The following is a 72,089-nucleotide window of genomic DNA, read 5'->3' as shown; positions in this document are numbered from 1 at the left end:
CAAATTCTACAGTTAAAATGCATTTTACTTTAAAAAGCACTATTAAAATATGACCAGTAAACCAAAGCATCAGCAGGAAATCTGAGCAGAGCTAGAAAGGAAAACGTCGGGTTTCTTTCTGTGTTATTTCTAAACAAAAGTAGCTGTAAGAAAAGAAGCCAGGAGGTGCAGTTATTGTGGAAGTCTAGCTGGGCACCTCAACCTATCATCATCTAAAAAAACAGCGACAACAACAAAAAACTGAAAGCAGAAGGATGAGCCGGAATGCAACTATTCTGCTTAAAGTCACAAAGCCCACGTCATCCACTCTGAGCCACAGTCCCTGGACAATACATTTCAGTTGACAGCAGTCGGTATTTTAAAAGGTGAAGTCTCAACCTTAATTAAGAGAATTGAGACAGTAGAACTAAGGAGAAAATATTTCACTATGAAGTGATAGAATATGAGAGCATCACATAAACTCCTGGGTGGAGCCCGCCTTTCCTTCCTCCCTTCCTTCCTTCCTTCCTTCCTTCCTCCCTCCCTTCTCCCTCCCTTCTCTCTCCCTTCCTTCCTTCCTTCCTTCCTTCCTTCCTCCCTCCCTCCCTCCCTCCCTCCCTCCCTTCCTTCCTTCCTTCCTTCCAGGGTGGGGATTAATGATTTACAGTCAACAGTAAAATACATCTGTACAATTTCTCAGTTTGTTTGTGTAACACTCTGCCCACCCCCACACATGCCTAGATCCTCCTCCATCATCATCATGCCCCAGGACCTGAGCAGCCCCCACCCCCACGCCCAGAGTCCTTGACTTTGGTGCAATACACCAACTCCAGTCTAAGTTCTGCTTAGTGTTTCACCTTCTGTCTTATTTCTCAACTTCTGTCGGAGCTGGGGACTGGAACCTAGATCCTTTCGCAGGTCCTTGTGCTTTGTGTTGCCTGTGTTTAATCCGCTACACTACCGCCCAACTCCCGAATTCACCATTTTTAATATCTGAGTAGTATTCCATTGAGTATATAGACCACAACTTGCTCAGCCACTCATCTGCTGTTGGACACCTGGGCTGCTTCCAAGTTTTGGCTATTACACATTGTGCTGCTATGAACACAGGTGTATACAGGTCTTTTTGGACAGGTGTGTTCCTTAGAATCTATCCCCAGGAGAGGAATTGCGGGGCAGTAGGGTAGATCCTGGACAGGCTCTTTCTAAAAGGAAAGTGCTGATAGGTTTCCCTCAGCCCTAGTCTTGTCACTCTCATGCCTTTCTTCACTCCTCAGACTTCCTGAAGGCACAACCTCAAGCATAAACCACACCTTCATTTCCTGGCCAATGTGGAGACACCCGTCCCAGGCTCATGCTCTTCTCTCCTTTGGTGCAGGTCGTTCTTAGAAGGTCAAGGGTCTCCACTACACATCCCCTCACTGCTGGTCAAGCTGTCTGTACAATGTGAGCAAAGGCCAGACGGTTGGAGGATTGTCCTCAGAGTCCCAACATGTCACTGGTCACATTCATTCCTAGTCTTCATCCTGTCTGTGTGACTGTGGATAGGAAATATGAATTCTGTGGAATCTCCCTTGCCATATCCACTAATATCTACACTAGTTTTCTCCATCTTTGCATTTGTGAAGTCGATGCCTGGTGCATTCATGATTTCACTACTCCCAAACCACTTTGTTGTTCAGATAGAGGAATCAGAGAGAGGAGAGGAGAGGGGAGGGGAGGGGAAGAGAGGGGAGATGAAGAGGGGAGGGGAGGAGAGGGGAGAGGAGAGGAGAGGAGAGGAGGGGGGAGGGGAGGAGAGGAGAAGAGAGGGGAAGGGAGGGGAAGAGGGGGAGGAGAGGAAAGAGGAGGGGAGGAGGGGAGGGGAGAGGGGAGGGGAGGGGAGGAGAAGGGGGGGAGGAGAAGGGAGGAGAGGAGGGGAGAGGAGAGGGGAGGGGAGGGGAGGGGAGGGGAGGGGAGGGGAGGGGAAGAGAGGAGAAAAGAATAGCATCACTGTTCCCCAGGATGCGGCCTGCCCAGTGCCTGGGCCTGGCCATTGTGCATTATGAGACACTGGCCCCACCCAGGGAGCAATCTGTCAGGCCAGTTGGTTTGTCCTAGATTATTATTTCATGAGGTGGATTCCTTGGCATTTTCTGTGTCTCTTCTTGTGCCATTATAGTGATGATTTTGCTTCTGTCACGTCACCTCCTACTCCTTCTTTTCATCGCATTGCTCAGCCTGGCACTGCCCTCACTGTGCTGAGTAGTAGTCACAAGGTGAACATCCTCCTTCTGATCCTAGTCTATTTTTTTTAAGAATTTATTTATTTATTAAAGAGAAAGATAGGAGGAGAGAGAAAGAACCAGACATCACTCTGGTACATGTGCTTCCAGAGATTGAACTTGGGACCTCCTGCTTGAGAGTCCAGTGCTTTATCCACTGCGCCACCTCCCGGACCACCTGCTCCCGGTCTTCAGGGAAAGGTTGTGTTTTTCCTCACAGAGTGTGATGCGGGCTGTGGGTTCCTCACGAGAGCCCTTTGTCATGTAAAGGTGTCTTCCTTTTATATTTGCTTTGTTGAGGATTTGTAAAAATATATTGGCTATACAAAGCAGATTCCTGAGAGAGATGAATTAAGGCAAACAAATGCAAATGGGATGACTGTATTTTGCTAACATCCATCCCTCTAACAGAATGTAATGAAATATTCCAACCTAATAAACTCAAAAACTACAACTTGTTTCTTACAGAATATGTAAAAGAGATGCATGCATATTTGTTTACAGCTAGCTAGGTGGTGATCCTTACAGCAGATGATGTCAAGTGGGGCATTCAGGAGCTGAACTGAGGAACCAGCATTTTATTAAGCCTCTTAGTATTCTTAAAGTCTGTTCCAGACTACACTGAAAGGAGAGGAGGTTAATGAGTGAGTAGTGAAGCAGGGCTGCAAATGTTCTCTCTCTCTCCCTCTCTCTCTCTCTCTCTCTCTCTCTCTCTCTCTCTCTCTTTCAGGTCCTAGTGCAGAATGATGGGAAAAGGTCTGCTTGGAGGAGAGAGTGTTTTGCAGACACCTACCACAGCGAGATGAGAAATTGTACCCATGTGCCAACAACTGTGCTATAAGCCATTAACCTCCCAATAGAAAGAAAGAATGAATGAAAGAAAGAAAGAGAGAAAAAAACTCTTTTTAGACTAATGTATATGCTATTCTAGCTTTAGGAACAAGGAAGCACTCTCTCTGCCTGGCATACGCCTGTAATGATGTATCATACACTGGCCAGTCTTCTGCATCAGGCTTGTCATTCACTTGTCACGGACTCTTTCAATGTTTAGATATTGAGAATGGCTGGGAACTAAGCTTGGAAAATTGAAAAGCAACTTACCCAGCAAATTCTGGCCCCCTGAACCAGTAGGGCTGTGTTCCCACTGAGGTTTGCAGGCCAATGACTTGGCACTCAGAGGGCTGTCAGTTGTGGTCAGTGGTATATACGTATATATTTTTTTCCCTTTTGTTGCCCTTGTTTTTTTATTGTTATTGTAGTTGTTGTTGTTATTGATGTCGTCACTGTTAGGACAGAGAGAAATAGAGAGAGGAGGGGAAGACAGAGAAGGGGAGAGAAAGACAGACACCTGCAGACCTGCTTCACCACTCGTGAAGTGACCCCCCTGCAGGTGGGGAGCCGGGAGCTCGAACCTGGATCCTTACACTGGTCCTTGCACTTTCGCCACCTGCACTTAATCCGCTGCGCTACCTTCCGACTCCCAGTTAATGGTTTTTAACAACCATGTTCAGATACTCCTGTAAGGGTGTAGAGTGTGTTTATAATATTTTTATTGTAAGGAAATGGAAGATGAAGTCTGCTGTCTTAGGAAATCTGAACACAGCTTTTTATTGCAAGTCTCTAGAACTTCATCCTGCATGATGGATCAGACTTCTAGTGCCCTGGCGAGTACTGCTGTACTTTCCATTTCTGTACGCTTAACTCTTACAGATATCTCATCAAACCAGAACCATGCAATGCCTGTCCCTCTGTGGCAAGTTTACTCCACACAGCACACTGTCTGCCAGCTTGACTACGGTTGCTCATGCAGCAGAATTTACTTCTGAATACATAGCACTGGAGATTACTTAGTGACACCTTAGTTAAGACATTCTCAGTTTCTCCAGGACGAAGTGATGATTTGCAAAGAACATTTATCTTAAAAGTCAGATTAGATTGCGATTGTGTTTCCTGTTCTTCCATTTAATATTGACATGATCTTTTTCTTATTTAAAATTTTTAGATACTTTATTTATGAGATACAGAGAGAAATTGAAAGGGAAGGGGGAAATAGAGAGAGAGGGAGAGAGTCAGAGAGACAGAGAGAACTGAAGCCCTGCTTTACCACTCGTGAAGCTCCCGCTCAGGTGGGGACCAGGGGCTTGAAACTGGATCCTTGCGCACTGTAATGTGTGTGCCTCACCAGGTGCACCAACAGCTGGCCCCTAGACATAATCTATTAAGAAATGGCTAAATGTAGTTTTTCATGAATAAAATGAGGAGTCTGTACTTGTTAAGCTTAAATGTGTTGTGAAGAATACTTCATTCTAGCTAGTATACAAAATAATGGTCTCCGAATTTCCTAGAAGTTGAAAAAGTTGGCTCAAGTGAGAGTATTAGGAAGAGAGCAGCTAGACTTTCAGCTCACTCAAAGTAAGAACCAGGCTTAGAGTACTGGATTGCCACTTGACTTCTCAAACATATGTTGGTAAGAATTCATTGAGAAAGCACATTGCATTTTCACAATTTCTAATCAGTAAACTACTAAATAACTCTGCTAGTGGGAAGAGTTAAGTAAAATAAAAACAATGAGTAGAACAAACAGTCTTTTCTGAGAGAGAGAGAGAGAGAGAGAGAGAGAGAGATACAGATACATCTTAGTGAAATAAGATCCTCTCCACTACCTTATTTTCCACGTTGACTGGAGAATTCCCCAGACAAGCTGGCTTGAGTCAGAAAGTGACCAGTAGGTGGATGGATCTGCCTGGATGACACAGAGGCTATAGAGGAAGGAGTGTTATTAATCCCTGCAGAGTCAGAAGATGGAGGGAGGAGACCCAGAGCACCGCCTTTCAAAGGTTTGGGCTTAGTAAAGGGTGACCTTTCTCTTGGGCCATAAACGTTTCAAGAATCTTGCAAACTCATAAAATGTTGATGATAGAAGCCATCAGTAAGTAGAAAAAAAGAAAGGGCTAGTGTGAGCAGAAGAGAAGCAGGACCTCTCTGGAGTAGAAAGTCTGCAAGTAGACAGGGCTGGAAGTTTAGCAGGGAGGCTGCAAACTCCTGTAAGTTCCCCAGACCTCCAAGAGCCAGCTGCTCTCTCTGATGAAGGTCACGGGATGCCTGGCGCCCATCTCTGTCTTTAAGCAGAAGGCACTTTGAGAAGCTGGCCGCCTTTTCTTTCACTCTGCTGCCTTTTGGGGAACACTTACACTTGTTAGTCTTTACAACACTATAATTTCCTTTCCCTTTGCTTTTCTTTTCATTTAGATCCTTTTACGTAGAGAAATATTGATTCTCAAAACTTGTTCTCATTGGTATCCAGCTTAATAGTAAACACACCACATTCCTCACTAATTTCTCATTTTCCTCCACCGTAGATCCTTGGGTCCCTGACCCTTTCACTAGTCCAGCCATGTCCTGCCCACCCCACCCCACCTAAGAGTCACCGAATCTGCTGCCATAGACAGCCCCTAGCTAGTAAAAGTCTCATCTTTCATTGTCCCTCGCTTTGCTTCTAAAGTACCTCTTGTAAGTGAGACTATCCAGTGCTTGTCCTTTTCCTTCTGGGTTATTTTACTTAGTGGTCCCATCCATGATGTAGCAAAGAGAAGTCTCATCATTTCTTACAGATACTTAGTATTCCATTGTGTATCTCTACCACAGCCTGCTGAACTAGGTCTCTGGAACCTCTTTGGTCATTTGAGTATTTCCCAAATGTTGGTTATTCCAAATGACTCTGAAATGAACATGCATGTGCATAGATCTCTTTGGATATGTGTTTTGGTGTCCTGGGCATGTTTCTCAATGATATGGGTAATTAAGCCATGCAGCCATCTCTGAGGACTCATTGAGCTTAGAATTTCTAGAAATGGGTTTCTTATCACAGTGTCTTAACAACTCCTTATTCACGTATGCAAATCCCTTGCTTTTGGATGTAACTGCTTATTCAATTTTTTTTTATTCACAGAACTTTCTTTTTATAAAGTATGTAAAAGTCAACTTAAAGTTGTATTCTGGTTAATTTCATTAGCAATAGGGAGCTCATAGGCACAAAAATGACATCATATGTAAAGCTTTACCACCAAACATTGAATTCTGTAACTTAACCTATTTTTCTTTTGCAACACTTCTGTTACCTACATATATATATATATATATATATATATATATATATTCCCTTTTGTTGCCCTTGTTGTTTTTCATTGTTGTTGTAGTTATTATTGTTATTGATATTGTTGTTGTTGGATAGGACAGAGAGAAATGGAGAGAGGAAGGAAAGACAGAGGGGGGGAGAGAAAGACAGACACCTGCAGACCTGCTTCACTTCCTGTGAAGCGCCTCCCCTGCAAGTGGGGAGCCAGGGGGCTCGAACCAGGATCCTTATACCAGTCTTTGTGCTTTGTACCACCTCCTTAACCACTGCACTACTGCCTGACTCCCTAGAGATATAGTTTTATCCTCAATTTACAAGTGAAAATAAAGATTTGAAGTATAAAGGGACAGTCCCAAGATCACAAGTACTTGGGACTGAGAGGTGCACAGTCAAGTGTGGCGTTCTCAGAGCCGATTTCTGTGTGCACTGCAGATTCTCTCTGTATGCAGGAAGCCCACTCCCCAGTGTGAATCCAGCCCCTGTGAGGGTCCGGAGGAGGGGAGGGAAATGAAAACACTCTGGATCAAGGAACCTTGGAACCATTCGGGGAATGGAAGGCTGAACACATTTATTGGGACATATTTATACATTGGATCGACCTTCTCGTGGTGCATCCTGTGAGTACCCATTCATTGGGGAAACTGATGATCCTTCCTAGCCGACTGAATCCACATGGATCCCAGTCACTTTCAAAGCCAGAAACAAGCAGCTCCTGAAAGCTTTCAACCTGACCTGTTGACTGGCTACGGAAGAAGGGCAAACGCTAGAAGAAGAAGAATACATCAGCTTTGGGAAAACTTCCCCATGAATTTGGACCCTTCGCCGAAGTATGTGGTTATTTGTCTGTGGACTGAGACACCCTCTCACTCTCTAATCTCAGCTGGGAGGAGGCCAGAGACAGTGATGTCCTTCACTGCACACAGCAGGCGGCATGGAGGTTTCCCTCTGAGAGTTGTACAGCTTGTTATACTGAGGTTTGTGTCAGAAAAGGTTTCCAACACCTCTATCCTGAACTGGTCCCCTACACTATAAACATGTGAGAGCCAGGACGTAAGGCTCAACAGCCCCTGGCCTTGTTGGGCAAGGCTCATGCTACCTGTTGCTTTGCTCTTCTTGAAAAAAACATCTGATATACATTGTATTGCAATATTTTGCCTATGAGGCTTAAAACTGTGTATGATCTTTTTTTCAGTTTTTTTCAATGAATTTGCATCTTTATTTAGCAACTGAATCAATGAGAAACCTTCATTATTTACAAAATAAAACAGTTGTTTCTCTATTTAAAATAACTTTTCATAGCAAAGCCTTAAATTTAGGAAGTGTTGTTATAGACTTAATACACTACTGAGTATAAAATTTAAAGTTTAGAGGGCACTGATTACCGGAAGTTGAAAAGTTCCTCAATATTTTTCCTATTGAACTAGAGATATATTTATTTATCTCAGAATTGTTTTGCTATCAACAGTTCATAATTTCACAGAGTAGATTCTCAAGATTTTAATAAGTTTTAAATGAAAGGAATTCAAATGATTTCAATTGGTCAAGCATTTATTAAACATAGGAAAACACTGTTAACTACTGTGAAAGTTAAAAATAAATAAACAAATAAATAAATAAATAAATAAAACCTGTTATAATATGCTTTTGCAGAGATGACAAAAATTTTAAAATCTTTTAAAATTTTTAAAAAAACAAGTACAAATTCTTCCTCAAGTTATTACATATAGCTTAGCTGTGTGTTCTTTTTCCTTCTTCATCTACCTCAAGGAAAAATGACAATTGGTAATATTTTTTGGCTATGTAGTTGGGTCATACTCTTCCCTAGAAATGCTATTCTCAGAATATTATAAAGATATTTGAAAAGATAGAGTCATGAGAATGACACTTCCTTGTTCTTGATAGCACCTACTTATCTAGATAAGCAGTTCTAGTATCTAGGTCTCACTGAAGTTGAAGAGAAAGTTGAGAGTCTTCATCTTCCTTCCTCCTCTCTCCAACAATATCCTGCTTCAGAGGAGCTCCTTCATTTTGACTTCTCAGCTTATTTGACACAGTTCATAAATATCATCTGCTTTACTCTTGGCGCTCCTTAGCCCATGGGTTTTGGCAGCAGTAGAGGTGGGTCTCCAACATCAGGGCGCCATGCAGAGTAGCACCACTGGCCTGAAAGCCTGTGTCAGCCACCCTCACGGCCCATCTGACCCCTTCCTTCCTAACAGGCACTGATCTTGTTACAGTCTATAGTGTTGTCTTTTTCCCAAAGGTCTTGTATACTGACTCTTGTATACTGACTATACCATGCGCATTGCTTTGTTGCTTAGTAATATGCACTGGGGTTCCTTCAGGTTTTCTCATGTCTTTTCATGACTTGATAGTGCGTGACTTTTAGCATTTCCTTGTCAGGGTGGAGCAGTTTATTTACTTGCTCATATACCTGCAGAAGCACATCTCTGCTAATCCCAACTTGGTCATTGTGAGGGCAATTGCTATAAGCAACCTCATACACACCTTTGATGTGGACATGTGCCTTCAGTTACTTTAGGTTAATACCTAAGGGGTATTTGATGTGGTAAAAATGTATCTATTCTTAGAAGAAAATGCTAATGACTTCCAGAGTGACCACCGTATTAATATATAGTCCAAGCAATAATGATTCAAATGTATATTCTCTTATATATGTAGATATATAGAGATACATGTAATGCCACAATATATTCTGAAAATCTCTCTGTGTAACAGTGTGTGTGTGTGTGAGTGTGCATGTGTGTGTGTGTGTGTGTGTGATCATTTCACACAGTAGGTGTAACTGATGCCAGGGAGTGGATAATCAAAGATATTTACCTTGAGATAAGGTGGGACGTATCCACACACTCATGTCATGAAGTCATCATTCAAGGGAGAAGTTTCCAATGTCCCTAAGTCTCCGTTGCGCCCTCTGCACTGTCTATAAGATTTGATGAGTATCTTTTATTCTGTGTCAGTTTCTATCAGTCATTTTGACTTAGTTTTCTAAATATGGTTTAGCATTGGCATTTCTGTGGATAATTGTGTTTCACTGGATTTATGTTACAAATTTTTTTTTCCTCTTGCTGCTTGCAGAGATTTTCTGATGCATGTGTTGATTTATAGCTCTTGACTGATGGCAAACAAGTTTCTGGACTCCACTGCGGCTCCTACACACTGTGTATCTGTGCTGTGGGACTCATAATAGTTAAACTGGGTTTCTCTGACATGTTCCCTCATTCTTCTTCTTCCTAAGTAAATACAAGGTCACATATAATCTTGGTCAGAAATTTTTCTTTTTCTTTTCTTTTCTTTTCTTTTCTTTTCTTTTTTCCTTTTTTGATTGTACTTGAATGTTGCCGCTTGCACTGCAAATACATTTATTACTAAGAACTGTTAGAGATAGAAGGAAAGGTAATTGAGGTGACTGCCATCTTTTTTGACTGAGGAAGGCTTTATTTGGCTTGGCTTTGTCCTCAACCTTGTTGTTTTACTATTGTGCTAAAAAGGACCTATGGGCATAGCAGCCACTGCTTCCAAGTTAAAATGTGAAAAGTAATAAGCAAATCACACAATAAGCAAAATCACTCATCGAAATGGTATGGTGAGCAGATGGTTGATGGAAAAGTTCAAAATACTTCAAGTTTGTCATCCTTTCTTCCATTTCTTTTTTTGGGGGGGTCTTTCATTTGTAATTTCTCAAAATATATTCTGTGTGAGGTACCATGTTAGACTTTCCAATTATGCAATTTTTATAAAAAATTATGCTCATGCTAGATTATATTTTCAGCATCAAATGAAAGGAATTTACACGTAGTGTTTTTGTTCCTTAGATTTGAATTAAGAATATAGCAAATCAAAATTTGATATCTATCTCTATGAATTTAGTCTTTGAAAATATAATGAGATAAGTCAGAAAGAGAAAGACAAGTATGGAATGATCCCACTCATAAACAGAAGCTGAGAAAGAAGAACAAAAAGGAAAATGCCAGAATTTGACTGGGTTTGGAGTATTGCCAAAATTATACCAATGGCCAAAATATCATAATGGGCTAAACTATCATGCCAGGTTAAATTATCTGACTTGAAATCCGTACCTTAAAATGACTGTTTGAATTATTCTCCCTATCGTCTATGTGATATAAAGTCATTACACATAAATAATCACCCCTTAATAATTTACTTTTACCCTATTACAATGCCACATTTATTTTGATTAATATTATGTCATATTCCTTATATTTATTTTAAACAGGATGCCAGATGTTGGAGAGAAAATGACTTTTAGATTAGTGACTAAATATAAATTTCAAATACAGGCAGGTTAAAGCATTTTAGCTTGATAAAATCTTCTAATATCGTATGATTAGCATAATTTATTATGGTTCCACTTCAATATTTTCAACACGTAAATCGTTTAGCTATCAGTCTATGCAGATGTTCATGAATTATTGATCTAATCTCTGTTTAACCAAAAATCACTTGGCTCCACTTTTTCCTTAAATGGCATGTATTATGTAAAAATACAAAGGACTTGATTATGCCCGAAATTAGAATGATGCTTTCAAAATATACCAACATTCCTTAAAATAAATGTGAGTAGTGTTCAGCAATGTGAACATTATTTAACTTCTAAAATATATACTCATATTTCATTGATAGATCTTGTGGGTCAAAAACAACACAAATAGGGAACAGCAGGTGGCTTGCCCAAGAAAGCAGGATCACTCTGCACCAGGATGGGGAGGTGAACCAGGAGCACACAGGGAGATTCCTGCGGGGAGGCAGCGACCTCCTGCATGGTGGAGCGGCACTGCAGTGTCTCTCCCTCTCTGTCTCTCCCTCTCTGCCTAGAAAAGAAAATAATACAAAGACTCTCCCTCCAGAAGGAGTGGAGTTATATATAGTCACTGAGCCCTAACAATAATGCAGGTGGTCAAGAAAAGAAAGAAAAAAGCAGAAGAAATACAGAATAAAACATTTGATTTGGGGGGACCGGCAGTAGCACAGTGGCTTAAGCACACATGGTGCAAAGCACAAGGACTGGCCTAAGGATCCCAGTTGGAGCCCCAGGCTCCCCACCTGCAGGGGAGTCGCTTCACAGGCGGTGACACAGGTCTGCAGGAGTCTATCTTTCTCTCCCCTTCTCTGTCTTCCCCTCCTCTCTCCATTACTCTCTGTCCTATCCAACAACAATAATAATAGTTACAACAATAAAACAACAAAGGCAACAAAAGGGAATAAATAAATAAATATTAAAAAAAACATTTGATTTCTGAGTTAAATAAATTATACTCAGGTTGGAAGATGTAAGTTTCTCAGACTATTTTTCTAATTAGTCTATGTAAATGTCTAAGGAAGAAGGCAATGAATTCATGCCGTGAAGGCTGTCATTCTTTAAAAGGAAACATGGAAATGTTGCAATTGGACTTGTAGAAAACCTTAACTTTGAGACTGTGCCATCCATCTATTTTGAGAAGGCAAAAATTGGTTTTCTTGTAAACTTTTGTTCCACTTGAAGTCCTCAAGAATATTCAAGGACAAAAAAATGTGTGTCTTTAATTGAAAAGGGTAAATCTATTTTTATATGCATGTGAAATGTTTCATGCAGCTTTTCTGTCTAATTCAGTTCCTCAGTAAAGTAAGTTGAAAAACCTTTCTTTCTTCATATCATGTTGAAGGTTGTTTTCAAACAAGATCTCCTGGAAAGAGAATTTAACTATCTGCCAGAAGAGTAAAACATTGATTATTTTTTTTCTTTTTTAGATAAAAACTAAGTGTGACACACTGTTCTGTCTTTTTATTCTGATGGAAAAGGATGAATATGTGATGCTTCTTTTCCTTTCAAAGCAACACCAGGTCCTACCAGCAAACCCTTACCAGCATATACACTGCTGCTCAAAACACATTTGATGAGGGATCAGAAGTTCCCTCCTATTCTTTGTGGTGATAAAAATAACTTCTAAATAAGAACTCACTTGTGAGAGCCAGTAAGGACTAAGTTTGAGCCTTTGCTTTGAAAACCATAAAATGCTAACAGCAGAGGACTGAAAAGAGGAGGAGAAAAGAGTGTTAGTGTTGGAGAACCAGAGATATATTGCGGCTGCTTCTCTCTCTAGCAAGAGAAAAGCCATTAGCATCCTTGCTCAACAGTTTTTAAGAAGCTCTTTTGAAGCCACATGTTATACATTGTGTCATTTGTATCACTCATCATCATCAGTTTTCATAACAATAAAGTGTTCTTTTTTATTTCTTTATTGGGGAATTAATGTTATACATTTGACAGTAAATACAATAGTTTGTAAATGCATAACATTTTTCAGTTTTCCACATAACAGTACAACCCCCACTAGGTCCTCTGTCATCCTTCTTGGACCTGTATCTCCCCCCCCCCCCCAGAGTCTTTTACTTTGGTGCAATACGCCAATTCCAGTTCGGGTTCTACTTGTGTTTTCTCTTCTGATCTTGTTTTTCAACTTCTGCCTGAGAGTGAGATCATCCCATATCCATCCTTCTGTTTCTGACTTATTTCACCGAACATGAATTTTTCAAGGATGGGACCAAGAATGGAGCTGGGACCTCTACATGAAAATCTGTTGCAACACTAGAGATACTATCTTCCATACATTTTTTGTTTGTTTTAAAAGTCTCCTTTTGGAAGTCGGGCGGTAGCGCAGCGGGTTAAGTGTGTGTGGCGCAAAGCACAAGGACTGGCATAAGGATCCCGGTTCGAGCTCCTGGCTCCCCACCTGCAGGGGAGTCGCTTCACAGGTGGTGAAGCAGGTCTGCAGGTGTCTGTCTTTCTCTCCCCCTCTCTGTCTTCCCCTCCTCTCTCCATTTCTCTCTGTCCTATCCATCAACAGTGACAGACAACAATAATAACTACAACAATAAAACAACAAGAGCAACAAAAAGGGAATAAATAAGTAAATAAATATATTTTTTAAAGTCTCTTTAAAGTTCTTTGATAAGGGGTCAGGTGGTGGCACACATAGTACTAAGTGCAAGGATACAAGTTTGAGCCCCGCTCCCCACCAGCAGAGGAAGCACTTCAGGTGTCTTTGTCTCTCCCTCTCCTCTCTCAATTTCTCTGTCTTGTCCAATTAAAAAAAAAAAAGGAAAAAATGGCCACCAGGAACATGTATTTGTAGCACCGGCAGTAACCCCTAGAAGACAAAAATAAACAAATAATATTTTTTGAAAAATAGCGTGTTCTATTTTTCACAGTGTTCTATTTTAACACAGAAGAGGTGATTACCCAAATTCAAGTAATCTACTGCAGATCAAGAGATTGGATACAAACATGCTTCCTAAAGGCACCCCCCCCACCACCATTTGTATCAAGTGCTTTAGTTGTGGGTGCTACTGCTTTTGAGTTGTAGGCTGAAATCATCTGTTCTTCTTCAAGCCTCTGCCTTCAAATTCAAATATGTGCCTTTCTTACTTCCCCACAAGGCTCAGCACAGTGACGTGTGCCCTTGTCTGCTAAGGTGCACAAGTCCTGGCCTTCAGAACCCACTGCTCTGTTTTGGCACTTGAGCTACAGTGAATTTTGCAGATGCTTCTACTGAGTCATAGCCTCCTTCAGAGCTGGTCTTTCTCTACATTCTGTGGTGACTAAACAAATTATTGGATGACCCTTCAAGCATTTGTACTGGTGATAAATCTCTATTTCCTGGCATGGTGGCTTACAAAACTTTATATTGTTATTGTTGTCAGTGCTTCAAAACTACACGTTGACTTGCTCAGATTAAAAAAGAAAAGAAAAAGGGAGATAGGACGACAGAGAGAAATAGAGCATGGCTCCCAGACCTGGATCTTGTGTGTGACAAAGCAGACGCACTTGCACTGCAAGGCTACATGCATTTCAGGGCAGGACTTAACTCCACTATCAATGATGTGGTCGTGCCCTTTTAAGTTTCAAAATTAAAGCAGAATTCTATTCTGCACTGAATTCAGACTTATTTCCAAGATACAATAACAGATAACATAGCAGCTTTAATATTTGCACAAAGTCCACGTATCTGCATAAAATGTGTATCTTTCTGAATCATCAAACAGTTTTCACTATTCTAAACTCCCAGGATACGGCTGTTAGCCTTACGTGGGAACTGGAGCCTTGGTAGGAAACCCTTAGTGGAGAGGACAGCGGCATGGGCCCTTAGATAGTCATCTCCATAGAAACTCCCTTTTGTTGTCGAGGCTATCAGAAGTAGAGATTTGAACAACAGCAAGGACAATAAGAAATCACCGTGTCTCTGATGGTGAAGTAGGGATCACAGATGCAGCTGTAACTGTTTCAGGAATTTTACTTTGAGAGCTTTAATGTTGTCTTTGAGCAGTGACAAGGAAATCATGTCTGCCTCAGTTCGGGTGTTTATGTATAGAATGTGCTTGCGATGATGTTTGTTAATAGTGCATTATTAAGATTTTGGTAATAAGGAAATGATATTTCATTATATAAGGCATGAGACTTATTTATTAAATAATAGTTTTCTTTTCTGTTTTCACAGAATGTCTTGTGCCTCAGCTAGTGAAAAAGAGACAGGCTTGGAGGAAGAAAGACTTTGCAGGAAAATTGTCTTTTCTGCTGGAGGTAAGGATTATAATAACAGAGCTTGGGTGAAGGGGACTGTTCTCATCATTTCCTGTTTTCTAGATGCTGCTCTAGGTTAAGGTAAATGAAACTATTTTAGGGCTGGCAGTACAGCTCATTTGGATAGGGTGCTGCTTTTGCCACATGCACTGCCCTGGTTCAAGCCTGGCCCCCACCACAGCAAAGGAAGCATTAGTGTAGTGGTCTCTTGAACTCTCCTTCTCCACCTCTTGGTCTCTGTCTTTCTGTCTTTGTCTGTACATACACACATGCACACACACACACACACACACACACACACACACGGAAAAGTCAACTTGAAGCAGCAATGCTCCAGTGATAACAGAATAGATAAATAAAATTTTTAAAAGAAAATTTATGGGGCCAGGCAGTGCTGCACCTGGTTAAGTGCACACATTACAGTGCACAAGGACCCAGGTTCAAGTCCCCGGTCCCTACCTGCAGAGGGAAAGCTTCATGAGTGGTGAAGCATGGCTGCAGGTGTCTCTCTGTCTCTTGGCCTCTCAACTCTCTCCTCCCTTTTTAGTTCTTCTCTATTTCTATCCAGTAATAAGTAAATAAATAATTTTTAAAAATACAATTAAATTTCATATGGAAACTATTTGAATTCTGTTTTGAGTTGAAAATCTGTACTTTTCTTCAACCTATAGAATATAAGGCTACTCTTCTAGCAAAGCCATTTATTTTGTGTTATCATACAAAGTAATGGAAACACAGTACTTTCTTTTGTTTGCTTTCTTTGCCTCCAGGGTTATTGCTGGGGCTCCGTGTCTGCATTATAAATCCACTGCTCCTGGAGGTCATTTTTTCCATTTTGTTATTGTTGATGTCATTTGTTTTTAGATAGGACAGAGAGAAATGGAGAGAGGATGGGAAGACAGTGGGGGAGAGAAAGACAGACACCTGCAGACCTGCTTCACCATTTGTGAAGCGATTCCCTTGCAGGTGGGGAGCCACAGGCTGGAACCAAGATCCTTACACTGGTCCTTTGCTTCGCTCCATATGTGCTTAACCCACTGTGCTGCCGCCCAGCCCAGGAATACAGTACTTTTGGAGGATGAAAGGGTGATATTTGATCCTGCTGTGCAGAGGCAGGGACTTGGAGAAAATCAGGCAGATTTAATGAATGTGAATGTCTGTGTGGAACCAATACCAAGAACCATCATGAAAAGTGACTTTTTTCATTATCTTTATTCATTTATCATTGGGTAGAGACAGAGAGATTGAGAAAGGAGAGACACCTGGAGCCCTGCTTCACCACTGGTGAAGCTTTCCCCCTGCAAGTGGGGACTGGGGGCTTGAACCTGGGTCCTTGTGCACTGTAGCGTGTATACTTAACCAGGAGCACCACAGCCTGGCCCCGGAAAAATCCTTCTTGAATTTGAAGGATTTGAAACATTTCTTTGAATTCAGCAGAACTAGAAAGGCTATTTCACATTTGTAACATCTGTAAGGTAATGAGAGAAATCAGGAAGGCCTGGGAGATGTGACATTTGGGCTGAAATGACAGCAACTTCCTTTCCACGTTGACGATGTTCTGAAAATCTGGGTTATGTTTGATTAGACAAATAGTGGCTTATCAGCTAAGAAATACAGACCTTCTAGATCACTAAATTGCAAGTGATTTCTCATTCTTAATAGATTTTAAATTCTTCAAAGAGAAAAATACTGAAATAAATGCTTAACTGAGGAAGAAACATTAAGTGATCAAAGGAAATCAAATGTACAGTGGCTTTGTTATGACTGCAGTGAGTTTTCTAGTGACTTAAGAGAGCACAAACGTTTTCTCTCTCTCTCTCCCTCTCTCCTTCCCTCCCTCACTCTCCCCTTCCCTCCCTCCCTCCCTCTCCCTTTCCCTCTCCCCTCTTAGTTTCTCTCTATCTCTAGCCAAAAAAAAAAAAAGAGCTCAAATAAAAATACTAGATGAGAAGGACTGCCATGAAATTACTCTAGATTATAATCTACTTCCTCAGTACTCCCTCTATGTAATTTCAGGACCTGTTTGCTCTTTAAACAAACCCACATCAAACTGCCAATCTAGAAAGTCTTAGGGGAGTATATTGTCTCTGAAATATCAAGTTAATACTGAAATCATCCTACATAGGAGATGTAGCCATGTCTGTAGGGAGAAGTTCTAATTCCTAAGACCTCACCAAAGGCTCCACAGACCTCTCTGTCCCTGGGATACAGTGTGAGACATGAGCCTGCCTGGTGGTGGGTATTGGCCCATGATGTCCTGGTGACTAGCCTCTGTCCTCATAGGGGCTAAGCTTTATGCTTGTATCCTGGGTTATTTTGCAAGCCTGACAAGTAGCCCCATGTTGCTTGAATGCTAGATTTTGTGTGATTTCTGTCTCAGCCAAGGTATCCTGAAACACTCAGATTAGGACTCTGCAAACCAGGAACACTAAAGACAAGCGTACATGCATCAGAACAAAGTCTAGCAACTCAGCACAGGTAGATTTGGGAAGTGCAGTGTGCAAGGTTCAGATGCACATGAAGCAATCACAATAAGCCCTTTGTGCAGCAAAGGCTCTTCGTTTTTCTTTTTCGTGGTTCTCTTTGATAATGTTACTTGAAATTTCTACTTTACCCATATGCAAAGCTTCCCCACTTTAAATGAGGATTTGGTAGGCTTTTCAGCTAAATGTAAGAAATAATGCATCTTAAAATACTGAGATGCTCACGGAGGCATGTGCATTTATACGCACCAAGAATTAGCGGTTCACCTTGCTTTCTATTCATTACGTTAATGGTGTGTGAATAAAAGAATGTTAAAGCTCATGAGCACTACGCCTCACTGTTTAGACAATTCATACTTGCCAATGATGACATAAATGTAGATAAATACGGGGCTTTTGACAGGTTTGGATCTGTTTCTGAAATTATTTGTCAGGAGGTGGGAGCAGGTCAGGTTAAAGAAATATTGATTCCTAAAAGAACAGCCCTGCCAAAATTAGACTCCATTGTTTTCAATGTTAGCATCTGAAAAAGAATGAACCTATAAGACCTTTTTTGTATTTGCAAGCAATTACTGCACAATTTAATCTCCTTTAAGTAGCCTTATTCTTACTTTTTTCATGGATGTGGAATGCCTCTACTTAAAATATCAGGCTTGGGCATTAGAAGAGCAGTAGTCACAGTGTGAGGCATCTGGTTTTATGTGACTGCACTGGACATGTTCCCTAAAATTCGACTCTAGAAAAATAGTTCATTTGGAAAATGGCTTCTGTCTTAGGAAATAGTCACCATTACCTCTAGCTTTACATGCCCATGTTAGTGATCATTTACTTTGCTTGTCTTCACTCATATTCATGATGCCAAAGCCATGGAATCATGTAATGGAAATGGTTTCTATATGACTATGTCATACGGAATCACTTTTTTTAGAGAGAGAGAAATTTGCGACGTCTCAGTCCTGTTCTCCTTTTTTATTTTTTATTTTATGTTGATTTTGGATAGAGACAGAGAGAAGTTTAGACGGAAGTGAGAGAGATGGCGGAGGAGAGAGTCACCTGCAGCACTGCTTCTTCTCCTCCAGATGGAGACCCAGGCCTTCAACCTGGGTCCTTGTAGACTGTATTGTGTCTCCACCCAGCTCCAGGAAACTCCCTGTAATGGGTGACAAAATGTGACTGATGGCAGTGAACAGTGGAGCTAGAGACTAGTGCTTCCTGATGCTTCTCCAAAGCCACCACTTAGTGGGGAAAGGCACAATAATGAGTGCGAAATGCAGATAAAGGTGCTTTGTTGAAAAAAAAAACAAGGCAAATGCTACTGGAGGTGCTCAAACAGAAAGTGTTTGTGGCTGGCCATTCTGGAAGAAGCAAGAGTGCAGCATGAGCATGGGGAAACAAAAGAAAGCTGGGAAGTATTGGACCATAAAGTCAATGCTTAGTCTCAGAGGTGGAGGACTAAAGGGCAGATCAAAACCTACAAAGAAAGAAAAAACCCCAGTGCTTCAGGCAATCAAATCACACCACACCCTTCCTGCCTGTTTCTCAGTGTAACACATTGTTGAACCGCATCTTGGTTCAACCAGCTTTGTCAGCTTTTCCCATTGAAGCCAGACTGGACTTAGTAGGGCCAATGGTGGAGTGTCTGTTTACAAGTATAACCCTTGTGCAGCTGACTGTGTAACGACGGAAATGAGAAATTGGTGCAGAACTGTTGAGTGGCTCTAAGAATCTCCAAGGTTAGGGAGTCAGGCTGTAGCGGAGCAGGTTAAGCGCACGTGCGTGGCGCAAAGCGCAAGGACCAGCATAAAGATCCTGGTTCGAGCCCCCGGCTCCCCACCTGCAGGGGAGATGCTTCACAGGCGGTGAAGCAGGTCTGCAGGTGTCTGTCTTTCTCTCCCCCTCTCTGTCTTCCCCTCCTCTCTCCATTTCTCACTGTCCTAAGAACGACGATATCAATAACAACGACAATAACTACAGCACCAGTGGAAAACAACATGGGCAACAAAATGGAAAAAAAATATATATATATATATATATATATGAAGAATCGCTAAGGTCCCACTACTTGAATGACCACTGTGCACTCAGAGGAACCTGTACAGGTGACTTTAAAAAAAAATTCTTTATTAGTGGATTAATGGTTTACAGTCAACAGTAAAATACAAGTTTGTACATGTATAACATCTCCACATAACAGTACAACCCCCACTAGGTCCTCCTCTGCCATCATGTTCCAGGACCTGAACCTTCCCCACTTCCCACCCCAGAGTCTTTTACTTTGGTGCAAGACACCAGCTCCAGTCCCAAGTTCTGCTCAGAGTTTTCCCTTCTGATCTTGTTTTTCACCTTCTGCCTATGAGTGAGATCATCCCATACCTGGTGACTTCTTAGTAAAGAGAATACCTACTGTAACACAAATCTTACATCGTGGCCACCCTTGAGGACCTTGAACAAGGCAAGTACGTGACCCTCGGATTCTTTTCTTCCATGTCTAATCATAGCTAGACCTTCAACAGATGCCCAAAGACTATGGGGCACTGCAGGGCTGACAAGACAAACTTCCTGTCCCTCCCTCAACTGCTACCTTTCTCTGTCCTCTGGTCTCGGTTCATCAGCCATGCCCTCGGATGCTCGTGGATGGCCATTCCACTCACTTGTTTTCTCTACTATGAACTGAATGTGTTTAAGCACACTCTCCTTTGGAGGTTTCTATGAAAATTATGTTTTGTATTTCTTTTTTTTAATTACCTTTATTTATATATTTATTGGATATAGATAGCCAGAAATTGAGAGGGAAGGGGGTGATAGAGAGAGAGAGACAGACACCTGCAGTACTGCTTCACCACTCGAAAAGCTTTCCCCCTGCGGGTGGGGATGGGGGGCTCGAACCCAGGTCCTTGGGCATTGTAACATGTGCGCTCAACCAGGTGTACCACCACCCGGCTCACTGTTTCATATTTCTTAAAATCTGGTTGCTTCTTCTTAAAAATCAGATGATCGTTCACATTGTGAAAAGTAGACGCTTTCTTCCCTCCATAGTGTTTGATGGTTTGTTTTGAAATTGTAAATTGAAATGCTCAGTTATCGAGATGAATCTTATCATTTCTTTCTGTCATGTCTAGTCCTGGCCTTTTCTTTGTTTTGTTTGTTTGTTTGATTGCTTTATAACCACCAGGGTTATTATTGGGCTCAGAGCCTACACATTGACCCACCACTTCTGGCAGCCAATTCTCAGTTTCTTTCCATGAATGAAATGCCTTTGTCTAGTAGAGACAGGGAGAAATAGAGAGGTGGGGGAGAGGAAGCCAGGCACCTACAATGCTCCTTGACCGCTTGTTCAGCGTCCCTACAGCGCCAAGGTCTTCGTCAGGATCATGTGCCTGCCCTGCTGGCTGTGCCACCCGGCCCCCAATGCCAGCTCAAGGCAAACAGGCAGAGTCTGCTGGCTTGCATGGTGCTTTGCTAGGCGTGCATGTGAGCACAGCTCCTCTCCTGCTAGAGTGAGGCAGAGGCTACAGAAACTGGCTCAGGGTGGCTGAAGGGAAACTGGGCTTGCTTACTGCCAGAGCTGAGAAGTGCATTTGCAGAATTCACAGAATAAAAGCCAAGAGGCTCAGGAAGCAGTGCCGCATAAACTAAAATTGCTGTCACCAGGCTTCTGCTTCTCCAACTGCTTCTTGTCTCCTCATTTCCTCCAACAGCTCAGGCCTAAATGAGTTCCTGGTTCTCAGCCACCTGGTGTGACTAACGCACAGTAGGCTTTCAATGAGTAATGCTGGCACCGATTATTATTGTTGTTGTTTTTGCTTTGCCTCCAGGGTTATTGCTGGGCCTCAGTGCCTGCACCATGAATCCACTGCTCCTGGAGGCCATTTTTCCCCCTTTTGTTGCCCTTGTTGTAGCTTTGTTGTGGTTATTATTGTTGTTGTTGATGTCGTTCATTGTTGGTTAGGACAGAGAGAAATGGAGAGAGGAGGGGAAGACAGAGAGGGGGAGAGAAAGACAGACACCTGCAGACCTGCTTCACCGCCTGTGAAGTGACTCCCATGCAGGTGGGGAGCCGGGGCTCAAACTGGGATCCTTTTAATGGTCCTTGCGCTTTGTACCATGTGCTCTTAACCCGCTGCGCGATCGCCCGACCCCCTGTTGCTGTTGTTATTATTATTATCTGTAATAGGAGTAGTCATATGTTCATTAAAAAGTTAGAGGAGACAACCTGGTTTTGACCTTTATGGCAGGAAAGCTGTCTGTTGTTTTGATTGAATCTACAGACAGACTATGACCCACATAGTCCACGACTGCCACCTCTCCAGATTCAAAGGAGGTCTCGAAACTCTACATCAGGCTCAACCTGACGCTGTTGACTGGCCTCGGAAGAAGGGCAAACGCTAGAAGAAGAAGAAGAATTGAATCTAGGTTGAACACCAAGGGGAGAAGGAAAGGATAGATTTGAAGGAAGAACTCTGGTTTGCTAACCCGAGGCACATGGAATGGATGGAACTCACAGAAAGGAAAGAAATTCTTGAGCCAGCAGAGTAGCTCACATGGACAGTGTGCTGCTTTGCCCTGAGTGTGACCCAGGTTTGTGACAGGCCTGCTGCGCTGAAGAAAGTTTCATTCTTTCTTCCTATCTATCTATCTATCTATCTATCTATCTATCTATCTATCTATCTATCTACCTACCTATCTATCTATCTATCTATATCTGTATTTATCTTTATCTGTCTGTTTCTATCTTAAACAAAAATAAAAAAATTCCTTTCTAAAAGGAGGTCAGATCAAACCCAGTGGCTATCAGCTTAGCAGGCTCCAGGATACATTGCCACTAACACTTCCCTTTATTTGTTATTTGTTTGCTATATGTTTTAGTGATTTGATATCTATTTAAAAAACTACAAGATAACAGAAGAACAATTGCATAGTTTTCCCACCACCAGAGTTCTGTGTCCTCATTCCTCCATTGGAAACTGCATTCTCCCAAGACCACAGATAGGGGTCGACTATTTCTGTGTCTGTCTGTCTATCTATCTTTTTAAATATCTATTCTCTTTTTTGTTGCCCTTGTTTATGTTGTTGTAGTTATTATTGTTGTTATTGATGATGTTGTTGGATAGGACAGAGAGAAATGGAGAGAGGAGGGGAAGACAGAGAGGGGAGAGAAAGACAGACACCTGCAGACCTGCTTCACCACCTCTGAAGTGACTCCCCTGCAGGTGGGGAGCCAGGGACTTGAACCGGGATCCTTACGCTGATCCTTGTGCTTTGCGCTTAACCTGCTGCGCTACCTCCTGACTTCCATCTTTCTATGTATTTTTCTGCCCATTTTTCCTTTGGTTCTGCCTTCTCTCCTTTTCTTTTCTATACTAACACTTATTTTTTTGTTTTCTCTGCTTCAGACTTTAATTCTTCTCATAAATAACATCCCACAATTTCATTTTTTTTTTAATTTGTATTTATATAATGAAAACACTTTCAAGAACATAGGTTAAGAGGGGTATAGTTCCCATCACCAGAACTCCGTATCCCATCCCCTCCCCTGATAGCTTTCCTATTCTTTATCCCTCTGGGAGTATGAACCCAGGGTCATTGTGGGTTGCAGAAGGTGGAAGGTCTGGCTTCTGTAATTGCTTCCCTGCTGAACATGGGCATTGGCAGTTCAATCCATCCTCCCAGCCTGTCTCTCTCTTTCCCTAGTGGGACAGGGGTCTGGGGAAGTGGGTCTCCAGGACACAGTGGTGGGGTCATCATCTGCCCAGATAGGTCTGGTTGGCATCATGGTAGCATCTGGAACCTGGTGGCTAAAAACAGAGTTAACATATAAAGCCAAACACATTGGTGACTAATCATGAGCCCAAAGGCTGGAATATTGCAGATGAAGATTTGGGATCTTTGTTTTGGAAATAGCTACTAGGCCTATTTCAGGTATATTCCAAAGGGCCCATGACTTTATTAGTTTTTTCTTGAGCCTGACCTCTGATATGCACTTGGACCCAAGTTATTGTCTGGGGAGATGATGATGATGCCATGGCTGGAAAAGGACCAGGAAGCTGGATCAGGGAAGAGAGTAGCTCCCAAATATGGGGAAAGTATATAAATATTGTTGACTGTAAACCCCAACAATTTGATCTGGGGCCCATATTCAGCTTAGGAGCCTATGTGACCTCTGCACCCCTATAGGTCTGAGCTCACATTCTGTGGCCATGAGTAGGAAAGTTCCAAGCTGTCCCAATTTCAGGACCCATCTTCCTTGGGTGGAAGATAGAGTATGTTATCCAACCCCCTTTCAGAGGATGGTTCCTTGCACTTCCTTTCCCACTATAATAGACCCCTGGCTCCCTCCTAATATCCGTTCCCATCCTCTTTTCCTGAATGTGGTTCGATTGTGAGCTAATTCCCTCTCGCCAAAGGGAAGAGGACAGGTTGTTCCCATGTCCAGTAATGTATAAAAAGGCTCTGCAGATTGCCTTTGGGGTGCTTGCTGGCTTACACCCTTGCACCCTTATATATATATATATATATATATGAAAAACTTTGGCTTTGCTCATGACTCTCGGTGTCTCAGTCCTTGTTTTAAGGCATCGACGGAGTGTGTTTTGTACTGTTTCCCACAGATAGGTACAGAAAGAAATTGCGACAGGGAGGGGAGATAGAAAGAAAAGAGATAACTAAAGATGCCTGCATTCCTACTTCACCACTCATGAAACTTTCCCTCTGCAGGTGGTGACCAGGGGCTTGAAGCTGGGTCCTTATGCAGTCATGTGTGCAGTTAACCAGATGCACCACCACCTGCCCCCTTACCCCTTTTCTAGTTCACCCCTACACCTATTACTACTTCCAAGTGTTTTTCCTCGTTTCTTCTTCTCTCTCAGATAAGTGAAACCATGCCTGGCTTCCTCTGGTGTTTTCCAGATTCTCTTGCCTTTCATTCTGTTCATTCTTTATATCTATGCTGAAACTCCCCGATAGTCTTCAATAATAAATCACATGAAAAACAAACTCTTTTAACAGAAAGGAAACACAAATCAGAACTTGGGCTGGAGTCGGTGTGTTGCACCAAAGTAAAGGATGCTGGGGAGGGGCAGGTTTCAGGGCCTGGAACCTGATGGCAGAGGAGACCTACAGGGGGTTGTATTGTTATGTGGAGAACTGGGAGGTGTTACAGGTGTACAAACTACTGTATTTTACTGTCAGCTGTCAACTGCTATCCCCCAATAAAGGGGGGAGATGCCCAGATACTTGATATTGAAAAATATAAAAAACTTATTATTCTGTTTTCACATTTTCTATCATCTTGATTTTATTTTCATTCTTGGATTTATATCAGTTTTGCTTATGATCATCTAAAGAAATGTCCCTTTTCACGCAACCCTCTAAAATCGACGTTTAATTGATACTGTCTAAAAAAGAAAATGTTACTTTCATCAGATAATTTTGCCTTTTCAACTTTAGGAGGGAAGTGAACATCTTGTGTGGAAAATAATTATTTGAATTTTATAATTAAGCTTAGCAGTCTTCTTTATCTAAGTTCAAGAACAAAGTCAGGCTGTGAATGGTACATCTATACACATGGTGTTACAGTCCTGCTTTGTTTGCCTGAAATGTATCTTTCTATCTGCTTACCCAGCTGCACACATGCACTGACCATACCTGAAATCGTGACCAGCAAGTACCATAAAAATCATTCCAGCAAACTGAAATTCTAGGTGATTAGTAGTCTTGCTTTTCTTCACATAGGTCATATACATGTGACTTTCTTTTTATTTATTTATAAAAAGGAAATACTGACAAAAGCATAGGACAAGAGGGGTACAACTCCACACATTTTCCACCACAAGAACTCCGTATCCCATCCCCTCCCTTGATAGCAGATTTTTAAATAAAAATTATTTTAAGCATATAGCTATATTAAAATAAATTTAATAAGAATAAACTATCTGTTACTTAAATTTCACAAGATTAGGTCTCCATACCCTGTTCACTTTGTTTTACCTAACACAGTATGTGTAGATGAAGTCTAACTTGTTAACTGGTTTGCTTTTTCATAACAACTTTTAAAAATGTTTTATTTTGGGGCCTGGTGGTGGCACACCTGGTTGAGTTCACATGTTACAATGAGCAAGGACCCAGGTTGGGGCTCCTGGTCCGCACCTGCAGGGGGAAAGCTTTGTGAGTGGTGAAGCAGTGTTGTGGCTGTCTCTGACTCTCTCAGTCTCTGTTACCCCTTTCCCTCTCAATATCTGGCCATCTCTATTCAATAAATAAATAAAGATAATTTAAAAGATTAAGAAAATAAAAATATATATATTTATTTATATATATATTTATATATATTAAGAATATATATATACATATACATATATATATATATATATATGATTTCCAGAGGGAAGAATACAGAGACAGGCTAGAGCACTGCTAAGTATGGTGAGACCCAGGATTGAATCTAGGACCTTGAATAGACAGCTGTTTTAGTGTAAAATAAATCATTCACTTAACTGCTGTTGGTTCACACATTTCACAGCAGTGGAAAAAGAAGGGTCAACAGAACCTGAAGTGCTCACGATCTAACCTTTTGAAAAACTAGTTTGCCAATCCCCCAGAGTTTGGCATAATATTTAGCAATGAAAATAAAATTGATTCAGGAAATCCAGATTTATCAATTAAAAACGTATTTTAAATTAGACTCTGAGCATGCTCTTTTCTAATAGTTTGCAGAAGGGCATTTTAATTCTCTATAGGTTTTGAAATGGGCTCTCTAAAACTACTTTGACAAAATTTAATATGTTTAATATTTTTCTTATCTTGAACGGTGCACGTTATGTGTTGTAAAAGGGTTCTACTGGGGTTATTTTCAGGAACAGTTACAAAGCAGGTTAGACATCTATGAATAAAGGTCTAGAGATTCTGTGAGAAATGCACAGTGCACAGTCCTCTCATTGAGACGGGATCAACATTGGAGAATGTGATTTATTTTGTAACAGAAATGCCAGTGTAAATGAATGTTTACTTCATTCATGAGCAGTCAAGTTACTCCATACTAGGAGACACATAAATCAAAATCACTCCATCTTTCTAAATGAGATTGTGGTTGATTATGTGATTTTTTAAATCCAAGAATATAAAAATTCTTTAAAGACCAAGCACTTTATTCCTAAGGCAGCTTTGAAGGTGGTCAGCTGCCACAGAATTCATCTCTCTCCCGTGTGTCCATTAGAGCTCAACTGCTTTCTCCTGTCGGGAAAACACCACTCACTGGTCTGTGGGATGGCTGAGATTGGCAACATGTGGATTATTTAGTTCTGAATTTCCCTCCTACACCACAGATCAGTATGACTGCTCTTTCTCCAGTGCCGCGCCGCCGGATAACCGTGGATTTGTAGGGACTCGGGTTAAGTTGAGTACGCCATCCTTCAACTGTTCTTGATAAAACGTTAGCTGTTCTGAACCTGCTGCCTCTGTGTACACATTTAGCTTCAGCTTGTAGATGTCCACCAAGGACTTGCTGGGATTCTGTATTATTATTATTATTATTCCCTTTTGTTGCCCTTGTTGTTTTATTGTTGTAATTATTGTTGTTGTTGATGTCATCGTTGGATAGGACAGAGAGAAATGGAGAGAGAGGGGAAGACAGAGAGTGGGAGAGAAAGATAAGACACCTGCAGACCTGCTTCACCGCTTGGGAAGCGACTCCCCTGCAGGTGTGGAGCCGGGGGCTCGAACCGGGATCCTTACGCTGGTCCTTGCACCACCTGTGCTTTGCGCCACGTGCACTACTGCCCGACTCCCTCTTGCTGGGATTCTGATGGAGACTGTGCTGGAGTCAAGGAGAGCAGGTGTACAGTCTAGGAGTGTTTCTCAGTACAGAACTCTGACTTCACGACTTGTCACTTTAACGTTGTTTACTAAATAGCTTTTTAAAATCACGTCACGATAACAATAGATGAAGGAGTTAGAGCACTGGAATAAAAGTCTTTTTGCTAAGCCCAAGTCTGGGTGAACCCTCACCTCAAGACACATCGCATATACATATACAAATAGTATCAGCAATGAGGGCACCACCACTCCGTCCTTCTTGACTTCTCTCCCTTCATCTCATGCCAATCTGATATGGCATGGCACCCAGTGTGGGTGCTTTTCTGCAAGGGTCAGTCTGTTTTAGACATTTTGAAGAAGTACAGTCCCTCCACTCTTCAATGATGCCTACTTATAAACCATGCCTTTAATTCATGGTAGAGGGAATTAAAAGCTCTGTGCTTCCTGTGTGGTCTCTTTGGGAAGCCATCCAAACCCTCCTCTTTATTCAGCTTTGGAGCTTTCAGTGATATCAGACTTACTGACTCTGATCTAAAAATGCCGGTTGCTCACCAGCTTGTGTGTCTGCATTCAAACCTCGCATCGAGCATCAAGACACCTTGAAATGTACTTACTCCATTAGCAGAATGTTTGGTGTTTTCCATGTCAGGTATATTTTTATTAAAGAATATAAACATCTTGGGGGCCGGGCCTGGCACACCCTGTTAAGCTCACATAGTACTAAGCACAAGGATCCAGGTTCAAGCCCCTGCTCCCCATCTGCAGGGGGAAAGCTTCACGAGTAGTGAAGCAGGTCTGCAGGTATCTGTCTTTCTCTTCCCTCTCTATCTCCTCCTCCTCTCTCACTTTCTTTCTGTCCTATTCAATAAAATGGGGGGGGATGGCTACCAGGAGTAGTGGTTGTAGTTCTGGCATTGAGCCCCAGCAAATAAGGAAGGAAGGGAGGGAGGGAGGGAGGGAGGGAGGGAGGGAGGGAGAAAGAATATATTTTCCTGAGCTCTTAACCTAACCACACATGTCTTAGGGTATGGCTCTTGGCTCTGAACTATAAATTGAACTGGAAGTTGAGAAAAATCAAAATTTAAATAATTAAAAAATGTAGTAAGAGTAACATGATTATTAAAATAGTTGTATTTTAAATAACTATAATCTGCATATCTTATTATTCAGTTACATTATACATTCACTTTAGCTTTTTTTTTTTTCTAGTTTTTTTTTTCCCTCCATGGTTATTGCTGGGCTGGGTGCCTGCACCATGAATCCATCGCTCCTGGAGGCCATTTTTTCCCCCTTTTGTTGCCCTTGTTGTTGTAGCCTTGATGTGGTTATTATTATTACCATTGTTGATGTTGTTCGTTGTTGGATAGGACAGAGAGAAATGGAGAGAGGAGGGGAAGACAGAGAGGGGGAGAGAAAGACAGACACCTGCAGACCTGCTTCACCGCCTGTGAAGCGACTCCCCTGCAGGTGGGGAGCGGGGGACTCGAACCGGGATCCTTACACCGGTCCCTGCGCTTTGCGCCACCTGCACTTAACCCACTGAGCCACCGCCCGATCCCCTCACTTTAGCTTTTTAATCTAGATTGGAGAAGGGAAGAAACTATGTCCCAGGGTAAAACTATGTACAGGAAAGCCACAATAGCAGGTGGTGAGCATAGCCACTTGCAGACAAGGATTCGTCCTGACATCTCGCACAAGCAGTCCCCAGCTCTTTCTCTGCCTGAGCACTTATCAGCTGCTAGAGAGCAGGGTGGCATGGGGAATAGCTGCCTCTCTTGTGGAGTGCTGCATATGGTGATACTCAAGGTCGGGTTAGGTTCTGTGGTGCACAGCTATGCTGCGGCTTGGCCAGCAACCTCAGAACTCTGAAAATGAAAAGAATGATACAATAAAGCAGAGAATATACACCTGTCCCACTGCCAATAGTGAATATAAAGGAAAGAAAGGGGAAAAGGCCAAGTGTGCTCACTCAGGTAGGAGCTGCTGTGACACAGAAAAGACGCAGAGAGCGTGCTTTAAGATCTTGTTAGTGTGCCAGAGAGGCTGTAAGAGCTCATTTGTTTCATTTGTTTCGGGGCTAGCTTGGTAGAGGTGGCATTTCAGTGACTTCTCCCTGACCCTGGTCCTAAGTAGCAGGAATGGTGAGGGATGGGCTGCCAAAGAAAGGGAGCAGTAGTGTCGCCCTGCTGTGGCTGAATGGAATTCCACTGTGGAAACCAGCTTCCAAACAGGGCTTTATGTGGGTCCAGCAGAAGAACACTTACAGATGCCAGAACTCCCACCTTCTGCGCCCCAAAAAGAATTTTGGTCCATCCAAAATGAAGGGGAAGGTGACAAGAGGGCTCTGAATCCCAACTCCATCAGGATCTGGAGAGAGAAGAGGAAGAGGAAGGACCATCGGAAGTATAATAGGCAGGTGTAGGTGTGACTTGGAAAGGAAGAGAAGATGAGGCCATAGGGGGAAATGGGCAAATATCTACAAATGCAGACAGACAGTTATAGAAAGAATAGCCCAGGTCTGCAACCTTAGGAGAACTCTGTAGCTTACAATGGAGGGGATGGGGACACAGAACTCTGCTGGTGTGAATGATGTGGAATTGTAACCCTGTTTATCTTGTAATTTTGTAAATCAATATTAAATCACTAATAAAATTTAGACAAAAAGAAGCAATGGCTTTTAGCCATATTCTCTTGGAAACTCCTAGCACATGTGCTCTGATTCGTCTCTAGTGAGCACACACTGCAAGAGTGAGCCCTTCAGTAAAGGCCAGAATGGGTGAGATTTTTTTTATAGATGCCATCAGATGCAGTAACTTAACTCCTGTCACTCAAAGAACTGGCAAGAATGTCTGGCCTGCTGACAATATCAAATGGCTTACGTTAAATGTCTACTGTTTTAGTAAGGAAATAAAGTTGACGTTCTTAACAGTGACAAAGTTTTACAGTTCAGAGCTGACTAAGTGGCTCACCGGGGCAGCACGTTGCTCTGCCATGCACAACCCAGGTTCATGCCTAGCCCCTGGCCCCCCATTTCATGGAAGGAACTTTTGATGCTGAGGTCTCTTTCTCTCTCTCTCTCTCTCTCTCTCTCTCTCTCTCCGTCTGTATCCTAAAAAAACAAAAAATGAAAAAAGAAAAGAAAAGAAAGAAACAATTCAAACTAAAACTTGTTTTGGCAAATAATGTTTTACCGAAAATATGCCACCAATGTTGACTCTGTTAGCAGTGTTTTCATCATTTCCTTATAATTTATTTATTTATTTATTTATTTTTTTACTTTGGCTTCATAGATCATAATGCGGACACTGCTATTGATACATTCATTTAAATTTCTTACATGTTAAATTACTATGGACTGTGTCATGGTTTGATTATCTCTACTTTTTTACTGGTCTGTTGTTATTTGGTGTCTTTAATTGACACACTGTAGTAGGTACCATTTGTTTTTACTTAGTGATGTGACAGTTAGAAACCAAAGACTGAGGTGTGAAAGATGACCGAGGTGGGTAGAGGGCCCTGGGGAGGCCCTTGGTGAGATATTCAGCATTACATAAGTGGGGGGGGGGAATGAAAATATCCATGCCTATACTATGGAGATATTTAATGACCCCTGATTTAAAAAATAACCACAAAGGTAAATACATACAGTATAACTGAGAGCTGATGTTCAGATGGTGGCATAGCACCACTGGTCATGGAGAGAGGATACTCACTGATTAAAAAAAATTTTTTTTTACTCACAGTCACACAATTTGTTTCCTGGACATGCAGAATTTATCTATAATCTAACTTGGAGACTGGGAGTGCCAAAGCCCAGTGCTTTGCAGACATCTATGGAGTAAGCTAAAGAGTCAACTGATTGGGCAAAATGAGTTTCAACTTAGATCTGGTCAAGAACACCAGTGCCAAAAACCAGCTCTCCATCTTTACTGCCTGGAGGAGCCCCTGGCAGACGGAACGTATGCGTAGCCAGTTCATTCCCAAATCAAACTAAGATGAATGTTTCCTAGAATCGAATGGTAGAGGGTGATAAAACCGACTGGCATTGCATCTTTGTAGATGAAGACACACACGCATTCGCTTCTTTCTGGCAGGTGAATGGCATCGCACTGGGACTCAGGAGGATGGCAGGAGGCCAGTCTGATGTTCATTTCAGATGTGGGCAGCAGATGGCACGGCAGCGACTCTACTTAAACTAAACGGATCTCATTATCGTTCCATTTTTCCTGGCACAAGGACAGCGTAAAGGTAATTTTGATAAATGCTGGAATGCACTTGTAAATTACTCAAAGTAAGGACATAGCCACTGTAGAAAGTACCCATTGCTCTTAAATTTGATTCTCCTTGTATGGAGAAACAATATATTCTCTAAGTATATTTTTGAAAATATTCTAATTCTGAAAATATAATCTTTCTGTCAGCCATTGTTCAACACAACATCAAGAAATCAGTACTTCAGGAAAAATAAATGATTGCATAGTAGCACAGAGGGAAAAGGTTTTGATTAGTAAATACGGCATGCGCTATTTCCGTGATGAGTTTTCAACTCCTTTGCATGTCAGATGTTTAGGCTAAAAAATATTTGTCATTTCATCTATTTTTAAATATTTTCTATAAAAATTACCTCAAGTTTGATGCACTAAATTGCATAATAGATTATCTGAGAAACGAGCAAAATATGTCTTTGTTTATTTCAATGTCACAACAACTTCTCTGACAAAATCAAATAGCACAAAAAACATAGAATTGCATAAATTAACAGAAGTTGACTTTGCAGTGACATCTATTATAAAGGAACTATGTCAGATATATATGATTTTCACAAATAAGAATTGGTTACTTAAAAATCATTTCTAGTGGTGCAGTGGTGCAGTGGATAAAGCATTGGACTCTGGAGCATGAGGTCCTGAGTTCAATCCCTGGCAGCATATGTACCAGAGTTATGTCTGGTTCTTTCTCTCTCTCCTCCTATCTTTCTCATTAATAAATAAATAAAATATTTTAAAAAATAGTTTCTATCGGGGGCCAGGCAGTAGCACGCTGGGTTACGTGTACGTAGTACAAAGTGCAGGGACCGGCACAAGGATCCCGATAAGAGGCCTGGCTCCCCACCTGCAGACGGTGAAGCAGGTCTGCAGGTGTCTATCTTTCTCTCCCCTCTCTGTCTTCCCAATCCCTCTCAGTTTCTCTCCGTCCTGTCCAACAACAACAGTAGCAGCAACAACAATGGGGAAAAAAAAAAAAAAGATGGCCTCCAGGAGCAGTGAAATCCTAGTACAGGCACCAAGCCTCAGTGATAACCCTGGAGGACAAGAACAAAAGAAACTATTTATATCAAAATATTGTGGTGCTCAGTGTAACTTCTGCTCCCCCATAGACATAGCTGAGACCTCCATAGACATTATTTGACATTAGTAGCAAATATTGAAAAAAGTTACATTATTTGAAGTGTCTAAAAATATCCCTATTAGATACAAAATTGAGTTGGATAAAAAAAAAAATGCAATACTTTAATGTTTAAATGAGTGGAACAAAGCCTCCCACAGACTGTGTTTAATAAAATAAAATCTAGAAATGTCACCTCGCACTGAGACAGCACGTGTTAATTTGGGGATATATTTTGGCATTTTCTCTGAAGAAGGCAGAGGAGTGTCTGTGTGATCTATGAGGCTGAAGAGGACAGGTTGACTATGAGGCTCAAAAGACTTTGCTCAAAGGTGTGTGTTCATTCAGCCAGTGGAGTAAGTCCAACAGAAGCTAAAGGAATATGAGCATGTACACTGCCTTTTGAACATGCTTAGTTGAGGTCTGTGGGCTAGTCACATAAAGATGTCTGTTCCAAGTTTGAATCCTGTCTGCAATTTTAGAAACAAGAGCATGGAGAGGTATTGAATACCTGGGAAAGGGCGTCAGCCAATATAACTAAGTGGAATTTGAGGATCAGTGGACTAGAATTGCTGCACAACTAAAGCATGAGTGCAGAGCATCTGAGCTCTTGCTATTAAGTTATTTATTTAGGATCTGGGTCCTTGAAACAGCCTGTAGATCCATTTTTGTAATGGAGCTCAGGAAGTTTTTCCTTTATTTATTACAATAAGCCTCGACAACTGGTCAAATGTATTAGAGCATTAAATGCCCACTGATTTAATAGACAAATAGAAGACAAGGTCAGAAATGGAAAAGGAATTAGATAAAGGTTAAAATGAATTCCCGGAATATCAGATCACAAAAGGCAGGTAAGGAAGGGAGAAGATGGATTATAGGGTTAAAGTCTCACAGTATCTGACAGCAACAGAACTGAGCACTTGTCGTGGGGGTTCGATTCTGCTGTGCCATCACCAGCTGCTGAAGATTGAGAAAGAAGTGAAGAAGCTGAAGAAACAAATAAGGATTCCCTTTTCCAGAAAACTTCCTGTGAAATTTACATGTCATATTGGATTGTCAGAAAAGTCACAACCTTTTTTTTCCCCCCATAGAAAATATGCCATTACTTTTCTTTCCAAAAGCCTAATAACTTGCACACATAAGACAAATTCAGGTTCTTGCTTTTTGTTTTAGTTTTGGTGAATTTTGGTCAAATGAACAAAGATATACATCCTTCTTTTCAGTATGCCATCAGTCATTTAACCAATTCGATGGTTTATTATTAGATCACTGATGAATATGACTGTAATAAATAACAGATTCTCATTGTAAGCAGTTTGTATTGGGAGATGTCATCAAGGACTTCCATAGCTGGGGAGAAAAGTCAGCCTCAGGCTTCAAAGGACAGGCTGCTGCTCCCTGAGGGGGTAGTGCAGTTGATGGTGGAGTGGAAGCAACTACTAAGTTAAGATTCTGAAATCCTTGAGCCCTTAAAATGCATACTAACTCCACTCTACCTGTACTGTCTACATGGATCTGAACTGATTACTAGAAACTGCAAGACAGCACAGCTGTGGACTTACTGAGTACTTGAAGGCAGACGCTGAGTCCTGCTGCACACAAGCAAAGATGCCTTTCAGAATACTACCGCTTGCTGGCCGAGAGCTCCGGTGGAGATGCCCTGGGAGATGAAGGTCATTTTGTTGCTTGCTGACGCAGATCTGTTCCGAAGCCCCCGGATCAAGGACTCCTGTTTCCAAAGTGTTTTTAGTTGCATACAGAGAAGACCAGAAATGGAGTTCACTTGGATAGTGAGCTGCTTTGCATTGTGCAAGACCCAGGTCTCAGCCTGATCCCCACTGCATTGAAAGAAGCTGCAAACCCCCCTCCCATCCCCTGCCACCTTCCTTCCAGCCCTTTGTCTCTAGGAAGGGAGTAAGAGGAGGAAGGAAGGAGGAAAAAGGTATAGACAGAGTCAGACTGAGAGTGGGAAGACACCAGAGCAATGTTCCATTATCCTTGGAGCTTCCCGAGCCATGGAGCCATGATGCTCCTGGTGTGGCTATCAATAGAATGGTGAAGGGCTGTGCTGTCTCTTGGAGAGTTCTCCTCAACTATAAACTGCTTTATATTGGAAATAATGCCATCATCGCACGCTAAACAGCAGGTAGCAGAAGGGTACCTTTTGTATGCACTGTGAAACCACAAAATGTGTGTGACCTCCTTTTATTGTGATGCTTTCTTTACTGAGGAGTCTGCAGTAAAACCCACACTATCTCTGACCTGAGCCTTAAGCTCCAATGAGCTTGGGACTCCCTTTAATTATAGTGGTTGAGGCAGGAGAAAATGATGTTGAAAATCACCTGTCCCTGAAAACCAAAATATTAGAAGGGGCTTACATTGTAAAAGTACTGACAAATGTTTAAGCCAGCATCACTACCAATTCGCTATAAAGCGAATTGTGTTCCCGAGAATGTGAGTAAATCATGATACAAGTTATTCAGCACACATACTCTGCAAATAAGGCTAGTCTCCAAAAGGTACTACAACACAGAAGTATGTCTGGCTGTCACTTGTTAGTTAATGTGGCCAACAGTCCTCCATGTGCGTGAGTCTTTTGTGAAGGACTCCACTGGATGCTTTATGCTGTTGAGTTTTTATGCTCAATACAGATGATTTGGGAATAAGCAAATAAAAGTCAATGTTGTCTTCAAGTAATCATTTTTTCTGGTGCTTGATTCCCTCTGACACTACATTTTTATTGTGTTTGGGCATTGAGGATAGAAATAATTAAAAGGATTCTCATTTCCTGTGCTCCCTGTGTCTAGGAAGCATCAAATTAACGTTTTATAAAGAATGTTTTCTAGACCTGGTGCTTGTTGAAGAAGCAGGGGAGGGAAGCTTTTGTGGGGAGGTTCTTTGTGTCTGTTATCAAAATCTTGGCAGTGAACCCACTGTCTTTGAGCATTCGCTGTCCATACTTAAATCAGCCAATGTGTGCAAGGCCATTCCAACCTGAGGAACAAGGCTTCAGCAGAAGCTTCATGGAAGCTGATTGATTACAAGTGTGACTGGACTAATTACCATGCACCATTTTCATACAGATGAGGCCAGGGAAGACGATCTGCTTCAAACAGGACACCTTCCTTACCTTCCAGCCCACTGTGCCTCAGTGCTCGGTGGAGATTTTGGAAATGCCTGTGCTCATTTCCCATCCCAAGGTCCTTGAAGCAGGGCACATGCGCTGAGCCATCCATACACGTGCTGCCACTGGCAATGGACAGACGGCTATTCTTAGCATTTTACAAACATCAGCAGTAGTATTCCTGCCCTGTCCGCCCATTCTTCTGGAGCATGCTGCTGAATCTCTTGTGTTATGTTCAGTTCAGCCTTCATTGCACCAAATTTAATCCTTTGCTTTATGGATGAAGAACCTGAACAATGAATCTATGAACTTGCTTGCCCACAGTGCACAACTAGTAGGAGGTAGAACAAAGACTAGGTCAACTTTATTTCAAACTTGAGCTGTAACCCCCATTGCTCACAGACTTTGATGGACTGTGGCATAAAACCCAGGTCAGTTTGATCTCAAGAGGTGCCTCAAAACCACTGTCAATCGAACGCATCAAAGGAGCATCACTGGGTTAGCTTTATAAAAGTTAACGGATTTGTATGCATTTTTTAGGTGGGCGTATGCAGCACAAAATAGGAGTGGTTTAGCGGCTCTGGCCATTGTTGCAAGGGTGGTTGTGCTCGTGTACCTTGGTGATTCAGTACTAAAAAAATGTGAAAGAAGATAGTTGAGGATGCAGTTGGTGAGAAGAGTAACATAATACAGAAGCTTTGTCTCTGAACCCACAGAGGAAAGCTCGGAAGGAGGGGCAGGGCATTTGTAGGCCAGAAAATGGCCTGATGGTTTGGTCTTTAAGAAAGAAGCAAGAATTAGGAGAGAGTGTGGACACTGCTCATCACACTGGGGGTGGGAAAGTCAACTGGCGGGTCAGGCAGCCACCACTATCACAAATAGACCCTCTGCCAGCCCAGGCTTTTCACAGCAAGAAGAAAATCCGGAAATGCGCATTGTGTTTGTTTCCTTACCTAGTGCCTTTCCTTCTGCAGAGAGGCATCCCCATGCAAGGTGTAGGATGGCCCTCACCCACAGCCCCCCACGCCTGTCTGTTAAATCTTCTGCCACGTATGCACACTCAGAGGAAGAAATCAGACACTACGACAGGCACTTAGGAAAGGTGCTTTGTTCTTCTTGGTAGGCGGTTCAGTGCAAGTGGGAGGATATGAAAAAAAAAGTTGCATTTTCAATTTTATTTTATTTTATTCCTTTGCATTATTTCAAGTGTATATTTTACTTATAATTTTTGTTTTAGAAATCACTGATAAAATACAATATTGATGAATATTGTGGATAATTCACTATTATCTCCTTTTTTCAAATATTTATTTATTTCCTTTTGTTGCCCTCATTTTATTGTTGTAGTTATTGTTATCATTGTTATTGATGTCTTTGTTGTTGGATAGGGCAGAGAGAAATGGAGAGAGGAGGGGAAGACAGAGAGGGGGAGAGAAAGACAGACACCTGCAGACCTGCTTCATTGCCTGTGAAGCGACTCCCCTGCAGGTGGGGAGCTGGGGGCTTGAACTGGGATCCTTATGCCGGTCCTTGCGCTTTGCACCACCTGCGCTTAATCAGTTGCTCTACTGCCCTACTCCCTCCTTTGCTTTCTCTCACCACTCCCATCACCAAAGGTCTGCGTGCCCATCCCCACCCCCATAGATGTCCACAATAGTTCTCTACAGTCTTAGCTACAGGCTGACATTTTTCTAGCATTCATATGTTCAGGTCTCTATATTCTACATGTGAGTGGAACCATTGTGTACTCGACCTTCTCCCGACTGGCCTCACTGAGCATCATCTTCTCCAGTTCCATCCACTTTACCCCAGAAGACACAATATCATCTTTTTTAATCCTGAGCCATAATCCATTGAGTATGTGTCCCATACCTTCTTTATCCAGTCATCTGCCAAGGGCATTTTGGTTGTTTCCAGATTTTTGCTATTGTGAATAAAGCCACTATGATCATGGTGGTGGTGGTGGTGGTGGGGGTTGCATATATGCCTTTGAGTCAGTGTTATGATATCCTTTGGGTAAATGCCCAGGAGTGGAATTGCTGGCTCATTAGGTATTTCCATTTATATTTGCTTAAGGATTCTCCACACTGTTCTCTTCTCCAGAGTGGCTGCACCAATCTGCACTCCCCCCAGCAGTGAAGCAGAGTCCCCTTTCCTCACAGCCTCTCCAACAAACTTCTGTCCTTTCATGTTTATCCAAGGAAGCCATTCTGTCAGGTGTGAGTTGGGATCTCAGTGGGGTTTTCATCTGTATTTCTCTAATAAGTGAAGTGGAGCAGTTCTTCATGTGTCTGTAGGTCATGCCTGGCTCTTCTTTTGAGAACCGCTTTTTAAAATTATTTATTTATTTATTTATTTTCCTTTATGTTGCCCTTGTTGTTTTTTTAATATTTGTTTATTTTCCCTTTTGTTGCCTTTGTTGTTTTTTATTGTTGTTGTAGGTATTGTTATTGTTATTGATGTCATCGTTGTTAAATAGGACAGAGAGAAATGGAGAGAGGAGGGGAAGACAGAGAGGGAGAGAGAAAGACAGACACCTGCAGACCTGCTTCACCACCTGTGAAGCGACTCCCCTGAAGGTGGGGATCCGGGGGCTCGAACCTGGATCCTCACGCCGGTCCTGGTGCTTCGTACCACCTGCGCTTAACCCGCTGCGCTACTGTCCCACTCCCCAGAGAACCACTTTTTATTGGACTGTTCTTTTTCTCGACCTGTGTGAATTCTTCACACATGCCTGATATCATCCCACTTGTCTGAAGTGTCACAGGCACATAGGTTTCCCATTTGCTGGGGTAGTATTTATACTTACGGAGTTTTCCTTAGCTGTGTAGAAGCTTTTCACTTTGATACGCTTCCTTTTGCTCATTCTCGTTCTTATTTCCCTTGCCCATGGGGTGAACTCTCCAAGTACATCTTTACTGTTAATGTCCTGAACTCTTTGACTGATGTATTCTATCTATCTTGTCGTTTCGGGTCTAGTGTCTATATATCTTTGATCCATTTTTGAGTTAATTTGGGTGCATAGTGTTAGGTGGTGGTCTAGTTTCATTTTTCTGCATGTGCTTGTCCGAGTCACCCAGTGCCACTTGTCAGAGACTTTCTTTCCCCCCTTGGACAGTTTGGGCCTCTTTATTGATTATGATGTGCCTACGCATGTGGGTTTAGTCCTGGGCTCTCTAAAAAGTTGCGGTTTTCATAAAGGAAAATGAGGAAACCTGTAGGATGCATTGCAGTTTCTAACAACAACTTTGTAAGTGATGTGAGGTCTTCCTGCATTTCTGGACTGTGTTTCACTCTGCTCAGCATCATAGCTCAGCCTGTGAAGGCAGACTTAAGGGGCCAGATTTCTAGTTTCATTTTTAGAGGAAGGGAAGGTCTTGAACTCGAGACAACTGCTGGTATAGATTCCTAAGAGCGCCATAGATTCTAAGGGGGGAAAGGGCAGTATTTTATTATATTGTTTATGTATTTGTGATTTTCTATTTAGAAAAAATTCCCCTATGTAATAAAAACCACCTCAGAGTATTAATGGGATTTAATTAAATGTTTTATTCCAACGTAATTAAGTGACCCATGTTTAATAAAGTCACTTTAGCTGTGTGAGAGCAAGTCAGCAAATCAGAAGCCCAGCACTGGGTGCAGCAGAAGCTTTGCCCTGGGGGGCTGGGCTTGGCCTGTGAGCCAGGTGACTGGGCTCAGGGCAGACACTGCATAGATCTTCAGCCTGAGCACTGCACTGAGAACAGACTTGCCTTCCTCTTTTTTTTTTTTTTTTTTTGCCTCCAGGGTTATTGCTGGGGCTTGGTGCCTGCACTGTGAATCCACTGCTTCTGGTGGCCATTTTTCTCCATTTTGTTGCCCTTGTTGTTTCTCTTGTTGTTATTGTTGTCACTGCTGTTGTTGTTGTTGGATAGGACAGAGAAATGGAGAGAGGAGGGGAAGACAGAAAAGGTGGAGAGAGAGAGAGAGAGAGAGACACCTGTAGACCTGCTTCATCGCCCATGAAGTGAACCCCCTGCAAGTGGGGAGCCGAGGGCTGGAACGGGATCCTTACCCAGTCCTTGTGCTTTGTGCCATGTGTGCTTAACCCTCTGCACTACCACCCAATCCCCTGCCTTCCTTTACTTAGGCATCCACAATGTCCAGGAATATCTGGGACATATCTAGAAGATCACATTTAATTTCCTTCAGGTTTTTACACTAGTGTCTGGGTGGTCGTGTATGCAGCACAGCACACGTGGTGCCATGCCAGAGGTCCTGGCCTGAGTGCCTGGTCCCCTCCTGCACGGGGCAGATTTTATGAGCAGTATGGCAGTGCTGCAGGTGTAGCTCTGTCTCTCTGTGCCTCTGATCCTGGGAAAACAGGAAATAAAAGTGTCCACCAGAATGGTGGAGTCATGCAGGTACCAAGTCCCAGCAATAACCCTGGTGGTAGCAAGGAAGGAAAAGAAGAAAAAGAGAGAGAGAGAAATGTTTACATGGTATATCACTGTACAAATTAACCATTCTACCCAACCAAACCAACCCTGCTTTCCCTAGATGTGTGATTTTGTTTTAGTTTTCCTCTCTCCCATATTAGTGAAAGAGCTGTTGGGAAGACATTTGGGAACTCGAGAGGAGGAATAGTAGGTTCATTAGAAAGTGAGTGCTTGGGGGCACACAGAGCAGACAGTAGAGCTGGACTGGTTTGTGACCCTGGAGGTTTATCTCTTACATCCTGACGTGTAGGTAAGGGTGATGGAAGTTGAGATAGGAGGCAGTTTCTTTATTTCGTCTTGTTTTCCTCCATTGTGTTTGCTAGGCAGCTCTTCCACATTTGGCAGGTTTTTCTGCTTTCTTTTCTCTCCATTATATTTAAAGAGAGAAGGAAGGAGGACGGAAGGGAAGGGGAGAGAGAGAGATCAGAGCACCACTCAGCTCTGGCATCTGTGTTACAGAGAATGGAACCCAGGAGCTCGTGCCTGCAAATCTTGTGTTCTGCTGATGAGACGTCTCCCTCTTACTGTTTTCTTTCAAAAGCAGGTGAACTGAGGTTCTATTAAAGATGCTAAATTATTCCTTCCAATGTGAAGATGATATTTTATCCTTAGACAATGCAGATATCATCGTCTTCATCAAATCATTGTGGAGGAAACACTAGAATTTGCTGTTGGTACTTTTTTTTTTCTCTTAATGTGACATTTTGGAAACTCAGAGATTAAAATTTCAACAAGTTGACCTATTGAATCATGGTCTGTTGTCAATGATGGAAAAGAAAAGAAAAACAAAAAATCCAGGCAGTGCTATAGTCCTCTGGCATTCCTGCCAAGCTTCTGCGCTGCTAATTGAAAGCCACCCCTGGAGACCAGGTGACAGCCACGTTCAGAGCCTGCAGCTTCTCTGTGACTTCTTATGACTGGGGATTTCATCCGAGTATCAGCGCAACTTGAAGCATTATTAGTGCCTTTTGATTTTCTTCCCCGAGCAAGAGAGTGAAATAATTCCTTCATGGACTTTAACATAGTGATTTTCAATCTATTCTGTAAAATAAATGTAACTCAGATCTTTTTCTCAAAATAAATGTAGGTAGCCAAACATTTTCCCCAGAATGATAATATTTCCTTTCTATCAATATTTTCTGCTCCACCTGAGATTTAACAAAAGTAAGAGTCCCTACTGGCCAGGAGATCACATATTCAATTAAAATTCTGGAAAAAGACATTGTTGTATGTTTTTCTCTTTTCTGGTCCATATAGTCTGCTTCACTTATACATTTTCTAAATGAGATAGGAAGCCTGGCAGACAAGATGAAAAGGAGCAATTACAATTCTGTTGACTCCGTGAGTTGTAATTCATAGTTCTCACTGATTAGCAAAGGATAATGTGTGACAGGTTGACTGTTATTTTGTTGTTTGTTTGCTATGCTGGAATGACATTAACTTTCCCTCAAATGCGGCTAATAGGGAGATGCAAGTCACAGGCTTTACATGGGGTGTGGGGGAGAGCAAGAAATCTTGGAGATTTCCCTTAAGAAATATCTGGGGGGGAGTCGGGCGGTAGCGCAGCGGGTTAAGCGCAGGTGGCACAAAGCGCAAGGACCGGCATAAGGATCCCGGTTTGAACCCCGGCTCCCTATATGCAGGGGAGTCGCTTCACAGGCGGTGAAGCAGGCCTGCAGGTGTCTATCTTTCTCCCTTTCTCAGTCTTCCCCTCCTCTCTCCATTTCTCTCCTATCTAACAATGATGACATCGATAACAACAACAATAACTACAACAACAATAAAAAAAAAAAAAGAAATATCTGGGGATCCAGGTGGTAGCATACAGGGTTAAGTGCACATAGTACGAAGTGCAAGGACTGGCTCAAGGATCCCATTTCAGGTCCCTGACTCTCCACCTGCAGTGGGATTACTCAGCCATGTGAGCCAGCCCCCGTTCACTTCACAAGTTATGAAGCAGGTCTGCAGGTGTCTGTCTTTCTCTCTCTCCCTCTGTCTCCCCCTCCCCTCTCAACTTTTCTCTGTGCCGTTCAACAACAACAAAAATGGAAAAAGGTGGCAACCAGGAGCAGTAGACTCTTGGTGCAGGTACCAAGCCCCAGCGATAACCTTGGAGGCCAGATAAAAATAAAAAGAGAAAGAAGAAGAAAAAGAAAGAAAAGGAAATATCTGGAAATGACGGAATGATTTGTTTCTAGGCTTTCTAACGAATCAGATGCATTTGGTTAAATAGTTTCTCCCCAAGATTATGCCAACCTGAACTCATAAATATTCTGGTATTTGAGAATAAGGTCTTTGAAGATATAACAGTTGAGGACAGAGATAAGGCTACACTAGACTAAGGAGCAGCCCCCTCCCCTGTCCCCAGCCCCCACACTACCCTGATGCAGAGGAGAGGACAGAGTGACTTATCCTTCTAAGGCAACCTCGAGTCCATGAAGCCAGATCAAGTGAGGCCTGACCCTGGGGGAAGCAACGCCCCCGCTGGTCGTGATCACAGGCCTGAAGCCCCTGGCCCACCTCTGCCCTCAGTGTGATCAGCAGCCTTGAGAGAGAGAGAGAGAAGCAGCTGCTTCTCTTTCTGCAGGGAAACCCCTCAGAGTCTGCTGCTAGCCTCGCCAGAGCTACCAGTGCCACACTGGAGGGTTCCCCTCCCTCCACCCTCTGCCACTCTGACTTGTGTGTTGGAATCATTGCAGTGTGGACTCTCCCAATAAAGCTATACTCTAATTATGGGGAAATCGGCTTGACTCTTAAAGGCCTATCCTCCGTGTGAAGGTCTGAAGCCAGGTCCAGTGTAAGACGAGGCACCCACTAACTTACGGAAACAGAAAACGGAGTGTTTCTGGCTCAGAGCCTCCAGAAGGAACCAGCCTGCCTCTCCTGATTCCGAATTTCTGGCCTGTTACATTGTGAGAAAATAAACCATCTAGGACTGTTGTTGAGGTGGTCTGGTGTCGGGCTGCACCGCGGAGAAGAGAGCGGACGTCCAGAGCAAAGGGGTACACAGATCTTCATTATAGGATGGGGGGGGGGAGGTTTGGTTCAGACCACGTGGAGCCAGCCAGCAATGGCCGACCACGGGGGGAGAGCAGCGAGCGAGACCTCAGAGAGGGAGAGCCGAGAGCCCAGAGAGAGAGAGGGGAGGGGTGAGGGGGCTTTTTATTGGGCGACAACCAGGGGTGACGTGTAGGGCCAGGATTGGTTGAAAGGGGGCGCCCACATGGACCTGACCTGCGCATCTCTCAGATAAGTAAAGACAATTTGGCTACCTATGCACGATGGCCTTCTCTTCTGCTTGTGAAGAGATCTCCAAAGGCCTCTGCTCTTTCTTCATGAGACTGTTTTGCTGTTTCTGGAACATTTATCTCTGGACCACTCTGTGGTTCCCACTCGCTTGGGCGAACTCAAAACAGCCAGAAGAGTCGGGAAGTGCCAGCGGGAGGGAGGCAAGGCACGGAGCTGCTGTTTCCACCTGGTTAAACAGCCAGCCAGCCGGCTGCGCCCAGACAACCCCGCGCACTGCGCCTGCAGCCCCGCAGCCCCGCAGCCCGCAGGAGGCCTACGCCAGCACACAAAAGCCCCAGGAGCCCAATGCCAACATGCTGGAGCCCTATGCCAACACGCAAGAGCCCGTGGCCAACATGCAAGAGCCCGAGGCCAGCCCACAGGAGCCGGCTCTCCACCGCGTGGCGCAGGGCACTGGACGCGTGATCCCTCCACGCTGCTCGGCCACTGCGAACAGGGCAGCAGACATGACAGGGCCATGGGGCAGGGCCGCGGCGGCCCATCATGGCTGCCACCCCTGGGCACCTAGGCCCACGCCTTCTGCAAAGCTGGCCTGCCTGCCCTCTTTCTATGAATTCTGGAACCATCCCGGGCCTCCTGGACCCCCGGGCTCCCTGCCGAAACTGGACACACGAGATCTCCAGCCGCCGGTCCGGTCTGAAGGCAGACAAGCTGGAGTATGCAGAGATTTGTGCAGAGATCGCAACCTGCAATTCCTAAAAGTGAAGCTGCGTGGGAAGCCACCTCCGGATGGTGAAACCCGCCCCCCCCAACAACTAAGACAGTACAGATTTAAATTCGTGTTTAAAATGACATGTCTTCGTAACAAAGGTTTCTCTCCTTGTGTATTAATGACCATGTTTATGTGTATGTTTAAAGTTTGGTAAACAGTAGCTTTAAGGCTAAATTCTTACTAGTCAAAGTTAAATGAAAAAGGTTTTCAATATAATTCTCATAAAGATAAAATTAACTTACATTTAAAGTCTGAGGTAAAAATTAGTTAACAATCAATATATTTTAACTAAGTTGGTCTAAACAAAAGGTTAAATAGACTTGTTGATATGTAAAACACTACCTTCTCTATTAGAAATGGTAGATCGCACAATGGCTATGCTAATTATTCTCATGCCTGAGGTTTCCTCTCGGGCCCACACCTAGGGTGTGTCTCCATCTTGAATGGGTGTAACAAAAGGTTAAAAGACATTGTTGATATGTAAAAGTCTCAAATTCCTTCTCTATTAGAAACGTTGGATCGTACAGTAGATATGCTAATAACAAGTTTTGTTTCATAGTAAATAAGTTGCAGCCAGCTGCCTTTGGGACCCTAGGCCGTTCCCTGCCCCCATGCAATTGCCCGTCGAGGCAAGTAGCTCCCCAGAGGCAAGAAATGTTTTTTTTTTTCAGATATGGCCCCCTCAGGCCTTCCCTTGGCAACATGCTGGTTTTTCTTATATATGTTTCTGTTCACCCCACACCCTTGATACTATAGTCATTTAGTTAAAAAGAAAAGGGGGAATTGTCGTATGCTTTACATTGGTTTGTCCTAGCCCTCCCCCCGCCAAGAGAATTGGATCAGTCCTGTTAATTTCGCGGGCCTGCTTGGCCCCCGCCCAAAGGAACCCCGGGAGAGGGTTCCTGAGTTGAGAGTAAGAGAGTTCCAGAGTTTCAGAGTACGAGAGTTCGAGAGTTCCTGAGTTCGAGAGTTTCAGGGTTACAGAGTAAGAGAGAGTGCCAGAGAGACAGAGTTCCAGAGTTCCTGGGTTCCTGAGTTCCAGAGTAAGAGACGGTTCCTGAGTTCAAGAGTAAGGGAGAGTGCTTGTGCCGCCGCAAAGAGACAGCCGAGTTCTGTTTGGTGATTAGTTTGTCTTAGTTTGTGAATCGTTGTTCCTGAATAAAGAAATACAGCTTCCCTGCCCAGCCGTTGTCTCCGCGTCTCTGTTACCCGCCTGTGAAGCAAGCCGACCCGGCAAGAGCCTTACGAATTTTTAACAACATAGGACAACTTCTTTCCTTTTCCTTTCCTCCTCTTCCCTTCCCTTTTCTTTTCTTGGCACCTGAGTTAGAGCTGGCACTGGGTGCCTGTACCATCCCCCTCCTTCTAGCAACACTTCTCTATGTTATCAACAGAAATCAGGTCTATGAATTATAAACTCTATGGAGTGTGTGTGTGCATATGTGTGTGGTGTGTGTGTGTGTGTGTGTGTGTGAGTGCGTGTGCGTGTGTGTGTGTAGAGGGAGAGGGAGATTCCTATAGCACTGCTCCACCATTCAAGAAGCTTTTGCCCTGCAGTTGGGGACTGGATGCTTGAACCTGGGTCCTCCTAGGCTTGCAACAAGTACACTGTACTGACTGAGCTGCCCTCTGGCCCCTGAGAAACAAATTCTTTGATTCTAAGGCACCAAGTTCCTAGTAACGCATCACGGCAACTTAGAAAATGAGAGAATATACACAAGGCGCTGGCAGTGTTTCTGCTCCATCTTGTCCTGTGGCAAGTAGCTGGCTGCAGAGCCAGCGTCCCTCCCCCTCCTGTCCTCTCTCCCGTACTCCTTGTCTGGCTGGCTCTCCTGCACTCTGATTTCTAGGCCTTCCCTTCTGCCCGCCCCTGTGTCATTGCTCTCCCAGCAGCAGATCCATGTGCAGGTCTCCCTCCTGCCCCATCTAAGCAGGCAGAGCCTTGCTCCCTCGCTTGCTCAGAGGGCTTCCACCGGGTCTGAGTGCACTTGCGATCAGTCTCCACCCAAGCATGAAAGCAATCTGAAGGCAGACTTTATTAGGCTGAACAGCATGCCAAGGAACAAGCCAGGGGAGTCGGGCGATAGTGCAGAGGGTTAAGCGCAAGGACTGGTGTAAGGATCCCAGTTCAAGCCCCGGGCTCCCCACCTGCAGGGGAGTCACTTCACCTGCGGTGAAGCAGGTCTTCAGGTGTCTGTCTTTCTCTCCCCCTCTCTGTCTTCCCCTCCTCTCTCCATTTCTCTCTATCCTACCCAACGACGATGACATCAATAGCAACAATGATAATAACTACAACAATAAAACAAGGGCAACAAAAGGGAATAAATAAATATTGAAAGAAAGAAAGAGAGACAGAGAGAGAGAGAGAGAGAGAGAGAAAGAAAGAAAGAAAGAAAGAAAGAAAGAAAGAAAGAAAGAAAGAAAGAAGCCAGGCACAGGCAGCCAGGCTCTGGACACATGCCCTGGTCACATCAGTGCTCACATGCTCGCCACCAATATGTGGGTGTCCTGCACTCTCAGGGTTGTATACCTGCTTTCACTCCTGAGGTTTCCTGCCTTGAAGCGCCCAGCGAGAAATCAGTTACTTGGTGCAGCTGCTTCACCAGCCAGAGAATCGACCAGAGGTGGCTTTAGCATACGCTAATCGACATGGTGCTGGTTCAATTTGGGCTGCAAAATAGGCAATATTGCAGTGTTCAGCTGTTGTACTAAATAGCAATTACTAAGCACTTTAAGGTCAGAGCTAAACTGTCCTTCCCGGTGGACTGTGAGTAAGAGCCCCATCTGTATCCATCAGAAATATGTGATTTATGCTATGTTAATTAATTTATAAATAATTCATAAAAGAATGTGCTCGCTGGCCAAGACCTGAAAACTGAATTCCTTCAGTTGTGGATTTTCTATTTGCTTTTCCTGTCATAATGTTTTTATCCCTTTAAGGAGGAGAAGACTCCGCCAGCCTGCACCTGTAGTGGAGGGGCCATGCTGGGTGCAGGAGAGGCACCCGGGCCTGGGGGACACTGTTGGAAGAGCAGGGCTGCAGGGCCTGAGTGATCTCGCCTCAGTGTCCAGCGTGTTGCGTTAGGCTAGGTCTTCAAGGAAGAGCGTTGTGCAAGTTGCAAGGAAGTATCATTTCTCCTGGGAGAGCTGATCTAGAGTTTCTGTTTAGAGATGAGAGGTGTTGTTTGGTTTTCGGTGAAATACCATGTCCTTTTTCTTCACATATACCAGGAAATATTAACGACTGTTTCTAAAAGAAAGGTGGCTGTCTGAAAGGTCTCTTAGGTTTAAGTACAGAATTTCAAGCTTTCCCGACAATACGTGGGTCAGGCAAAAATGAGGGATTTATCAGGAAGTTCTGGCTCTCTGGGGCGCCTGGATGCACCTGGCCAGCTGTTACTGACGTCCCGCTTACTTACACTGAAGCATGTGGATGGAGTCAGGGGTGAAACAGATTCCCTGGAAGGCCCAGAAAAGGCATGTGGGAAAACTACTGCTGGCAAGTGATTTTAATCTGGAACAGGTAGAAATAAAGTCTTTTCCCTTTCCTGAGTGCAATGCCGTCAACAGATAGGGTTTAAAAGGCTGCAGATCCTGGCTGAATAGGAAAAAGACACCTGGCTTGTCTCTGTGGTAGTTAGGCAGGACCAAGGGGCCTATAGGATGGGGGAACAAAGCAGACTGGGCAGGACAGATCTGAGCATGACCCCTGCTGTCACAGGGTACCATGGTTTTATTTGGTTGTACATAGGCTTATGGATACATCCTTTTTTCCTTAGCACCAGTAGCACATGAGTCTGTAATTAATGTGGCTTTTGGGTGGGGAACTGAGGTGCTTGTGAAGGTTTCCATATTTTGTAGGTGCTCTCTTGAGGGGGCTGTAGCCAAGGGGACTAGGAAGAGCCTCACTGGTGGCCTAGGAGTTGGCACAGTGGTTCAGGCACGGGGCTCACAAGCACGAGGTCCCAGTTCACTCTCCAGAGTGACATTATGGTTCTCCCTGTCCCCTTCTTCTCATCAATCAATCATGAAACAAAGGTCGGCTAAGCAAGAAGCATGTGGAGATTTCCACCACAGGTGAGACTTTGACAGAATAGGAGGGCTTGTGCTGACAGAGGAGCCCCCCGCAGGGAGGGTAGACAGACCCGTGTGAAGGAGGTGGTGGGCTTCACAAGTTGCTAGAAAAGGCTGTGCTCAGGCAGCAGCACTTCTGTAGCTCCATCAGGGAATGACATTTTAGCTTCCGTTTATTTCCAGGGATGCTCACTTTGTTGTGTCCTCCTTTGCTGACTGACCCCCAACTCCCTGCCTTCCCAGCATATCTGCAAACATGTCCCTTCCCAACCTCCAAATTCTTAATCCTTCCGACTCCCACTGCCCTCTGGGAGTGATGCCGGAGCAAATGTTATGTACACAGTTTTGATTTTATGTCCCTGGTCACATTTGGTCGTGTTGGGTTTGTAATCTAAACTGCCCGTGGGCTCAGTGTGACTTGTACATTTTCCTAGGCAGGAAATTCCTGCCTCTTTTTTTTTTTTAATTGAGAATCAGTCTGTGGTCCATCATGGTAGACAGCCACCTGCTGTCCTGTTTTGATAAGAGAAGCACTAGGTCAATCCACCTCCACCTGAAGTTGATTTCTACAGTGAAAATTCAGGTGAGGGTGGACGGCATTTAGTTTAGAACAGCCCAGGCCATTTTGCTTGTGAGCTTTTGAAATTTCCTTGGCCCTCAAGTGTCTGCAGTATACATATATGAACACAGAGATTTTTAGACCCATTGATCTGGCCAAGTGAATGCCTTTGAAATAATGAGGTCTTCCTGATTTATGGAAATTGGTTACTTTTCCTTATTAGCAAACCATTACTTCTTTTTTTTTTTCTTCAGATTCCCCATTCACAGATACACTCAAATAGCTCCTGGCTGTACATATATGCTATGATTACTTCTTATTCCATAGATATTTACAACTGATCTGTATAACAGGCCTTACCTTTCAGTGCCAAAAATGGTCTCTTCTAGGTTGGAGATTCACTTTACATAACCTCACAGCCAAAACCTGGGCTTCTTCGAGAAGTGGGGGGTGCTCTCAGGCAGAGTGAGCACAGAGGGATACGGAAGTTCAGGGCTCTGCCTTCCCACTGCTGCCCAGCAAGCAGACAGGACAGGACTGTTGCTCTGCCCAAACAGGGAGTTACTTTCAGCTCAGGGTCTTCAGCACGTGTCTTCCTCCCTCTGTGTGGTCCCAGCAGGACAAAGTTGATTTGGGTGTCAGTGTGGATATGTCCAGTTCCTGTTGGAGTTACCCAGCACTCCATGGCCAGACCTCCAGGAGAAGCCAGCACTCGAAGCTCTACAAGGCTTTCTGCTGAAATGCGTGTGTGGGTAGCAAGGGGCTCCTGGCCTCCTTGCAGTTGAGTTTGACTGCAGTATTTTCTGCTGCAAAGGGCAAACACCTCCTGTTCCACTGCATTTGGACAAATCAGAACTCCCAGAATTATCCACCCACGTTTCCACAACTTCTGGAGTGAAGCACACTAACTTTTATTCATTTATTTTAAGGCCTGTTTAATGAGAGAGAAGAGAAGAGGGAGAGGAAGAGAAAGAGAGAGACCCAGAGCGTCACTCAGCTGTGTGAGCTGCTGGGTCTTAAACAAGACCTCCTGCTTGGGAGTCCAACCAACACTCCTTCGCCCCACCTCCTGGGCTGACTTTTACTTACTTACTTTGTTATTATTTGATATGATGACAATAACAGGAGTCTACAGTGGAGATTTGCTTTGGTATCAGGAATTATCTTTTCCCTAATGATGAATCATTGTTTAGAGTGAAGATGTAACAAGGATACCTGTGCTTCTCCTGGTAACTCACTACCTTGGGTGGAGTCCAAGGCGAGCCAGCACAACCTTGGCTGCTCACTTGGACGTCTCATTAGATGAAGAACGCCGAGATCCACTCACTTTAACACATCCTAGACTTCTGTGTAGGTTGGAAATTGTTTCATACACTGCGTTTCCTAGCCAAAGTCCTGAAGCCTCTAAGTCCAGCATTTGTAGAAGGCAGAGTGCTAGGTGTGGCTTGCTCACTGCATTTACTGGATGCTGTGGGGAAGGCATTGTGAGGGGTGGGAAGTGAGAGAATGCACTAACTGCCCTTAGAATTCCAGACACTGGAGTGTGGAATACGCAAATCTGTGTTCTTGTTTTGACATTTAGAAGGAGATGATTCACATTTTGAAGGAGATCAATCAGAATTTTATATTTAATTTTTTATTATGAAGGTGACTCTACATCTCTAACAGGTTGATTTTAGAGCTGAATGTAAGCCAGAATAATGTTACTGGATAGTATTTTTATGATTCTAGATTTTACCCAAAGCAGGCATATTTCAGTTTAATGCAGTGTTTGAAGAATTATATTAAAGTTTTGTTTAAAAAGGCTCCTATGAATTTTTATTGTAATACCTGCGACTATGCAAATAGAAGGCACTGCCAACATTCAAATATTCAACTAGGGATTAACAGATATAAAATAATAAATTCTGAACAAAAACACTTGATGTAAAGAAAGCTAGGCATATAAGAACCTATGAATAAAACATCAAATAAAAGTGTGCAACTATTGATTGACAGTCATAGAGTTTTTACAAGTCTGCTATGAATGAAACTTTTATGATGACATCAGACTACCTCTTCACGTTCTTCCTTAAACAAGTTAAGAAGTTAAAACTCTGGGGGCCAGGTAGTGGTGCACCTGGTGAATTGGACGTACCATGGTGTGCAAAGACCTGGTTTCAAGCCCCTGGTCCCCACCTGTAGGGGAGGAGACTTGATGAGTGGCGACACAGGGCAGCAGGTGTCTCTTTGTCTCTCTATCTCTTTATCTTCCTCTCCCCTGTCAGTTTCTCTCTGTCTCCACCAAGGAAGGAAGGGAGGAAAGAAGGAAGGAGGGAAGGAATGAGGGATGAAGGGAAGGAAGGGAAATTAGAACTCTGGAAGCCATGTGTATCACTTTCTTAGTAGACTGACATATTTTTCATTGACTAGAAAAGCCATCTGTTGCTCAGGATGGTGATTGGTAGAGAGAAGGGGCAGAAGGAGTTGGTCCTAAAGGACATCTTTTGAAAATGTTTTTATAAACTCAAGACATGATTTTATATGGATTAATCCTAACATTGGTGTATATAATGTTTAAACTCTGTGAACCCTTGTGTATCTGTCCCAGCTATTAAGCTCTGTTAAAGGGACAGTCAGTACCTTCATGAATAGGTATGAATGTGTTCTAATTAAACTTCATCTACTAAAACATGCAGGGAAAAAAGCACTCAGTGACGGGGGCTGTGGTGTGTGAGGTGGTCATAGGAGCAGTGTGACGTTTAGCGTGTGCTGGCAGTTTTGTTTCTGTACAGTGCTGGTCCTATATACAATCCTCATCTTATCAAGTCAGTACTGGAACGCTTCGTTGTTAAACTAGGCTTTCTCAATAAAAGAACTGAAATGATTTAAAATACCATGAGACGTCAACTAGATGGAATATAATATTGAGCTGGTAAATATTTAATAGAATGAAGACTTTTTTTTTTAGTATTTAAAATTTAAAATCAGTTGTAGAAAGCTAAGACCAATCCTATAGGAGTGCAATAATTGAATCTGTGTGGAAAAAAAATAATCAAGATGAAAAGCAAAAACCGTACAAGAGTGGTAAAACTCTTGAGAAGTGATTGGTGTTTATTTGTGGGTTTTTTTTTTCTTTTTGTAGAAATCTTCCTAAATGTTATTGTTTTGTTATTTATTACAAACAATTAAAAATAACTTGGTTACTTGAAACTCAAGGGTCTTTTTTAAATAGAAGTGAGGAAGCCTTGGCAGATTTATTCTTTTGGAGCAAAAGATAAAGATATAAGCGACAAAAAGAGACTTGCCAATATCAGAAAACAGGACAGGCAATGGCGTCTCATCATGGAGATTCGGTATTAACGGTGAACTAATACAGTCATTTTCTTTCTACTCACAAGATCTAGAAGTAACTTGGCCACCAACCATGCTGTCCCACAGAAGGCATATGGAGAATGACCTCTGACCTCTGACCTCTGCTCTGTGAGTAGACCTCTCATTAATTCCCTTTGTTTATAAGGGTATTTTGCACCAGTAATGTCTTGGAATAGCTAAGTAATAGCAAAAATGTATATATATATTTAGGTGGGAAGTTCTGTGCTGTCACTGCTCAGTCAACATACAAGGGCAGAGACTGTCTACTCCTTAGAAAAGTCTACCAGGCTACAAAGCAGACTCTTCAGGCATTTCTTTGGCAGAGGAGTTGAGGTCTTGAGAAAATTAACTGGGGAGTACAGTGGTAGTGCAGCGGGTTAAGCGCAGGTGGCGCGAAGCGCAAGGACCAGGAGTAAGGATCCCTGTTCAAGCCCCCAGCTCCCCACCTACAGGGGAGTCACTTCACAGGCGGTGAAGCAGGTCTGCAGATGTCTGTCTTTCTCTCCCCCTCTCTGTCTTCCCCTCCTCTCTCCATTTCTCTCTGTCCTGTCCAACAATAGCATCAATGACAACAATAATAATAACCACAACAAGGATAAAACAACAAGGGCAGCAAAAAGGAAGAAAAAAATAGCTTCCAGGAGCAGTGGGTTTGTGGTGCAGGCACTGAACCCAGCCATAACCCTGGAGACCAAAAAAAAAAAAAAAGTTTTTTTAAAAAAGAAAATTAACGAGGTGTAATGGGCAGGCAAGTGAGATAGGTTAGGCCCACAAGTAAGGAGTCTTGCTTGGTTCCATCTTATAGTAAAGACATACTCAGGTGGAGGCAGACTGCACTTTCACTAACAGGAAAACAAGGGAGGATCATGCACTGCTACTTAGTAACAGGAGAGTCAGAGAGGCTTCAGGGGATTACGGAAACTAGCTTCAGTCAAAACGTTTGACTATTGATCAAAACGTTTTCAGTCAAAATTCATACAAATTTAGTGTAAAGCAAGGCTGAAATATTGAAAATAACTTAAACGCTTACACTGTTCAGTAGTTGAAATACGGCTGTTTTTAATCCAGAACGTGTTCCAAAGAGAGAAAAAGACCTTTAAAACTACAGTCTCTTCCCCAGTATCCTTTTCCTTTGTATCCTGAAGCAGGTATGCACGTGTACATACGTGTGTGCTCATATATGGGCTTGAGTCTTCATGATTTACGAGGCACTGAAGATATTTTATGTGGAGCAAAAATGCATTCCTTACAATCTGTCTTTTGTGTTGCTTTCCACATTCTTCCTGGTTGGACTATTGCCCTTGTAATTTTGGAGGGGCCATACGGTGGAAGAACAGCTATGTGTATCCCGGCCTCTTCAGGGCCTTCCCTCCTCCTGCTGCTGCCCTGCTGTTGCTCACTCGGTTTCACTGCTGTGGAGCTCACACAGCTCCATCAACAGCAACAACAACAGCAGCACCATTTATTTACCTTTAGTTGTGGTCCACAGCCCAAGGCTCAAGCTCTTTTCTCCTTTCATTCTCCTTGACCTCACTGTTGTCATTGGTGTAGGACGTGATTTTCTCCTTAAAATTCAAAATTGCGTAAAGAAAATGATAGTATGAAGGGGGTCGGGTGGTGGCGCAGTGGGTTAAGTGCACGTGGCGCAAAGCGCAAGGACCGGCGTAAGGATCCCGGTTCGAGCCCCCGGCTCCCCACCTGCAGGGGAGTCGCTTCACAGACGGTGAAGCAGGTCTGCAGGTGTCTGTCTTTCTCTTCCCCTCTCTGTCTTCCCCTCCTCTCTCCATTTCTCACTGTCCTATCCAACAACGAACAACATCAACAATGGTAATAATAATAATAACCACAACGAGGCATCAACAACAAGGGCAACAAAAGGGGGAAAAAATGGCCTCCAGGAGCAGTGGATTCATGGTGCAGGCACCGAGCCCAGCAATAACCCTGGAGGGAAAAATAAATGATAGTATGAATTAGTTTAAAAGAGTGTCCTTCCCTGGGTCCCTGACCTGGTTAGTTCAGTGCCTACTATACGTCCATTTGGAAAAGCTTAAGGAGAGCAGAAGTGGAAAAACAAAGATTTCAAAATGTAAGATCATTTATCTACAAACCAGTTATCTGGAATACCCACTAATTTGTCGTTTGTGCCCATCTGACCATACCGAACAGTCACTCCCTGTGCTGTGATGCAAACACCTAGATTTGCTCTCCTCCAAATAACTGTTTGTTGGCTTTGCGCTTTTGAGGACTGGAAGGCACTTGAAGCTGACTTTCTGTTTCTCTGCTGGGCATGCTCACAACTTCCTTCTGACATTTCCATAGCTGACTAGTTTTGACTGCCCAGTACAGGTAGGCAGTGGCCCTCAGGTGCCCTGACTGCTGCTCTGTGCCCTCCTGTGTGTCTCCTCTTGTGCAGACCCCCCCCCCAACATCCACAGTACACGTCTGCCTGCATATCCTCCCTCTAGTGCCTCGCCCTGAAATGGCTTGCTGTGCACCACCAAGGGACCAGTGCTCCTCTGTAGCATGTTGACAGAATGTATTCACATATCTTTGATTTAGCAATCAAGGGAAAACACACGTATCAAAATGGAAGAAAATGAAAAGCAGACCTCTCCTGTCCCAGTCAGCCCACCTGAGAGCAACTTCACAGTCCAGAGGAATGGTTTTCACAGGGACAGGCACACCAAGTGGTCAGTGAACACCAGAGTCCTCACTTGACATCTGCGGCTGCCAGCCAAACCTCAGAAGGAAAGCAGATCTTCACAGTTCCCTCCTCCTTCTTCTTCTTCTTTTTTGTTTTTTAATATTTATCCCCTTTTGTTGTCCTTGTTATTTTATTGTTGTAGTTATTGCTGTCGTCATTGTTGGATAGGACAGAGAGAAATGGAGAGAGGAGGGGAAGACGGGGAGAGAAAGATAGACACCTGCAGACCTGCTTCACCTTCACGGGGCTCAAACTGGGATCCTTAGGCTGGTCCTTGCGCTTAACCCTCTGCACTGCCGTACAACTCCCCACCCCACAGTTGTTTCCTTCTTTTCAGCTGGGATTTTGTTCTTTTCTCACCAATTTTGTTCTTTTCTCACCAACATTTCATGGAAGGACGTGGACTGAAGTGAGATGATTCGAGAACCAGAATCACTGCAGATGCTCACTTTCTCTAGAAGCAGGTCTCCGACTTGTTCACTCTCAAAGTTAGAGGGCTGGGTTCACAGCACCAACTGGAGAAAGAGTGTTTCTTTTTTAATCTCTCCTTTACTAGTCCAAGTGCTGCCGGAGACAGATTCTCCACCATTTCAGTTTGTAGAAATACACGCACAGGAGTTATTCTAGCACCACAAGGAAAAACAACGGGGACAGTTGTATCTGCTTTCACGCGATAAACGAATCTGGGCAAATTTTTCTCTGTGTAAAAAGGCACCAGATGATGGCACACCCAGTTAAGCAGGCATATCACAGTGCTCAAGGACTCGGGTTTGAGCCACTGCTCCCCCCCTGCAGGGAGGATGCTTCCTAGGCCATGAAGCAGTGCTGCAGGTGTCTCTCTGTTTCTCTCCTTCTATCTTTCTCCACCTCCTCTCTCAACTTCTCTCTGTCCTATCTAATAAAAATTAGGAAAAAAAGAAAAGGAAAGGAAAGGAAGGGAAGGGAAGGGAAGGGAAGGGAAGGGAAAGGAAAGGAAGAAAAAGAAAGAAAAGAATTGCCTTCTGGTACAGTGGAATTTTGTAGTGCTGGCAATGAGACCCAATCAGTTACCCTGGAGGCAAAAACAGAAAAAAAATTAATTAATTCAATGGCCTTATGTAAAATCATATAAGCAAAATATAAAATTCTTGAAATGACTGGTAAGACAGGACACCATTAATTTGCATATTTTTATATGGATGGGTCCTGGGTTGGGGCACTGCAGTAAAAACTATGATTCTACAAGGCCATTTCTGTTTTGTAGATAATCACACTTCTTACTTATATGGCTAGCACTTTACAGAGTTGATGTGTTAGGGCAGAAGACAAGAAAGTGAGAGGAATAGCTAACAGTCAAGAAGTCTCATCTAAGGGTAGAGGAAACTATATTCAGGGGGGGGGGGACATGTTAAAGAACTTTCACAAGCAGCAAGAGATCTCACTTGGAGGCATGTCTGTGGCCCGGGTTCAAGCACAGCCCCCACTGCAGTTGCTCTCTCTCTGAAGACCTCAGCCCAGAGTGGCCAAGTCTTGACAACAATAAAAACAATAGATAAAACAAAGACAACATTTACACAGCCATATGTATTCATAAGATTTAAAACTTTAGTTTTTATATACATGTAATCTAAAAAAAAAAGCCTTTATTATTTTAATTAAAAGAGAAGAAAAGGCAACAGTGGGATTTCTCCAGTGTTTAGCTTTTGCTGAAAATCAAGATGCAACCCAGGGAGCAAGTTAGAGTGTGTGAAAGCAAGTGTCCTTAGGCTTTTGTTTTTACGTGTTCTTTCTCCTTGCAGCTCTGTTCCACGAACAGTAAGCACACCCGCAGCTCAGTTAGGTCTCATCATTTCTGAGACACTGAGAACCAAGGCCTCTGGTCTTTCTTGAAAGCCTCACTCCCAGCCACACCCCTCTGCCTCTGCTGGCAGTACTCCCCACCTTTAACTGCTGCCCTTAACTGCTGCCCGCCACCTCTCCATGCAGAGACCCCTTTTCTCTGACTTCCCTTTCATAGCCACGCCCTACGGAGTAGTGGGAAACTGCCTTCTCTGTCTGCTTCGCTCATAAAGTTGGTGACTTGGATCATTGAGAGAGCAAGCTTTCCTGTCTCTTCCCAAAATGTTAAGTTTTAGAGTGTATGCCCATGTTTGTTACTTGGAAAAGTACCTTTACATAGTAGGTACTCAATAGATGCTTGCTGAAGTAAGCCAATTTTTTAATTTAATAAATGACATAGACCATAATATATAGACAGGTTACTAGATTTATAAAGAGTCTGTCATATACAGTAGAGTACTAACCTATGAAAATAAAATCCTTAATTCATGACAGACTTATCACTGACCTTACATGTCAAGCTTTTTATGTGTGTAGATATATGTATATAAATATGCATATATAATGTGTCCAATGAATGAGAAACCAGGGCACAGCTTAAATCTACGACATACTGTGCTGGATATTAAACCCTGGGTCCAGGACACATGCAAGTCCTCAGCTCTACCCAGAAACTCGCTTCACCAGCATCTGGGTTTTATTTTTTCAGCTATCTATCCAGTGGGCTCAAAGGGCAAATCCTTAAGCAGTGTACGTTGGCAGTAATTGCAATTGCAAAACAGCCAAAACTTTCTGGTTCATGACATGAAGGTAGAGAAGCCAGCGTTCCCTGTGGCACAGGCTTGGAGAATTTTAGTCGCTAGGCTGTCCTTACTTAGATGGGAGCAGGGCCGAGGTTTAGGCTGACCATCCTTGTCTCGAACAACATGTGCTTTGGGATGCTTCATGACCACAAATGACCAGGACTTCAGCATTATGTCTCATTCAATAAGATCTCTTGCCTCTCAAGACCTTGAGATGAAGAGTGAGTCATAAGGAAATCAATAGTGCTCTGTTCAAATAAGACTACTTAGATCAGAGCTCCATCCATTTTCTTATTAACCATGGAGCCAAGGCAGGGAGTAGGTGGGATTTGCTCTCCTTGAAATTGCCCGCAGATGGACTTCTCCCTTCCCCCTAGCTTGGCAGGCTCCAAAGTGCACACAATTAAATGCATCTTATTAAAACTGGCTTTAAAAATGCATGCTGTTCCCCCCCCCCCAGTCACTCAGCGATCGACTCACTGTAGCCCAGGTCACTTCTCTGCATGCCACTTGCCAGTTGCATTTGTCTTTGCATGTTTATAGTTTGCCAGCTTAGGAACTGCTCCCTCCTCCCCCTCTTTCTCCTTTTCTTATTTTCAGGGGGAGGGGACGAGGAAGAGAGAGAGACAGAGAGAGAGAGAGAGAGATCACAGCACCAGAATTTCCTTCAAGGTGGTGGGGACCAGTCTCAGGCCTGGGTGGGTTTTTCATGGCAGACCAGCAAACTATGCAACACGCTGGTTCTAAGAATTGTTTTGTATTGCTTTTTAACTGGCTTCTCTTAAATAGTGAAGAAATAACTTAATATGGCAATTTTCTAAAATCATTCATTGAATATGCGGATTCATTTTCATTTGCCCCCAGCATGAAGAGTAGTTCAGTGTTTGGCAAGGTGAGGGGTTTTGTTGGAATGCCAGGGCAGATCCTCTCCCTCTGGGTCCTTAGCTGGCTGAAGGATCCCTCCAAGCAGCATCATGGGGCCAGCAAAGGGCCAGACATCTGTTTGAAAATGAATGTCTCTCTGTCTCTCTCCTTCCCTGTGCCCCTCCCCTCTTAATTTCTGTCCTCATAAAATAAGATGAATTACTGTTTAATTATTTTAATTGTTTTTTCATTTTTATTTTTTATTGTCATCAGAGTTATCACTGGGGCTTGGTGTCTGATGACTAAATCAGTTGCTTCCAGAGAGCATTTCCCTTTTATTTCCTGATTTTAAAAAATATATTTTTATTCCCAGCTCCCCACCTGCAGACCTGCTTCACAGACAGTGAAGTAGGTCTGCAGGTGTCTATCTTTCTCTTCCCCTCTCTGTCTTCCCTTCCTCTCTACATTTCTCTGTCCTATCCAACAACAACAACATCAATAACAACAATACCTACAGCAATGAAAAAAACAATAAAATAAATAAACATTATTGGGTCGACACAGAGAAATTGAGAGGAAAGGGAGATAGGATAGAAGGAAAGAGACAGACAGATGCCTGCAGCCCTGCTTCACTGCTTGTGAAGCTTCCCCTTGCAGGTGGGGACCAGGGGCTTGAACCTGGGTCCTTGTGCTCTGTAACATGAGCATTTATCTTTTCTTGGATAGGATAGAGGGAAATTGAGAGGGGAGGTGGAGCTAGATAGGGAGCTAGAAAGGTAACACATCTGCAGACCTGTTTCACGGGAAGCTCATGAGGCTTCCCTACAGGTGGGAACCGGGTGTGGATCCCTGCTCCTTGAGCTTGGCAACCTGTGTGCGCTCAGCCTGGGGTGCCACCGCCTGCCCCCACGCCCAGGGTTGTCAATTCTGAAGTGAAGTGGGGAGGGAGGAGTATCTTGTGTTACTGGAGTGGGGTTTAGGAAAAAGGACTTTGCATGGGAAGGGCAGGAAGACTCCCTCGTAACCCCTGGCGGTGAGATTCTCGGAGGGGACACGGGACCCATAAACCGTCACCTGGATGTGCCCCTCCCCAAGCCCCGTTCTCAGCTGGAGAAAGTGGGGACGGTGGCAGTGTTACGCCCAGATTTCAGATCCCATCCCACAGAGAGGAGGCCAGAATCACATGTGAAAGCAAAGACCCTTGACTGAAGCAAGCTTAAGCCTGGGCTCCATGCACCTCCCAGTAGCGGCGTGTGAGGTTAAGAGAGGCAGACAGGTTATTTTATGCACATCAGGAGGGGGAACTGGGGGGGTCACCTAAGTTCAGACTTGCTTGTCAGATTATTTTTATGCACATCAGGAGGGGGAACTGGGGGGGTCACCTAAGTTCAGGCTTGCTTGTCACGGGGTTCTTGGACCACAGTCCTTGACTACAGTCCTGCAGTCTTGTCTGTTAAGCAAATTTGGGGTCTCAGGGTTGTCATGACCTTCGTTTACAGAACTACTGCTGGTAATTAAGAACATGGAGACTGGTTTCTCAAGGAGAAGGGGCCGCTGCTCTGTAGCTGTAATTGTTGGGTTACAGTATGGAGGAGCTTCAAGGACAATAGGAAGTAACAGTGGCCCTCACAGGCAGCTTCTCAATAAGGGAAGGGGGCAAAAGACAGAGACAAGGGCCAGAGCTTCTCCTCAGCCTCTAATACCTCCAGGCTCCTTGGAATCTGTGCTCTGCAAGTAATGGTGACAACTTTCCAGGTCCATTGCCCCTTAACTCCCCAGGCTGCCGTGGGGGGAGTGCCCCTGGGAGGGAGAGGGAGAGGGAGAGATCAAGTCCTCTCATGATGTAGCTCGGGAACAGTCACAGATGACTCTGTGATCAAAGTGTGCAAAGCTCACACCTTCGGTTTCAAAGAAGTGAGGTAGGTGCAGAAACAATAAGCATGCAGGGTGTATGCTGCGATAGACTGCAGAAGGAGGAGAGATGGCCTTTCACGTGGAAACAATAAGCATGCAGGGTGTATGCTGCGATAGACTGCAGAAGGAGGAGAGATGGCCTTTCATGTGCTCCCCTCTCTTCAGTCCCCAGTCCTCCTCACCCCCTGAGCCGACTGACTCCCCACTGCTCTGCTGAGGTGATCTGTCCTTGTTGGGCTTCTGGTCTCCTTCCTAAAGCGCTCCCCACAGTGCAGAGTGCTTCCCTTGTGTCCTAGGAGGCCCTTCCTGTTACTTCCTCAGTGCCACCTACAAGTTCTTCCCCACCGGTAGGGACATCAGAAACAAAGCGCCCCTAGACTGGGTCCTGGATAACTGAGGTTCCAGGCCTCCCACCCCTCAGAGCTGCGCCCAGCAGTACCAAGACGACTGCAGAGGGCAGGCAGAAAGGTCTGCACAGTTCTCAATTTCTCCTGGCACCTTACGGAGCTGTCCATACTCCAACTCTGTATGAGCCCTAAAAGTTGATGTGAGCCACGTCGGTGATTTAAAATTCTTTCGTAATGTCGCGAGCAAGGAATTAGAGCCAAGGACTCACTCAGAGCGCGTATCTGGTTAAACAAAAATTGCACAGTGAACCCAATACCTTCTCCTTACTTAGTAGTTGCTGGAAGGTAAAGCTCAGGACATGGTCACTACCCGCAGTGTTGCCATGTTCCCGGGAGGAGGGCCTTTGCTGTGCTGGTGCCACCAGATTAGCGAGGGGCGCTGGCAGCTGGGAAGCTGTTACTGAGGCAGGTGGCATGTACTTTAGGGTTTTAGCCCACCTGCAGCATCCCGTTCAGTAATGGTGGAATTGCTTCCTCCAGCTGATTTCTGAGCCTCTATTTATACTTAGCTGGCCTCTGGTTTCAGAGTTACATCTCCATCATCAAGGTTGGGGTTGGCGTCTTAGCTGATGCACACATATGTCTCTGTCTTATCACACCATGCAGGCGCACTATGGTTACTAAAGGTACACTAGGTTTACAAGTTCATGTTCACTACATTTATATATTCACTACATTAGGGTCACATGCTCACTACACTTATATATTCACTACATTAGGGTCACATGTTCACTACACTTATATATTCACTACATTAGGGTCACATGCTCACTACACTTATATATTCACTACATTAGGGTCACATGCTCACTACACTTATATATTCACTACATTAGGGTCACATGCTCACTACACTTATATATTCACTACATTAGGGTCACATGCTCACTACATATAGTAATATAACACAGTAAACAGAATTTTTTAATGAAGTGATCTTTTTTTCTTCCCTTTTGTTGCTCTTGTTGTTTTATTGTTGTAGTTATTATTGATGTTATTGTTGTTGGATAGGACAGAGAGAAATGGAGGGAGGAGGGGAAGACTGAGAGGGGAAGAGAAAGATAGACACCTGCAGACCTGCTTCACCGCTTTTGAAGTAACTCCCCTGCAGGTGGGGAGCCATGGACTCGAACTGGGATCCTTATGCTGGTCCTTGCACTTTGTGCCACCTGCGCTTAACCCGCTGAGTAAACAGAATTTTAAGACTGGTTATGTTGGAGGTCAGCTTAGGGAGAGCACCTGCAGAAGTCAGAAAGCCCAGAGGCAGAAGCAGAAGTCTGGAGTGTCTGCTTATCCTGCCCCAGCTCCCTGCCTCCCAGACCTCAAAGGTCACAGCATGCAGATGCAGGCAGATGTAACACCTGGAGAAAAAGGCTAAAGCACATCCCCTGAGCACATAGCCCTTCTCCAAGAGGGACTAGAAAGCTGGTAATAAATAAAAAATAAACAAAGAAAAAGAAAGAGAAAAAAAAACACCATAATTTTAAAGCTATCATGGTATATCACAAATGCTATCATTTCAACATGAAATCAAATGTAAAGAATAGTAATGAGATATCTTTCATTCCTAATTAGTAAGAAGTGTCTGAATCTACTCAGAGCACACCTACTCTGCGCAAGGCCCGCATTATCCGCCACTCCCAAGTGTGCATTTGGTTTTTAGTAGGTAACAGCCTGAAGGCAGGCTTTAAACATCTCCCTGAATGTCTGGAGAAAGCTCATCAAAGGAGAAGGCACAACTTTAATCTGTCTGCCTAATGTTTGTCTGTCCTTGCTCACTCTCCTAACTGACCTTCCTTTCTCTTTCCCAGCGTCCTCTGAGTTAGCTAAGCTAAAAATGCCCTCTGATATATATATCACTTGGTGGATTACTAGGTTTTGTTGGGGCTCTCCCTTGTGTGTAAGTGGTATACATGTTCTCAGTGAAACTGTCCTTATTTTCTTCTGTTGGTCAGTCTATGGAGGCTTGTTTGATTCTTTTGTCAGCCACTGAAGAACCTCAGGAATGCAGGCTGATCTGTTGGCAACCCTGTAGCACCACAGTGCACTGGGTCCCTTTGGAAATGATCTTACTGGGTTTCCCCATTGTCCAGGTTGGGACATCTCTGGAAACCTTTCTCTAGTCCTCTGTCATCAGAACAAACACAAGAGGAAGTATTATGTTATTTTACTGGAAAAAGTCTGTAGATTTCTACAGGCAGTGGTGGGTTTATGATCAGTGTTCAGAGCACAATTAGCATTTGAGTTAAGCCACATGAAGATATCAACAGGCTACTCCTCAACTTAACAGCTGCTAAGTGGTGTTAATTGCTGGCTGTAGCCCACAAGCTGGGCAGTTTAGTTTTCTATTTCTTTTACAAACAGAAGAAAACAAAATAGAAGTTTAAAGAGAAATACTCTCCTCCTACTAGTGAAGGGTGGTGCTTGGTGATGGACTGTTAGGAACCTCTGACACTGGTGACACTGCCTGTGACTGTGCCCTGAACAAGCAGCATGCATGGGATCTCACTGCTGTTCTGACTGTAAAATAATGTTTGAATCATTTACACACACATAGTAGAACCGCTCTAAATATCTCATACTTTATAAAATAGTCAATGGGTAGAATTCTTGATGGTTAAATTCATTGGAAAAAGATGTGGCTTAATGCTACAGGACCCTGGAATTTATCAGTTATAGTTAGTTGCACTGAGTTTTATCCAAGCTAAGGGGAATACTGACAACTACGTTCGATCAATATTGACTAACAATCTGATTTTAGTTTTTATTTCTGAAATGATGGCTAGAAAAAGTACGTTTCAACAGCTAGTTAATGATGTAGTGAAATCATAAACTGATTATACAAAGAAACTAAAAGGGGGGCGGGATTGGGCTGTGGTGCAGCAGGTTAAGCTCACATGGCATGAAGTACAAGGACCAGCTCAGGGATCCCGGTTCGAGCCCCCAGCTCCCCACCTGCAGGGGAGTCGCTTCACAGGCGGTGAAGCAGGTCTGCAGGTGTCTGTCTTTCTCTCCCCCTCTCTGCCTTCCCCTCCTCTCTCCACTTCTCTCTGTCCTATCAACAACAATGATGACAATAATAATAATAAGGGCAACAAAAGGGAAAAAATGGCCTCCAGGAGCAGTGGATTCCTAGTGTAGGCACCAAGCCCCAGTGATAACTCTGGAGGCATAAGTAAATAAATAGATAGATAGATAGATAAGAAAAAGAACGAAACTAAAAGGGATCACTACTTAAATTGGTAATCAGCAGTCTCATAATTTATTCTTGCCAGTATCTCCTGAGCTCCTGGAGAATCCAGAGTGAGATTACAGTTTTGGCAAAAGCTGTTTACATAGAGAGCATCTTTGATCTCTGTTGTCCACCACCATCTGTTGATGAGCTTGACTTTGGAAAGAGAGCTGTAATTAGCACATCGACTTCCAACAGAGCTACATAGGAATCACATTTGCCACCAGATGCCTATTGGAACTGGTCCTTCCTACCGGGATATTTCCCACTACCGTCAGGTTGAAAGGGAGCCTGAAAATAAGATATATCTAGGGAGTCGGGGTGTAGTGCAGCAGGTTAAGTGCAGGTGGCACAAAGCGCAAGGACTGGCTTAAGGATCCCAGTTCCAGCCCTGGCTCCCCACCTGCAGGGAAATCGCTTCACAGGTGTTGAAGCAGGTCTGCAGGTGTCTGTCTTTCTTTCCCCCTCTCTGTCTTCCCCTGCTCTCTCCATTTCTCTCTGTCCTATCCAACGACGACATCAATAACAACAACAGTAATAACTACAATTAAACAACAAGGGCAACAAAAAGTAATAAATATTAAAACAAATTTAAAAAATAAGATATTTCTAAAATCAAAATTAGTTATCACACAACTACTGGTAAGGAAAACGAAAGGTAAAACTTTATTAAAAAGAAGGAAGAGAGAGAGGGAAAATCATTGTCTAACAGTGAGGGGAGGGGGCATGTGTATGTCTCAAATTGCTTTCCTCCCCCAAGGCAAGGCGGGGAGGAGGGCAGTAACTTTCTCATATCCTTTATAAATCATTTGTCCCAAGTCATCTCCTCCCCCTATATTAGTGTTGTCCTAATGTTGAAGTCAGAAATGACAAGAAGAGCCTAGGGGAACACAGACACTGCTGCACCACACCAGAACACATGCCAAGGGGGAAGGAAATTGCTACACAGGTAGTGGAAGTGTTAACAGGTGTGAGTGTGGCTTAGCAAGGAAGTGAAGGCGGGGCTTGGATGTTTCTAAGCGATGAAGGCGGGGCTTGGATTGCCCCAGCCTGCAGGGTTATCTACGGAAACCTAGGGTAGGGGGTGAGAGAATGGAGGGGACAAGAGACACGAAGAACGAGAGCAGGTCATGAGGTCTGATCAAGCTCTGAAAATTTTATTTTGCAGCCGCATTTTAAGCACACACCATGAGGAAGTTCTGCTAAGGTAGTGGGGGAGGGAGGTGGGTGAATGACTTTCCAAACAGCTAAAAGGTAATCTCAGTTCCAATGATCGGAATGTCCTCTCACCGGCTATATGAGAGTCTTAGCTCCCGGCATTGGATCTTTATAAACTATGAAGGCGGGGCTTGGATGTTTATAAGCGATGAAGGTGGGGCTTGGATGTTTATAAGAGATGAAGGCGGGGCTTGGATGTTTATAAGCGATGAAGGCGGGGCTTGGATGTTTATAAGCGATGAAGGCGGGGCTTGGATGTTTATAAGCTACACCTATGGGGGTGTTGGCTGTTCTGCCTCTGCATAGGTGAGTCTCACATCACGTCAGAAGGGTTCTCAGGTTCTCTCACACTTGCCCTCATACTCATCTTCTCCCTCTCCCTCTCCCCCTTCTCTCCACACGTACTCCAACAGGTGGATGTTCTCAATATTCCTGAATAAAGTTTGAGATTCCTGCAGAATCTTGCGGTGCATTTTCTTCAATACACTGCTTTTTAATATCGCCTCATCCCTTGTGCCTCAGTGCTGGATTCCAGGCCCTCAGTGTCTGTTATAAGCTAAAAAGCCTTTTGGAAAGCTGGGCAGTCATCCTTTTCATTGCAGAAGATGTGAAGAGAATAAAGTAGAGGCCTCCTCTTAACTCATAGATGTTAACCAGAGTTCCCTTCTTAAAGTAAAAGTCAAACTGTTACTCCTTTTTTTTTTTTTAGCACTAATAGATTGAAATTAAAATCCCATTTTTAAAGAGCAGCAGGCAATGGTAGATGCAAACTTAGGCATCAGTCTTAACTAGAATTTCCTGACAATCATTTTTTAATTTCCTCTTGCTCAGTCACAAGGTTATTAACTATTGATCCAGATATCTTCATAATATGTTTTTTAAAAGGCTTCACTATTCCCTACAGCTTAACCAAACTTTAGATCCTTTACTACTTAGATCATTGACCCTTGCCCCTTCCTTAAAGACATTCACCTTGCAATTACAAATTCTTTCTCTGTCCCTGTGGGACATGAACGGTCTCCTTAACCTCTTGAGAGTTTTGTAACACTGAGGTGTCCTCCTCAAAGCCATGACACTCTTATATTTTTAAGTGTAAGCTTCGAAGGTCACAGTGTCTATGAGCCAGGGTCTGTGTTGAGTAATAACCCACTGACAAACAGAGGTGCCTCATCACACTGGCCCACCTCCACCTAATGTCCTGCATAACTCGCCCTTCACTCATCCCAGAGCTTCCAAAATCTTCTTTTGTTTCAGTGGACTTGGAATGGAGGTCAGTCTCTCCCTGCTCATGTAAAATCTGAACCCCTGCTCTCATAGGCTTTAGTAAAATCGCCCTTATTAGCTCCACCCACCTCAACTTTTCTTGGACACTAACAAAGATGTCATACTTAGGAATAGAGATGAAGGGTGTAGTCCGGGAGGTGGCACAGTGGATAAAATACTGGGCTCTCAAGCGTGAGGCCCCTGATTCAATCCCCGGCAGCACATGTACCAAAGTGTTGTCTGGTTCTTTCTCTCTCCTCCTATCTTACTCATAAGTAAATAAATAAATCTTAAAAAAAATAAAAAGGAATAGAGATGAAGGGTATTGAGAATGTACTTTATCTACTCTGTCATATTCATGGTACTGTAAAGTGAGCTCTAAGTCTGCTACACAGCTCATAGGGTGTTATATAGATTATAGATGAAAGCTCTCGAGAACACTACCAATAGGCTGTGTTGGCTGCATCAGAGAAGTGGAGAGACTAAGTGTTGGAGGGAAGAGAAGGGGACTTTAACCCCTCGTATACCCTACTTTGTATTCTTTTTTTTTTTTTTTGCCTCCAGGGTTATCACTGGGGCTCTGTGCCTGCACTACGAATCCACTGTTCCTGAAGGCTATTTTTTATTTTATTTTATTTTTCTGTTGTTGTTATTGTTGTTGTTGTTGTTGTTGGATAGGACAGAGAGAAATTGAGGGGGGGGGAGACATAGAGGGGGAGAGAAAGATAGACACCTGCAGACCTGCTTCACTACTTATACAATGGACCTCCTGCAAGTGGGAAGCCAGGGACTCGAACCCGGATCCTTGCACCCAGTCCTTGCACTTCTTAACATGTGTGTTTAACCCATGTACTACTATTATGGGAAACTATGAACACAGAGTTCACACTTTCCTGATTCACCCTATGTGGATAATTTAATTTATGTGCCTGGTGGAGAAGTACCTTTCCTCTCTGTTAAGGAGACATTTTCTCTGTGTTTGCTCTTCAGGCCATTCAAACAGTGGCTGTAGTAGAAGCTAATGGGCCCAAGACTTCCGTGCAAAGGCAAAAGATGAGGAGGGAGTAATACAGTTGTCTCAAGACTGATACATACCAGGTACTAGTTCTCCCCTTTCTTTGGCAAAGCCACAGATAAGGAAGATGTATAGCAATGACAGATTGCCTTTGTCTGTGAAAGATTGCCTTGGTCTGTTTCTGCCTACTTTGGAATAGTGAAACAAGCCTCAATAAAACTGTGCTTTTGAAGGTGCAGGGAGGACTTCCGGAGAGCTCTGGAGTCTCCTACACACCGGTGTAATAAACTCTTCTCTTTTACCAAGAACTGGCTCAAGTCTTGTGCTTTGGGGATCATTTCTGTAACACTACCATCTGCCCTCCCTCCTTTGTAGTCTTTTAAATCATAAAATTTATGTTTGCTGGGGACTGGGTGGTGGTGCACCTGGTTGAGCCCACATATTACAATGCACAAGGACCCAGGTTCAAGCCCCTAAACCCCCACCTATAGGGGGAAAGCTTTGCGAGTGGTGAAGCAGTGTTGCAGCTCTCTCTCTCTCTCTCTCTCTCTCTCTCTCTCTCCTCTCTATCATCCTCTCCCCTTTTGACTTCTGGTTGATTCTATCCAATAAATAAAGATAATTTTTAAAAATTGTGTTTGTTAATTGAATAATATATATAATTTTATATAGCATATAACAATGATCTGTAGATACTGAATTCCATATCATATAGCATGTATAATTAATATCTTACACTTATGCATATTTACACATGTATCTATATATGTGTGTAATATAAAGGATAGGTTAAGCCACAGCCTCTAAGGAATGAGAAAAATAGACATTTACAAACTAATATTTCTGTGGGTGTGATTTCCTTAGCAGAAATGATGGCTACTTACAAGTTACAGATCATATATATGTTAAAAAGTATATAGTCATTATAAGCTATTTTTGAAAGCATGGTGTGTTGGAAGAAATAGAATTAAAGATAAAATGTCCTTATTATTGGCTAGACATCAAACCAGAATGTGAAAAAAAACATTTATAAAAATATTGCAAAGATACAAGAGGTATCTTGCCTTTACGCAGCATAAGTGCCCTCAAGATAAAATATTACTAGTTCTCATGTAAGAGGACTTGGCAGAAATATTGTTCATACTATGTGCACATAACCCAGTGCGTTACTGCCCAGCCCCCCTGTTCCTCACACATCTCTTACCCTGTGTTAATTCTGGAGTTCAGTGGATCATCTGAACGAACTTGCTGATTTTATGATATGGAAACTATGTCTGTCATATATTCATGTCATAAATTGATTTTTCAAACTGGAAGCAGACCTGTTAAAGAACTGATGAATCTGGTCACTACTGTCCTGGGGTGTTTTCATTCTAGGTAGATTCCAAGATACACCTTCTCTGTCATATAACTGACAAAAGGACTTAGCCTCTAGGAGGATTTACATACATTTCAGTGAAACAGAAATAATTTACAATATCTCTAAAGTTAGTAACTCTAAGAAAAAGGAGAACAAGGAAATTACTGACTTTCTTTAATATTTATTCATTTTATTATTTATTTATTTTGAGAGAGAGACTGACCAGAGCACTGATAAGTGTATGGTGGTACTGGAGATTGAACCTTGAACTTCAGAGCCTCAGGCATGCAAAGGTTCCTTATTTTCAACAAGGACTATTGACTTTCTTAATTTTAATTGCTTGGGTCCTGACAGTCCCAATGTTTTAATTAAATGAATTAAGCGAAAGAGCATAATTTTTGTAAGAAAATTTGGGAGTCATCTACTAGTTGGAGTTGTGGTCTTTGGAAGGGTCCCCACCCAGTGAGCTGGGCATGGAGGGTGTCGGTGCCCCTCCCACATCCACACAGATGCCTGTGTTGAAACCCTGACCCCCCAGTGTGGTTGATGGTGGCAGCCTTGGGAGCCCTTGAGAAGTAGCTAGGGTGTGAGAGAGGAGCAGTGGTGAGTGCCTTTCTACCCAGGGAAGAGCAGATATGAGAGAGCCTGTGTCTCTTTCCCTCTTTCTGACAGGTGAGGACATTGTATCTAAGTGTTCATCTTCAAACCAGAGAAGAACTTCCTCCGACAGACTGCTCTGCTCAGCCTTCAGAACTGTGAGGATCTCATTTTTGTTTTCTAAACTGCCCTTTTATTTTATTTTATTTTTTTATTTCGCCGTTAGTCCAAACCATCGCTGTCAAGTTGACAATTTATTTTATTTTTCTTTCTTCATAAAATGTAAGTACTGACAAGACCATAGGATAAGACGGGTAGATTTCTAGTTGCCTAAGGGGGCCCCAAATCACTGGAACACCTGATAGGAAGGAAGGATTTTATTGGTTAGAAAACACTGAGTGGGGAGCATGTCTAACCAGTCTAGGCTGCAGAGCAAGCCTCAGAGAGAGGAAGGGGGCGTCTGGTTTCCTGTGCTGTAAGGAGTTGTCCAGGAAAAATCGTAAGTATTTATGGGAAGGAAAGGTGGGCATCAAGATACCTGATCCCATGTCACATGTATAGAAAGTGCTGGTGCAGGGCCCTGGAGGGTGTGCTTGGCAGAGTGGTGCTGAGGACACAGGTGACCGGCAGGCAGGGCGAGCTTCACTGCAGCCTCCCATGGCCAGTTGGCATCCAGAGCAGGGTCTTGATTCACCCCCACCTTGTTGATTCCTGGTCCAGTCCAAGCCAAAGGAATATCTCCCATGGTCAGATTATCACCTCTCCAGACTACAAGCTTAGACCCAAATGTTTTGTTTGGTTGGTTGTTACTCCTTTAATCCTAGACACTCCATTTCAGTTTTGACAGGAAGGAGATGGGACAGAATTGCAGGAAGCATCCGTTATGTTATTGCACTTAGAACACAGCTCCTAAGGCTCTCTTCTGATAAGCTTTGCATTTTTCTTTTAAGTAGTCTAACCTACATATGTCCCTTTTAACATTTTTAGTGTTTCTTTATTGGGTACCATCTTAGAAAATAAAGTATATTCTTAAGGAAGAAAATAAAAATGACTTAACACTTGCCAGAGTGTAAGTGACATATTTTTTGTTAATATTTTAGGTATATCTCCCAGGAATATTTAGCATATGTATATTTCATATAGCTTACATAATGTCAGTTTATTATATTACACTTTTAAAGATTAATTAATATAATTTTATTAAATTAAAATATATTTTTATTTTATAGAGACAGCCAGGAATCAAGAGGGATGAGGGAGATAGAGGGAGAGAGAAGGAGAGACACCTACATTACTGGCTTCACTACTCACAAAACCTTCCCCTTACAGGTGGGCACTGGAGGCTCGAACCTGGGTCCTTGCACATTGTAACATGTGCCCTCCACCAGATGCACCACCACCCAGCCCCCAAGATTCATGTATTATTGCTAGAAAACCCGAGCATTAGTCTGGCATGTGTAGTGCTGGGGATCATGTGCAGAGCCTTATGCTTTGCATGTTCAATTTTCCGTCCACTGTACCGAGCTAGAATACTGTTTTGATACCTGCGTTGACTTGGAAGTTCTTGAGCGCAGACAGAGTGTTATGTTGTCAAAGCTGTGCTCTGCGCTAGTTCCTAAGTCAGTAACTCACACTCCAATACTGTGGTGCAGAGGACGCTTATCCAGTGAGTGACCTCTCCCTCTCTGTGTAGCATCTGCACCAGCTGTTTAGCAAATGTCTGTTGGAGCTGAAATGAGATAAATAGCAAAATGACAGTCAGAAATGGTGTTGCAGGAAATGGGTTATCTAGAACATTGTAGAGATCTCTCCACATCTTTGCATGAACTCCGTGTGAGGATGCAGGAAGTGCTTTCACGTGTGATCTTGGCTGTTCTCCCCAAGCTTGCTTCCTAAGCAGTCGGTGCTGGGACCCTTCTGTGAAATGCATGGTTACATAGTCCTGATAAGCAAATGCTAGCATTGGGATCTGGCCTCGGCTGAACCTTCAATAGAACATTTTGTTATTATTCTTTTTTTTTGTTTTTTAAATTAAATTGTGCTGAGACTAATGGTAGCCTGTGTGACAGAAAAAGTCAAAGACACTTGCATGGCCCTTTCTGTGGGATAATCTAACAGGAGTAGCTCATTTATGGACTTGTGGGCTATGAGAAATCAAAAGTGAATCATAGTCCTGAAGCGCAAAAACCAGCATAAGGATCCCGGTTCGAGCCCCTGGCTCCCCACTTGCAGAGGGGAGTCACTTCACAGTTGGTGAAGCAGGTCTGCAGGTGTCTTTCTCTCCCCTTCTCTGTCTTCCCCTTCCTCTCTCCATTTCTCTCTGTCCTGTCTAACAACGAAGACATCAATAACAACAACAATAAGAACCACAACAATAATTAAAAAAAAAAAACAAGGGCAACAAAAGGGAAAATAAATATTTAAAAAAATCATAGTCCTTTAAAATTCACCTGGTAGAGGCCACTTTACTTTGCAAATTGGTTTCTTACTGCATGCTTTGTAGATGTGAGTCCACTGAGTCACCTGGAAAACTAAATCACACTTGGTCACATCAGGAACAATTGATAGCTGTGAGTGAGGAGCAGTAGCAAAGGGCGACTTTGTTCACGAACACTACAGTTCCTCACTT

General features: G+C 43.3%; 1 long non-coding RNA gene across 1 annotated transcript; it reads left to right on the top strand.

Moving 5' to 3' along the window:
- The first annotated feature begins 14,898 nt into the window (after positions 1-14,898).
- On the top strand, positions 14,899-69,822 carry LOC132534896 (uncharacterized). Its single transcript, XR_009546659.1, has 4 exons — positions 14,899-14,977; positions 31,365-31,518; positions 52,292-52,373; positions 69,536-69,822. It is a non-coding gene; the product is annotated as an uncharacterized LOC132534896 (long non-coding RNA).
- The last annotated feature ends 2,267 nt before the right edge of the window (positions 69,823-72,089 follow it).

This window comes from Erinaceus europaeus, chromosome 20, assembly GCF_950295315.1.
Source record: "Erinaceus europaeus chromosome 20, mEriEur2.1, whole genome shotgun sequence".
Taxonomy (NCBI): Eukaryota; Metazoa; Chordata; class Mammalia; order Eulipotyphla; family Erinaceidae; genus Erinaceus; species Erinaceus europaeus.
This window is presented reverse-complemented; position numbering and strand designations above follow the sequence as displayed.